The 68,864-nt window shown below is 39.3% G+C and overlaps 2 protein-coding genes across 3 annotated transcripts; both read left to right on the top strand.

Moving 5' to 3' along the window:
• The first annotated feature begins 19,221 nt into the window (after positions 1-19,221).
• Positions 19,222-57,363, top strand: rab41 (RAB41, member RAS oncogene family). 2 transcript variants are annotated; one of them, XM_059977049.1, is made up of 8 exons: positions 19,222-19,405; positions 31,152-31,210; positions 34,256-34,309; positions 46,724-46,829; positions 50,427-50,538; positions 51,505-51,598; positions 52,209-52,275; positions 54,482-57,363. In XM_059977049.1, exons 1-8 carry the CDS (start codon positions 19,333-19,335, stop codon positions 54,544-54,546), a joined length of 630 nt encoding a protein of 209 aa, XP_059833032.1. In that variant the 5' UTR covers positions 19,222-19,332; the 3' UTR covers positions 54,547-57,363. The 2 variants fall into 2 exon arrangements, with proteins under 2 accessions (XP_059833032.1, XP_059833031.1); XM_059977048.1 differs by lacking the exon at positions 46,724-46,829 and adding an exon at positions 45,257-45,362 and having other exon boundaries at positions 19,227-19,405.
• LOC132397728 (general transcription factor II-I repeat domain-containing protein 2-like) lies at positions 25,225-26,362 on the top strand. The gene is made up of 2 exons (XM_059976493.1): positions 25,225-25,351; positions 25,642-26,362. Exon 2 carries the CDS (start codon positions 25,760-25,762, stop codon positions 26,360-26,362), a length of 603 nt encoding a protein of 200 aa, XP_059832476.1. The 5' UTR covers positions 25,225-25,351; positions 25,642-25,759.
• Positions 57,364-68,864: the final 11,501 nt, after the last annotated feature.

The raw sequence follows: 68,864 nt of genomic DNA on the forward strand, positions 1-68,864 counted from the left end.
CCACATCTTTTTTAAAATTTCCATCCCATTTTTTTAAAAATTCCATTATTCTCCTGCCCCTATCTAATCTTTTAAATCACCTCCAGCCTATAGTGCTCAGAGATACTATATCTACTTTCCTCCAATTCAGCCACTTTCTCCTATTTAATTTTTTATCATGTCAGAGTGCTTTCAGTTGTCAAGGTCCAAAAGTTCAGAACTCCCTTCCTAAACCTCTTTGAGTTCTATCTTTCTTTCTTCCTTGAGGTGAGTCTTCAAAACAAACAACTTTTTGATCAAGTTTTTGTGACTTGGCATCAATTTTTGGGTAGATAATAATTTTATGAAAGTCCTGGAATATTATATTTGCAACAAGAGCTACATAGATGGAAATTATCTTCTAAGCCATTACCGCTACTACAAAAACATGAACATCTTTTCGTACAACAGATAGGGTTCAGAACTTGAGTACCACACAATGCGTAACATACTATCTTACCAATAATCAGTTAGAAGCAGGAAATAATTCTTTTGTGAACAACAAATTCTGCAAAGGAATAATTGGAGATAAATGACTGGCCTTTTACTTTAACATCATGATGCACCATCAATAACTCTCTGAGACGTGAGGCGAGATATCGGCTTTTATTGACTGAAAGAAAGAACAAGCAGCAATTGACCACCATGCTACATCCTGGAGACTGAGAGGCAGGGCTCAGGCCTCAATCGCCTTTATACCGGGGTCAGTGGGAGGAGCCACAGGAGCAGTCGGCGGGGGGGGGGGGGGGGGGGGCCTGTCCAGACAGGTATATGTAGTTCACCACACCTCATCTGCTTTCTCATCTCATTTAGAATGGTGTCCAAGGAAACTACATCATTTGCTGTTGGCATTCAGTCTGTCTTACTCCAAGTGCTGGGTAACCATTGCCTTTTGGAATGCAGTGCTAAATTTTTCACTGGAAGTTCAGTATATTAGGCCACTTAATTTTTCAGATTTGATATATATAATGATTATACAAAAATCCAAGAATACTCAGCAGGGCAGAGAATCTCCAATGAAACAGAAACAGAATCAATTTTGCAGATTGATAGCCGTGCATCAGAACTGAAAAAACAATCTGAAATTACTGAAGCTGAATTGTAGGGAAAAGTGGTTTGGGGGAGGGGTGGAATGGAGAGAACAAAACAAATTTTAATGGAGCCAGGGAAACTGAATGGCAGAACGTTCGCATAGTTTGTTTAGAGAAGATGTAGAGAGGATATGAATGAAAAGAGGGAAAAAAGGAAAACTAAGTGACAAACTGGAGAAGCAGAACACTGGAGATATTGGAAGTTTGGAGTGAAAATAAAGAATACAAGAAGTATCAGCAGGTCAAGCAATATCAATAGAGAGAGGAATGAACTTAATGTTGCTGTGTAATAATCTTTAATTAAAACTCAACAGTTCTCATACTAGGTAGAAAGACCAGTTATCTGAAATTGTTGAATTCAATATTAAGTCCTGAGGGCTGTAATTTAATCAGTCAGAAGTTAAAATGCTGATCCTCAAGCTTAATTTGAAATTCAATGTAACAGTGTAGCAGCCAGAAGAGAGTTACTAGAATGTGACTGGGGTGGAAAATTAAATCAACTACTCAGAGATACCCTATGAACTAAACAGACATTTTGAAAAACCATAACCTAATGTGTTTATGAAAATCTAAAGAATGCAGATGCAAGAAATATGAAACACAAGCATAAAGTGCTAGAAAAACATCAGGTCAAGAAGCAACAGTAGGAAGAGGAGCAATTTGAACCATGAAAGGAAGAAAAGCAAGTTAGTTTTCGGGTGAAGAGAAGGGCGGGGGTAAGGGATGTGTAGGACAAATAGAATGGTTGAGGTAGGATCAGCAAAATGGCTAAATAAGAACAGTTCCTAGGCCTATAAAATGGGTTGTTAATGATAACATGGTGGCACCTGCTTAGCAAGCTAGACTTACATCAGTAGAACCAGGAAAAAAAATGAGGCAACATGGTATTAAAAGCAGAAAATGAAAAATGCTAAGAAACTCAGCAAGCCAGGCAGCATCTGCAGAAAGAGAAATGGTTAATGATTCAGATGAGGGACCCTGCATCACACCTGAGAAAGAGAGAAATAAGTTAGTATTGGCAGCACCAAAGTATGGGTGGAATAAGGAAATTTCTCTAATTGAATGAAACATGTAGCAGGTGGACTCAAGGTGTGTAATAATGTTGCTAATATGATTCTGACTTGCTGTAATATGCCCAGTAGACCAGGAAAAAAGAAAAGGCTGGCAGACAGAAATAGCCAGAAAGAAAAGGCATATTATCTAAAGTTGGTGAATTCAATATGACCTATTAAGTTTTATTCTGTTTAGCATTTCAAACATAGAGAGGAACACATCAGTAGTACAAAATGCACAGGTCATCATTACAAAATCAAAGTTGTTGCTTGAACAGGGGAGGAGAATTTATACAGGGCTAAAAAGCACTGCAACAGCTTGTTTTCGTACCACCATCAATGATAGCTCATTGAATGTTTGTTATGGTCCTTTTACAGGTTGGATTTCCAGTGCTATTGTTTTTGCAGTTATTATTGTCAGTACCTGTGTACAGTGAGAACATAAATGTGCAGACAGAACCTCTTGCCAATATTATGACAATGTCCTTTTCCAAAAAAAGATACCAAAATAGCGCAGACTCAGAATCAGAATCAGGTTCACTGCCATGTGCTGTGAAATTTGTTAACTTAGCAGCAGCAGTTCAATGCAATCTATGATAATATAGAAAGAAAAATTAAACAAGTAAATCAATTACAGCAAGTATCTATATCTATATATATATATATATATATATATAAAACAGTTAAATTTAAAATAGTGCAAAATAGAAATAATATTTTTAAAAAGTGAGTTAGTGTTCATAGGATCAATGTCCATTTAGGAACTGGATGGCAGAAGCTATTCCTGAATTACTGAAGGTGTGCCTTCAGGCTTCTGGATCTCCTTCCCAATAGTAACAATGAGAAGAGGGCAAGTTTTGGTGATGAGGGTCCTTAATAATTGTCACCACCTTTCTCATTTAAGTTGTCTTGGATACTATGGAAGCTAGTACTCAAGATGGAGCTGACTAACTTTACAACTTCCTGTAGCTTCTTTCAGTCCTGTGCAGTAGTTCCCACTCATACCAGACAGCTAGTAGAGATTATCTTTCTATTCAGCTCATATTTGAACAAAACAGTGAAAAATGCAGATTAAGTAAGCACAGGACATATTGGGAAAATAAATCATGCATAAATCAGGTTCAACAATTAGATTTTTTGGATTGAAATATTCAATTTATGTTCTCAGATTGGTCAATCAAAACAGAGAAGTGGTTTGAATCTTTTACTCTCTATACCTGCTCATCTGCCATCATATAAAAGGCAAAGCAACAAAAAATTACAGGGTAGCAATTTGGCAAGATATTTTATGTTACTTCAATGATCATACCATCTAATTTTAGTGGCCTAATATCAAGGCTATACTCTACAGGTTACACTCTATCCACTTGTTAATACTCACAGTCAGGGCGGGACTTCAGGTAGGGCAAGGCTGGGCTGTAGCCCAGGGGCCAGAGCTGCAGAGGGGCCCAAAATAGGTAGCTATCATCATGGCAGACAAAACAAAATACAAGAGCGGAGCACAGAAAAGAAAAAAGAAACAAGAAAAAGAGGACTGTGAGAAAGAAGCATTAAAAAAGACATTGAAATTGACAGAATTTTTTAAACCTGTTCTCGATGATGCAGCAGTACCATCGCTCTTGTCACAGTCTGAAACCAGTGGACAAATGGAGACTTGTCCAACAGCTAGCGCTAGCACCAGCGTTAGCACAGGACCACCGTCCTTGCCGCAGTCAGCAGCTAACGTTGAAGAGGCAGAGAGCATGACTTTGGGATTCCCAACTACAGAGGCCTCCGAACAACCAAGTTGGGCCGCCATTAACGTTAATGTTACTGCAACTGAGGATCCTTACAGCACTGTTCACTGGGGAAAGGAAACGTTAAGTGATTCAGTCTGAGCCTACTGGGCTAAGAACAGGCCAGAGTCCTGCCAGAATAAAGATGTGGATATCAAAGCTTCGGAACAAGTATACAAGCAGCAAAGTCGTCTTTTCTCCAAATTTCACTTCAAACACAAGCTCGTAAATGGTGAGTACATATCAAGGCAAAGGCTCTTATATTCCCCTTCCACCAGCTGTGTGTTTTGTTTTGCATGCCACATCTTCAGTGATGGTAACGGTCAATCCATCTTCAAAACTGGCTTTAGCAACTGGAAGCATGCCACTGAGCATTTTAGGGATCTGATCCAGGACTTCGCTGCGAAGAAATCCAGAAGAACTAGGCTTTAATTTTGAAAAAGAAGCACCTGACTTTGTAAATATCTAGGCTTGTGTGTCAGTGCTGTTCCTGTTTTTTGTGGCAATAGGCTAATAGTGGACTGTTTACAAACCTAGTAAGTAATAAGTGGTCTTTACTCTGCAAGTCACACAGCACAGCAATAGGTTAGTATGTGCTCGATCTCATTTTTTAGAAAGATTGTTGGAGTATTGTCAAGTTTCCTAGTTTGCCATAGTGCCATCTCTCTTGGCCTTTTTGTCTCTCATTTCTATTTTACTTTTTCAGAACACACAGTTGAGAAAAATACCTAGATAAAAATGCTTTGGAATTGTTTGAAAAATAAGACCTATGGTATGTGCAGCAATAGCTAAATAAAGATTGAAGATTGGGTACATCATACTTCATCTCCCTCATAACTTTACTAAGCCAACTAAATCTAGGTCAATTTTTGGGTGCTTTAGATGCTGTCCTTCAAACTAAGAATCTGCATTACTTTCTGTCCTCCCTCTTAAGGCCTGTAAGTTTATAGCCCATGTATTGTACTAAACTGATGTCTTGGTCCACAGCCCCAGCCCCACTAAATCCGGCCCTGCTCACAGACATAGGCAAACCACAATGACTTTGAGAATTGATTGGTGGATCTTGGCATACAACAGTAATTGTGATGGCAGAGCCATTGGCATCATAATCGCATGTATAAAATAGTTTAACAGTGTTTCGTGAAAGCTGATTCGCAGATTCGGTAAGTGGGGCAGATGACACTAATTGTGAGTAAACACGTTTATTTACAAACAAACAGTGAAATGCTCAACCAAGTATCTATGTCAAACAAATACTTATCTAAGAGCTAAGTTACACAAATACAACAGAAAGCATTCAACAAACAGGTACTTATCTAAGTGTGCATGTCGGCCCTCCTACCTGCAGCAGACTTTCCAGATGGTTCTTCAGGGCTAGATGCAACCCAGTCTGAAGAGAGCTCTGAGCGAAATAAAGAGACAGCGTCACACAGGCACTATTCTTATACACTTGGGGTGTCTGAAACTGGAAACCAGTGATGTAGCATGTAAGCCAGCCAATGGGAGAGAGCTGCTACATCCTCCAAACAGCCCAATGAGTGACCATTATGATGGAAGTGCCTTTCAACCAGCAGGTAACTCTACACATAACCTTGAATGCTTTCTTAGGGCAACTTGATTAGTGCTTCATAGCTCCTTGGAAAACTTATGAGAGGTGGTATTCAAGAACAGATGAAAAGTCAGCCCCTAATAGATCACCCCTTATGGTCAATTTACCTAAGCCCTACGGTTAGTTAATGCTCACTTTCCTGGGCACCATGGTCGTGAAGAAATGAGGAACTGATACACCATATTTACGATCAATGGCTCTCTTGTTTGTGATTACAGTCTTAGCAGGAATTATTACTTTTGCTCATATACATAGAACATAGAACAGTACGCAACAGGAGCAGGTCTTTAGCACGTGACATTCTGCTGAACTCATCTGAGGATGTCTAATAAATTTAATCCCTTCTGCTTGCACATGGTACATATTCCTCCATTCTCTGTATATTCATGTGGCTATCCAAAATGCTTCTATTCTATCTTCCTCCACCATCACATTTGGCAGCCCATTCGAGGCACCCACCACTCTTCGTGTAGAAAAACGTGCCCTTTGATCTTTCCACCCTCTCATCTTAAATGCATATCCACTTGTATTAGACATTTTGACCCTGGAAAAAACCCAGCTGTCTATTCTATATCAACCTCTCATAATTGTTGTTCTTCATGGCTTACATTCTGTAAGCAGGTATTCCTTCCACTAATGCTGCACTGGTTATTAAGTTCACATCAGAATATTTCCCCATAATCATGGACAGTGCATTCCCAAAAGAATTTCAATGCCTTGTTTTATTTTTAAGTGTTTAGTATATTTAGTTAACAATACATTTCTTTACAAATTACCTGAATGATTAAACATCCTTACAAAGCAAATATTCCTATAATTCTTCATTGTTTAATACATTTGTAAATACATTTTCCCACAGTATTCTTGCACAATTTATAACAGTCTTGGTAGCAACAGATTAAAGAAATAGACTGATGCTTAACTGACTGCAGAGAAAACATTTCATGAACAACTTTTGCCCATGCTTCCTGTTAGTATTTTAGTTTTATTTGCTTCCATAATTATGAGGCCTCAATTTACCTTTAGTTGCTTTGCTAAATGAGTGCAGGAAGGTACAGGAACTTGCCTCCATTGTAACAGCAAGTATTCTCATAATTTTTCACCACAAATCTAAGAATTCCACCCCCCCCCCCACTATCTCCACTAATTGTCCTTTATCTCATGCACCAAAATTCATGTTACTGTCTCTTATGTTGGCTGTGCATTTTGAGAACTTGACAACATTCAAAGTAAGAAAGATGCAATATCGTCCTGTAGGATTACTCCTCCTTTCAATAAGATAATGTCTAACCCTGTGCCTCATCCTCTTGCTGCTTGATCGCATGTTCTCCCTCCATCCTTAGTGTACAAAACTGATATATTTTGATTACCTAGAAGATTAAAAAGCACAATATCTATTATTTTTCTCTGTCCATTCTCAGGTTCATGTGCTTCTAAATTATATTCCTAGTGAGCACCTTCATATGTTTTCTCATTGTTTACTATATAATGCAAAACCATCCACCAAAGACTGCAGACATAACAATGAAAGAAAATTATGAAGGACCTGTGGAATTATGAGAAAGAAGATTTGTACTTCAGACAAATCAATTAATACTTTATCTGCAAAAAGGTGCAAAATGAAAATTGAAAGAAAATGTATGTATATTCGCTGACCATATATAAACAGGTATATTCATCCATTCAGAATATATCTGGGTAAGTAATATAATCAAAATAGATACTAAATATGTGTATTTAAGATGATTCTGTTGTAAAAGATGCAATTATAAAAATAGCAATTGTTATATTTGATAAGAATATTGCAAACGCTAAAAATTTCCAGAGAAACACCAGGTTATTTGTCACTTTAAATCACCAGAGAGCTGAATTGTATCAATTTACATGGTCCTTTCAAGAACTCAACATAAACATAAGAGGATGAATTTTCTCCTGGGTAATGATTCTGTGGATATCACCATTTGGAGTCAATATATGGATTTCCATTGTATAGTGCATGATAACTGTTATGACATTGATTGAAGCCACCAGAGAGACACTGAAGCTGGTGAAATAGAAGTCTTTATTCAGCACAACAAGCAGGAATTTTCATGGAGATTGTCTCGTAGAGGCACTCAAGCCCAAATATACATCATATTTTATACCCTTACGATCAAAGTTAACAACAGGAGATTCAATATACAAACATTTGTAATCTCAATTGTTACAATGATGTCATTCACTTCAATATTTTAGGTCGACCATGCTTCCCTTGAATTACACACTTACAGTGGAAGACACCTCTGGATGTTCAAACACCTTTGTCCCAAAGTAATTCACACAAATAGTCCAAAGGCTTCTGAAAAAAGAGAGCCAGACACCCAAAATAAATGTTGCCAGGACTTTCTCTAAGTACACAAGTATCCTGAGTACACACATACAATTGACTGCTTATACCCATGACCATTTCTTATATGCTAAGCGGCAACATCAGTCTGGTCTGGCAGTTTGAACTCAAGTCACAATGGTGTAAATAACTTAGTCCATGTTACCTGATGTGATGCAGGCCAATTAACACAACCCCATTGTCTAATGTTTGGCTGATGCATATGCATACATCTCATTATCACCATTTTGAAAACCATATCTCTTAGTCTGTGAGCTTTTAACTTCAGTTCATTGTTTGCAATGAAGACTGAAGACTGGTTTTTGCTTAAATTAATATCTGCTATATTCACATATTTCCAGAATACTCCTTAGCTCTTTGGGGAGTTAAATGCTTGACAATTCATTGCTCTAGGAAAAACTAAATCACATTTTCCGTGAATAAATAGTGCTTCAGAGCATAGGTTAGAGAATCTGAAGCTCATCAGTTCTTTCATATCATGTCTAAAAGTTAAGTCAGTGCTGTTAATCAAATCATGGAGTCATAGATTTCTTCAGCATTGAAACAGGCCCTTCAGCCCAACATGTCCATTACTGACCTTTTGCCCAACAAGACTAACATTATTTGACCACATCAGGCAATATCCCTCTATACATTGCCTACTTAAGTGTGTGTAAGTGCTATTAGATGTAGTAATGTTTTATTCCACCAACTCCCATGGCAATGCATTCCAGATATCAATTGCAGTCTATGTAAAAAAAAGCTTACACCTCAGATCTGTTTTAAATCCTTAAACCTACGCCCCATTATTTTTAATATCCCTTCTACAGGAAACATATGTTAACTATCTACTCCACACAAGCCTTTCATAATCTTATATACTTCCTTCAAGTCACCCTCAACTTTCTTTGCTCTAGGGAAAACAAGCCCATCATATCCAATTTCTCTCCATAATAAAGTCCTTCAAGCCAAACAACATTCTGGTAAATCCCTCTATACTGTCCTCGGAGCAAAAACATCCTTCTAAGAGTGTGGTAACCAGTACCGCACACTTGAAATTAATCTCTTTCTTTCACTTTACACAAGTTTCAAAATCTCACAAGACAAACATAATAAAAAAAATTTCTACATAACTGGCTTAAGCCAAAATGGGATTTAATTTTTCTGAAGGTAGGCTCAGTAGATTTCATTTAAAGGCTGTAAATTGATTTATATTTACGCTATGTACAACATGAAAATTAATTGACAATGTTGAATAGTAAAGTTACTAAAAACCATAACCCAAAGCAACATGAATGAAAATATAGCCTGACACAAGTTTATACAAGACTTTGAAAAAGAAAATTTTCTTACTAAGTGACATCATCATTTGCAAGTTTTTTGCCACAGACCAGGCACAATGGAATGGGCGAAATTGGATTATCAGTCCCTATAAAACACGTTGATAAGTAGCTTTCATTGAAAAGATGGAATTCCCAGCCTACCATCCTCCCCTCCATGCAATACAGCGCTCAGCAATTATCAACTGCCTCCCTTATCTCGCATCAAAAACTAAGTATGGACTCAACCACATAAACACAGCCCTAATGCGCACTGCCATACTTGGTGACATACAAAAAAGCTGAATTAACTCAGCAGGTCAGGCAGCATCCGTTGAAAGAAGCAATCAACATTTTGGTTCAAGACCCTTCATCAGGACTAAAGAAGGAGGGGGCAGTGGCCCTATAAAGCTGGTGGGGGTAGGGTGGAAAACCAATCAGAGGAAAGATCAAGGGGTGGGGGAGGGGAAGCAGGGAGGGGATAGGCAGGAGAGGTGAAGAAGGAATCTAAGGGGAAAGCACTATGGGTAGTAGTAGAAGGCAGTCATGAGAGGTGATAGGCAGCTAGAAAAGGAGACAGAGTGAAGGTGGGTTGGGGGAAGGGAGATGGAGGGAATTACCGGAAGTTGGAGAATTTGATGTTCATACCAAGGGGCTAGAGACTACCCAGACGGTAGATGAGGTGTTGTTCCTCCAACCGAAGTTTGGCCTCATCATGGCAGTAGAGGAGGCCATGTATGGACATATCCAAATGGGAATGTGAAGGAGAGTTGAAGTGAGTGGCAACCAGGAGATCCTGTCTGTTGTGGCGGATGGAGCGGAGGTGATAGACGAAGTGGTCCCCCAATCTGCTTCGGGTTTCGCAGATGTAGAGGAGGCCACACCGGGAGCACCGGATGCAATAGATTACCGCAACAGACTCACAAGTGAAGTTTTGCCTCACCTGGAAGTACTGTTTGGGGCCCTGAATGGTGCTAAGAGAGGAAGTGTAGGGACAGGTGTAGCACTTACGCTTGCAGGTATAAGTGCCAGGTACAAGATCTGTGGGGAGGGACGTGTGGACCAGGCAGTCGCGGAGGGAACCAACCCTGTGAAAAGCAGAGAGGGGTAAAGAGGGAAAGATGTCCTTAGTGGTGAGGTCCTGTTAAAGGTGGCGGAAGTTGTGGAGGATAATATTCTGGATCCAGAGGCTGGTGGGGTGATAGGTGAGGACAAGGGGAACACGGTCCCTGTTGTGGTGACGGGAGGATGGGATGAGGGCCGAGGTGCGGGAAATGGAGGAGATGCAGGTGAGGGCATCATTGATGACGGCAGAAGGGAAACCACGATTCTTAAAGAAAGAGGACATTTGGGATGTCCTGGAATGGAAAGCCTCATCATCGGAGCAGATGCAGCGAAGACGGAGGAACTGGGAATAGGGAATAGAATTTTTGCAGTTGGAAAGGTGGACAGAGGTATAATCAAGGTAGTTATGGTAGTCAGTGGGTTTATAGAAGATGTCAGTGGACAGTCTGTCTCCAGAGATGGAGACCAAGAGATCGAGAAAGGGGAGAGAAGTGTCCCAGATGGACCAAGTGAATCTGAGGGCTGGGTAAAAGTTAGAGGCAAAGTCGATGAAATTGACGAGCTCAGCATGGGTGCAGGAAGCAGCACCAAAGTAGTCATCGATGTATTGAAGGAAAAGTTGGGGACCAGTACCAGTATAGATTTGGAGCATAGCCTGTTCCACATAACCCATGAAGAAGCAGACATAGCTAGGGCTCATGCGAGTGCCCGTAGCTACACCCTTGGTCTGAAGAAAGTGGGAAGAGCTGAAAGAGAAGTTATTAAGTGTAAGTATCAGTTCCACCAGCCGGAGGAGTGTGGTGGTGCTGGGGAACTGGTGAGGTCTATTGTCCAGAAAGTAGCAGAGGGCTTTGAGGCCTTCTTGATGGGGAATTGAAGTGTATAAGGATTGGACATCCATGGTGAAAATGAAGCGGTTGGGACCGGGGAACTGGAAGTTATTGAAGAGGTGGAGGGCATGGGATGTATCCCGGGTGTAGGTGGGGAGGGACTGAACTATGGGTGACAAAATGGAGTCGAGGTAGGCAGATACAAGTTCGGTGGGACAGGAGCAGGCCGAAACTATAGGCCTACCAGGACAGTCAGGCTTATGGATCTTGGGGAGGAGGTAAAAGCAAGCAGTTCAGGGTGTGGGAATTATGAGTTTTTTGGCTGAGGATGGAAGGTCTCCAGAGTTGATAAGGGCAATGATGGTACGGGAGACAATGGTTTGATGTTTTTTGGTGGGGTCCTGTTCCAGGGGTAAGTAAGAGGAGGTGTCAGAGAGCTGCCGTTTGGCCTCAGTGAGGTAGAGGTCCGTCCGCCAGACCACTATGGCACCACCTTTGTCTGCGGGTTTGATGGTGAGGTTGGGGTTAGTGCGGAGAAAGTGGAGGGCAGTGCGTTCAGAGGGAGTGAGGTTGGAACAGGAGAGAGGAGTGGTGAAGTTGAGACGGTTGATGGCTTGGCGACAGTTGGAGATGAAAAGATCGAATGCAGGCAGAAGGCCCAGTGGGGGTGTCCAGGAGGAAGAGCAGGGTTGAAGACGGGAGAAGGGGTCATCAATAGGGGGAGGGGAATCCTTGTTAAAGTAGTAAGCTCTGAGACTAAAGCGATGGAAGAAGAGTTTAGCGTCATGCTGGGCACGGAACTCACTGAGGTGTGGACGGAGGGGGACAAAAGTGAGGCCCTTGCTGAGCACAGAATGCTCTGCCTCAGAGAGGGGAAGGTCAGAGGGGATGGTGAAGACATGGCAAGGGTTGGGGCTGGGGTCAGAGGAGGGTAAAGAGTGGGAGGTCTCAGGAGGGAGAGGGGGGGTTAGGATGTTCAGGGAGAGCAGGCTGAGGGGAGGATAGGGGATCAGAGGAATGGAGGGGAGATGAAGGGTGTAGGGAAGATAGGGGGTAGTAGAGGAATAAGACGAGCGGTAGGACCCAGCGGCAGTAAGAGCGGTCCTGGTCTGGATAAGATCAGGATCTCGGTTCGAGCTGGATCTAGAGCTATGGCTTGGGTCATAGCTATGGTCGGAGTCTGTGGCCTGCAGGACGCAAGAACTGAGGTCCAAATCAGAAGCGGGTGAGTCCATGGCGCGCTGGGAGTTGATGCCCATGTCCGGGAGGCCATGGTTCCAGTCAGCGGTGGATGGGTCTTCGGCCTGCCGGAGGCCTGAGAAGTCGAAGTCCAAGAGGTCAGGGTCCGGGCTGGAGGCAGTTGTTATGGGCTACAGGCAGGCGAGCTTGTGATCCTTCATGGACGTGAAGAAGGAGAAGAAACGGCGGTTGGAGGAGTGAATCTGGCGGAAAATGAAGTGTAGGAGTGGTCCATGGCAGACAGTTGAGAGCGAGGCCCACAGTAGTGGCAGAGCGAGACAGGGTCCGTTGGTATCTCTGCATGGCAGTGAGCGTGGCTCGGAGAATCCGGCGCGAGCAGCAGAGGGAGCAACGGTCAATAAAACGGCGGTACCAGGGATCCCCGCTGGGCCCGAAGTGGGAGGCCTGGAACCAGAGCTGGAATCCCTGCAGTACGAGATGGTGGCGGAGACACGTTCCCAAAAACGAGATGTAGCTGTGGTACCGTGTCTGTGTCAGGACATGATCAAAGAGTCGAAGAGAGGCGGAGATCACAGAGAGTGAGCAGTGAGAAAGGGTCTCAGTGAACTCCCGTCGAAGAGAAGATGTAAACTTCTTCAGGGTAGGCATACCTCGAAGAGACTTTGCAGTGGAGTAACGAATAGTAAACACAAAGTACACTGCAGATGCTGTTGTCAAATCAAGATGTACAAAAAAGCTGGATGAACTCAGCATGTCAGGCAGCATCCGTTGAAAGAAGTGCTTATTTGGTGAGATTGCTAATGGTGCTGCTCAGTCACTGTAACCACTGCCAGTGCTAGCTAGCATCATGCATTGCACAAAATTCAATAAACAATGCTTATTTTTTTAAATCACGAATTCTCACAGAACCCCTAGTGACCACTCACAGAATCCTATTTGAGAAACCCTATCTTAGTCAATCTTCCTGACTATTGACAAATCATTAAGTTCCATATCATCTACATATTTACCGATCTTCTGTATTTGCATTCAAGTTGTTAATAGATAATACGAACTGCAATGGTCCCAGCATTGATTTTTGTTGTACACCACCAGTCACAGACATCCTTCCAACACTACCCTCAACCTCCTCTCTACAAACCAATTTAGGATCCAATTAGCCAGTTCATGTTGAATCTCATAGGCCTTAGCTTTCCAGACCCATCAATATGCAGGACCTTATCAAATGCCTTACTAAAGTTCACATTGTTACATACATGCAATCCTGGGGAAAGTACCGCTCACGTGCACGCAACCCTGTAAAAGTATCAGCAGCAATTGAACACACTGGAGTCTGGTTTTGCTGTTAACAACCACTATTTTATTAGTAACTACATCATATAATAACATAACCAGGTAATCCAAAAGTTAGGTGTTATGCATATATAGGTGTATAGATAAAGTTCACTGAACAAATTCAAGCTCAGGTGGTAAGAGTTAAAGTCTTATGATGGTATGTAAGGGAAGTTCAGTTCAATCCTCAGGTTATTTAATGCAAGATATCTGTAATCCAAAAGCGAATGTTGTGAGAAGGCAATTACGTTGATATTCCACAGATTCCACAACAGCAATACAAAATAACAGTAGCAATAGGTCTTATCTCTGAAGTTGTTCCACTCCACACATGAGAAGTATCACCGACAGTAATCTTCAACGAATATCCTTTCAATGCAACTTGAATTCAGCTACGGGACATCTCAAAGTGGTGGCCACAGGATACTCAAACAGAATCCATATATGGATTATCATCAACAGTAGCTTATCACAAAGGGGTCCCTCTTTCAGGGAAAACTACCATCCAGGCATAGGTAAACATACCGGTAGATTCCACAAGGCTAACCCAACCACACAAAGTGATAACCACTTATCCAGTTTCACAACATATGAAATAACTCTTACAGTGATTTGCCACAGGTATGCCTTCTTCAGTGAATTACCACACCCAGGCAAGGGTAAACACACACGTGGTATTCACAAAGATTTCCCCTCACCAGAGAACCCACTCCTGTGGATTAACTATGTGACAATCACACTTTCGTATTCAAATGGAATCAAACTCACCCTTATGGGCTACTCGGACAGTCCAAACAGTGATCTTTTTGTCACCAGGTTTCTTCTGTTTCAAACCTTCCTCTCCTCTCCTCTCTCTGCAAACTTCTTCCAGTTGCAGCACTTGTGAGAGTCACTTATCAATACTCTGGATCGATCTCAACTCACCCCCTTTGGGCTACTGTAAGTTTAAACCAGCGACCCCACTCACTAGTGTCTTTCATTGATCAAAACCATCTCGAGTCTTTCTGTGTGTCCGTGAGAGGATCATCTGACCTTGCTTATTCAAAACAAGCTGCGAGAAACCACAAAAATTCATTGTCCATTAAATAACTCCACCTCTCTTCCACCATGGCAACCCAGAAGCCGTAGTGTCCTTGTAAAAGTCCAAACACACGCTGCTCACTGCAGCAACCCAGCAATTTTGTAATCAGTAGAAATCTAACAGTGTCCAGAAGTCAGTCTCATTCCCTTGGCATTTTAAAGCGACAGTCCACAGAAAAAATGAACCCTAGGGGAATATAACAACATGGACAACCATCCTGCCTTCATCAATTTGCTTAGTTATCAAATCAACTTAAAATTTCTTAACTTACATTACTGCAGATCTTTTTTCAATGGTAATACATTTCTACACAGAAAACCTGCATGGTTAAGTAAATTTACATCAGCGCATATTGTTTTTTTCTTTGTTTAATATTTTTGTGATTACATTTTCCCACAAAATTCTTATACTATTTATAATAATTCTGACAGTAATCAATGAGGGAAAGTAGAGAATAAACACTTCAGGGGCTTCTACTTTACATTCTGTATACTCAGTGGCCACTTTGTTGGGTATAGCTGCTCTTAGTGCAAATACCTAATCTGCCAATCATGTGACAGCAACTCAATGCATAAAAAGCATGCAGACATGGTCAAAAGGTTCGGTTGTTGTCCAGACCAACATCAGAATTGGGAAGAAATGTGATCTAAGTGACTTTGACTATGGAATGATTGTTGGATCTAGACAGGGTAGTTTGAGTATCTCAGAAACTGCTGGTTTCCTGACATTTTCATGTACAACAATCTGTAGGGTTTACAGAGAGTGGCCAAACTAGTTCAAGCAGACAGGAAGGCAACAACAACTCAAATAAGCACACATTACAACAGTGATGTGCAGAAGAGCATCTCTGAATGAACATGTCAAATCTTGAAGTGGACGGCCTACAGCAGCAGAAGACCACAAACATACACTCATTAGCCACTTTAGGTACAGGAGGTAGCTAATAAAGTGGCCAGTGAGTTTGAACTCTCCTGTCAGATGATAAAAACAATTCTTAATCATTATTTTTATTTGGGGTTTATTTGTTTAACGTTAGCTGTCTCCAATAGGTACCCACATTCAAGTTAAATTGTTTGCTTATTTCAAGCCCATTTATTTACTGTATCTTTATTGCTTCTTAATATTTAGTTATCTGTTTCATTTCCCCTGGTGCATTAGCTCAGTATCAATAAGTCTGGTTATTTTTTTCTCTTTTTACAATGTAACCAATAAGCCTGGAATCATCCTAGTTAGCTTTTCTAACAACTTTCCAATGAATCTATGACATTGTTTCTTTCAGAAAGAGGATTGCAATAAAGCAGATTTAGCTTCACTTCAAACCTGAAAAAGGTTAGTATGCATTATGGTGCAGTGTCTTCTAGGTGAAACCCAGGATGCCATATAAATACCAACTTTTCCATTATAAAGTGCTTTCAAAGAGTAATTAAGTATGAATAATGTTTCTGATATCAGCTCTGGAAAAGCTATACTGTTGTTGGCTTGGTTGGTCATACAATAATAAATCAGTTTAAGAAAGCCCTTTCAAATCTTGATTGTTCTTTAGAGAAGATACTTTATTGAATTCTAGTGATGTATGTGTTGGTGGTCCTGACTTATAATCTCTGTTGTTTCTGACAGACTGCAGTTATATTCCCCTAATAACTGTAGCTCAGGACTCTGTGTGATGTACCTTATCTTTATGTAGAGTTGCCACAATCTGCCTACTTGCAAAGTATGCAGAGAAATCCAACTTGGCTCTCTGCTAATTATTTTGTTTACTAAAATGCTTTTCTGTAATATCTGGCTGTCCTGCAGAACCTTGAAAAAGTAAATGACAGAAAGACATACAATTTGATTTTGTTGCTCTAGTTTTATTTTTGTTTACAATATGTTTATATAACACTTAATGGGAGCCATATATAAATCTTTCTATCCATAAATCTGAAGAACATTTTGTTGTGCTTTTCTTCTTTTAGTGACATTTGTTTCATTGGCATACTCCTGGAATTTTAAGAGTTGTATCCTTCTGGGATAGAATTAGATTTTGTTTTGTCCGTAGTACTGAAGATTATTGTACAATGAGTAATACACATGCTTTCTGTTCCAGCAGGCTTTGGCTTAGATTTGCAGCATTATATCCACAGGTAAAGTTCCTGACACTTACTAAATGATGCACTGAGACTGGGAGTGATAAGTTTTGAGAGGCGAACTTAGAAGTACAGCTTACCAGATGGATGTTCTGCATGGACCAGAACTGCATGCAAAAACCAAATAGGGTATCTGAAACATCTCCCCTTGACACTGTTGTTCTTCCCACAACTACCTCTATCAGGTCACCCCTTGCCTCCTATGCTGCAGTGAATAAAGCTGCTGCCCATCTATTTGTACTGATTAGCTCTGTCTACTGTATACCGTATCTCACTTTTTACCATGCTGTTAGTCCAGCTAAACATGAAGTTCAAAAATGTTCAGATCAAAGGCTAGATAGCCTGACATGAATCACTGTCTACAAAGTTCATATTAGGAGAGTGATCAATACAGCACAAATAACACTCAAGAAGTTCAATACAATCCAAGACATAGCAGCTTTTTGGATTTGTACCATAAATATTTATTCCTTCCTCTAGTGACACAGAACAGCTGTAGTGCGTATCATCTTCAAAATGCACTGAAGGTTTTTGCACAGGTTAATTTGAAAATTACTCCATACCCCATGACCTTTGCGACCATGAACAAAAAGGTCAGCAAGTGCATTGGAACAACATTGGCTTCAGGTTTCTCAATTATTCTTGAGAACATGCTAGTGAGCACAGAATTGCTGCAGACCTTCTAGTAATGGAATTCCCACAATTTTGTTGGATAGGAATTTCCTGGATTTAGACTGAGTGACAATGAAGTGGCACTACATTACCAAGTCAGGCTCCCCAGCAGGCTCTCCTGTGCTGTGCTGACTGGGAAATACATTATCCAGCAGTGGTCTGGAGGTGTAAAGAGATTGTATGCCCAAAGTGAGAATTAGCTAGTCAAACAGGAAACTGGGAAATGTTAAGGCATCAGAAGTAATGTAGTTGAAGGTGAGAAGAGACTGAATGAAACAGAAAGAGAAGAGCCACCATGGGAAGGAAACCATGGGTCTAATAGGACAAACTTGCTTTTGGATCTTAGGAATAAGAATGGTTGTAGGACTATAAGAAATTATAGAGAAGATCTCCAAAAGAAATGAAGTTAGTGATTGTTTGGGAAACAATTATCTGACATTTTCTGGTGGAGTGCTGATGCAGGTAGAGTTATGATCACATGTCATAGATCTTTTACTTACAGCATGAAACATGAAGAGCTCAATGAAACTAAGTGTAGTGTATTCGAGAACATTGTAGTCTGATTATTGAACTTTACAAAATGTTACTATCCTTCTTCTTAGTTTCTTCAGGTAGACTTACTTTCACCCTTAATTTGTGGGTTCTAAGGTGGTGAAAGAAACAAATATAGGAAAAGCCAGGGATTAATATCATTGCTCACATCATGAAGCGAATGTAATATCTGTGGACAGCCAAATTTAAGGAGAATATTCCTTCTCAGTTAATGCAGTCAAAGGCATTTCTCAGGTCAATAATGGTCACATGTAATAGCTGGTGCAGCTCTCTGCATTTTTAAACAGCTATTGCAGGGAGGATCATGTCTACTGTGCCCCAGGATGATCCAAATCTACACTGTTCATTCAGAGAGCTGTTCTTTGGCCACTGGAAGAAGGAAGTTGAGAAAGGCCCTGGTGATGACTTTTCTTGTGGGTACAATTAAACCTCTCTAGCTCCCAGTGTCATACTTGTCTCTTATGCAATCCAGACGGCAGTTAAGACACACGTCAATGCTTCAAACAGTGGCTGTTTTAAATAAAGATTATTGCCCGCAACTAACACTACATTTATTACAGATGGAGGCAAGACCATTAATGGATTTGAAACCAAGTTAAAAGTCATTGTTGAACTAGAAAGTAATGTAAGTCAGTGAACAAGCAGAAAACATACAAACAAGTCTTTCCACTGTTTTGAATTAGCTCCAGTTTCTACAGAGTAACTTGGTTCTACGCTTGCCATTATTATGTTGACATTACTGTAATCCACTGAAAGGGATGTAAGTTCTCTCTCTCTCTCTCTCATATATATATCAAAGCTTCAGAGCTGGCCTCTGATGAAACTTGAAACAATTGACTCCTTTTCTCTCTTAGTACATATGGGGTGTTGAGTATTTCCAGCAATACCCTTTATAATATAAATGCAATTCTATTCTTATCAAGGTTCTGTTCAGGATATGCGAACTGCGCTTTCTCCTTTTCCACATGTACAGCAATTTTTTGTGAGAAAGTAATCGAAGACGCTTCAAAAGATTATAATCGGACATGTTCCTTTACAGCAGCACATTCAAATCGCTCCCACCTCCGAAGCAAGCAATGGACAGCAAATCGTCATAGAAACGTGGCGGCCGTCAAACGCTCATCAGCAACGTACAGGGTGGGGTCGTCAAGCGCCGGCGGAAGTGACGCACTTGTTGCTGCGGTGACGAGCTTGTCTTGGTGGTCGTTCGATCTCGTTCATTTCGTTTCGCTTTTTAGCACAATCATGTCCGGCGGTGGCGGAGAGTTTGGAAACCCCTTACGCAAGTTTAAGCTCGTCTTCCTTGGTGAACAGAGCGGTGAGTGATCAGCCTAGGCCCGAAGATGAGCCTCGGATTATCGTGAGCAAAACAGGCGAGGGCAGAGCGCAGGGTGGTAGCATCCGGGCCTTTGGGCGACTTTCAGGCAGGCATTGGGTCCGCGGTGTTTTCCGTGCGCTGCAGGGTCGTATTCTCAATGCCGAGCAGATTCACGCGGAGGCCTGCCAATTCACGCCATCTAGATTTGGGTCTAGGATCAATGACCTCACTGAAGGAGACTCCCTCCTCCTACCTGGAAACTTTAGTGATCAAGGCATTAATAATAATGCATTGAGAGCTTACCCTTTTCTTCCTGTTTAATGCTTAGTTCATTAGCTAATAATTGGTCTGTCTCACTCCCTTTCCAATCGGTAGGCCTTTGCATCTTCTCTTCCTCAGACGTTTCTTCCGTTCTTCGGAAGTCGTGTTATTTTGTATTTTATTTTTTATTTCCACGTTCTCATACATAGACAAATCAAGTTAGCCTCATCTTTACGCATCGCTCCAAAGTATTAATTAATATTTTGATCAGCAAGTTGTTTGGAGAGTAGCAACAACAAAATGTGGCTGAATAATATGTATTTGTCAAACTCCAGTCTAGTTTCGAGCAGGCTGTTGTTATTATTGTGCTTTCACCTGCAACAATTTTGCATTCAAGTTTATGAATGGATGGAGATTTTCAGCCCTTAGCTGGGGCAGCATCTCAGATCTGTAATATTGAGACACCAGTCTCTATAAATATTTCATGTTTCAAAGTCTTTTAAAATATATGCTTGCCTTATCTGTGATGTTTGCTGCAGTCAGCTAATACCTAAAATTAGATGTAATAGATTCAAATGTTGTTAGTGCCAATATTTTTTCTTAAATTTCAAAGCATTTCATCTTGGACAATCCACATTGCTTTGCCACTTTTCCTTTCCCAGGATAGGGTCATTTAACTGCCTGTACGTTCCTGTGAATGGCTTTAGCAATTTGGATGATAAACCTAAAGTGGATCTCTTGTTCTACCAGTCGTTAGTGAAGAAATGCTCCACAATTAATAATGTGCAAAAAAAAGCAGTTGTTTGCACTACGTTCAAAGTTACACTCTTGATTTTCTCTCAGTGGTTTGTGGATTATTGTGGAATCTGATGTTTGTTGACTTAATGCTCATTGAACCCAAGATTTCCTTGGTGAAGGTGGTAGGTGGTGATAATAAAGAACCTTCCAAACCATTGGTTCTGTCTTCCTATTTTCTGTGTAGTAGGTAGCATATCCATATCACCTCCGATTATCCAGTTGCTAAAAAAATTAATGAATAAACAGTCAATATTTCGGGCCAAGACCCTTCATCGGGATTGGAAAGGAGGGATAAAGATGCAGGAATAAGGTGGGAGGAGGGGAAAGGCAAACTAGAAGGCAATAGGTAAAGCCAGGTGGGAGTAAGAAGTAAGAATGAAGTAAGAAGCTGTGAGTTGATAGGTGGAAAAGGCAAAGGGCTGGAGAAGAAGGAATCTGATAGGTGAAAAGAGTTGACCATGAGAGAAAAGGAAGGAGGAATACCAGAGGGAAGTGATAGGCAGGTGAGGAGAAGAGGTTAGAGGCCAGAGGTGGGGATTAGAAGAATGAAGGGAGAGGGGAAAAAAATAATCAATATTCATGCCATCTGGTTAGAAGCTACTGAGACGGAATGAGCTGTTGCTTCATTGTGGCAAAAGAGGGGGCCCTGAACTGACATGCCAGGTAGGGAATGGTAATAGAGTTAATATAGCTGGCCACCAGGAAATGCCTATTTTTGCAGGTGAAGTTGAAATGCGCAACAAAGCTGTCCCCTATTTTATGCAGTCTCACCAATGTAGAGGATGCATCAGGAGCACCAGATACAATAGATTATCCCAACAGATTCACAAATGAAGTGTTCCCTCACCTGGAAGTACTATTTGGGACTTTAAATGGAGGTGAAGGAGGAGGTTAATGGGCTGCTGTAGCATTTCTGTTACTTGCAGTGTGCTGGTAGGATGCAACAAAGGAATCATGGAGCGATCCTTGCAGAAAGCAGAGAGTGGAATAGAGGTAAAGATGTGTTTGGTGGTAGGATCTCATTGAAGTTGGAGGAATTTGCAGGGAATGATGTATTGGATTTGGGGGCTCATGGGGTTGTAGGTGAGGACTGGGAACTCTATCCCTGTTAAGGTGGCAAGAAGATAGGGTGAGTGCAGGGAGGGAGAAGATGGGCTGAAAGTTTTGTTAAGTATTTATGTTCGTTTTAAGTTTAATAGGAATCTACTTGCTTTCTGTAATTCCTTGTATTTGTGGTTCCTGCAAAGGAACCTCTACATTGTACCAGGAGCATTTATATTATCCCTTTTCAGAGATAATTTCTTTGTTGCATTTTATAAAGGATCATGGGTGTACTGTGCCAGCAGGAAATCTCACAGGCAAAATTATTCAATATGATGGTTCAAGTAAGGATATCCAATGTGGAGTATTTCTTCATAGTGAGAAATTGAATAACGTGCTATTCATATTTCTGCACACAAATCAAAGTAAATAGATTCAGCAAATTTGAAAGCAAGTAGTGTAATGACCCTTCCCCCCCCCCCCCCCCAAGAAGATCTGAATATAAGATTTAGAATATCTCGCTCCAATTATATAAAACCCCGATGATGTTGCATCTGGAATATTGTGTACAGGTTAAGTTTCTCCACCTAAGTTTGTACAGGCAGTGAGGTACAACAAAGATTTGCCAGGTTGCCTGGCATGCTGCATGCCCTGCATTCTCAGTCAAATGGAAAGAATTTCTCCAGGCCTAACAGGGTAGATGCAGAGATATTTAGTTGGCTGTGATATCATGAATCAAAGAACACAAAATGATAATAAAGGGTCAACTATTTAGAACAGATGTGAAGAAATTTGTGAACACATTGTGAATTCAGTCTTCAGAATTCACTGTCCAAGAGTGCATTGAAGGCTTTTATATACAATATCAAAGTTCAATAAATTTTTGCTGTGGAGGATATGGGGTTACCGCAAGATATAAGACATTGAAGCAGAATTAGGCCATTCAGCCCATTAGGGCTGCTCTGCCATTTCATTATAGCTGATTTATTATCCCTCTCAACCCAATTCTCAAGCTTTGTCTCTAACCTATGATGCCTTCACTAATCAAGAACCTATCATCCTCCACTTTAAATATACTCAATGACTTGGTCTTCACAGCTGTCTCCAGTAATAAATTCCACAAATTTATTACCCTCTGATTAAAGAGATTCCTCGTCATCTCTGTTCCCAGTGGCCGTTGCTCTTGGCAAAGGTTGTGCCCTCTGGTATTAGACTCACCACTGCAGGAACCATTGTCTCCACACCTACTCTATCTGGGCCTTTCAGTATTCAATTGGTTTTAATGAGATTTCTCTTCCCCCCCCCCCTCCCCCATCCTTCTAAATTCCAGTGAGTACAGACCCAGTGCTATCAAACTCTCCTCGTATGATAACCTTTTCATTCCTAGAATCATCCTTGTGAATCTCCCATGAACACGCTCCAATGCCAGCACCTCTTTTCTTGGATGAGGAGCCCAAAACTGTTCACAGCACTCAAGGTGAGGCCTCACCAGTGCATTATAAAGCCTCAGCATCCATCCCTGCTCTTGTTTTCTAGACCCCTTGAAATGAATGCTAACATTGTATTTGCTTTCCTCACTACCGACTCTACCTGCAAGTTAACTTCTAGTGTATTCTGCACAAGGACTCCCAAGTTCCTTTACATCTCAGATTTTTGGATTTGAAAGTAATCTGCACAGGTATTTCCACTACCAAAGTGCATGACTATGCATTTTCCAACATTGTATTTCATTTGCCACTTTCTTGCCCATTCTAATCTGTCTAAGTTCTCCTGCAGCCTACCGGTTTCCTCACCACTACTTGCCCCTCCTTCAATTGCAGACTTGGCAACAAAGCCATCTATTCCTTCATGTAAACACTGATATGCAACATAAAAAGAAGCGGACCCAACACTGACCCCTGCAGTACACCATTAGTCACTGGGAGCCAACCAGAAAAGGATCCTTTTATTCCCGCTCACTACCTCCTACCAGTCAGCCAATGTTCTAACCATGCTAGTAACTTTCCTGTAATACCGTGGGCTCTTAACTTGGTAAGTAGTCTCGTGTGACACCTTGTCAAAGGCCTTCTGAAAGTCCAATACACAACATCAGCTGCTTCCCCTATCTATCCTACTTGTAATCTCCTCAAAGAATTCCAACAGGTTCGTCAGACAAGATTTTCCCATGCTGACTTTGTCCTATCTTGTCCTGTGTCACCAAGTACTCCATAACCTCATCCTTAACACTTGACTCCAACAACTTCCCAAACATTGAAATTAGGCTAACTGGTCTATAATTTCCTTTCTGCTGACTTTGCAATTTTCCAGTCATCATACCAGCTTCCAATAATTTTTAAAAGATCATTATTAATGCCTCCATAATTTCTACCGATACCTTTTTCAGAACCTGAGGGTGCAATTTATCTGGTCTGGGTGATGTCTGTATCCTTGGGTCTTTCAGCTTCTCCCTTGTGATAGTAACTGCAGTCACTTCTCTTCCCTCATGCCTTTCAGCATCTGGTACCCTGCTAGTGTCTTCCACAGTGAAGACTATTGCAAAATACTCATTTAGTTCATCTGCCATCTTGTTGTTCCCCATTATTATTTCTCTGGCTTCATTTTCTTGTGGTCCTATATCCACTTTCATCTCTTTTATGTTTTACATACTTGAAAAAGCTTTCGATATTGATTTTGTATACACTTTGATATTGCTTACTGACTTGCTTTCATATTTCATCTTTTCTGTCCAAATAATTCTTTTAGTTGCTTTCTGTAGGGTTTTAAAAGCTACCCAGTCCACTGTCTTCCCACTCATTTTTGCTTTGTTGTATGCCCTCTCTTTTGCTTTTACATTAGCTTTGTCTTCCCTAGTCAGCCACATTTGTACTATTTTGCTACTTGAGTATTTATTCATTTTTGGAAAACATTTGTTCTGCATCTTTCTCAATCTTCCCAGAAGCTCATACCATCACTGCTCTGCTGTCATCCCTGCCAGCATCTCCTTCCAGTTTACTTTGGCCTACTCCTTTCTCATACCACTGTAACTTCCTTTACTCCACTGAAATACTGCCACATTAGACTTTCATTTCTAACCTTTTATGCATATGCAGCTGTGGTAAAATAGCAAATAATCTTATTGAATGTCAGAGCATACATGAAGGACTGAAAAGCTTGCTCTGGCTTTCCTTGGTTGGTTCAGTTTGCACAATACCAAAGTTTGAAGGCAACTTAATAGAATGATTAAGAGTAAAAAGGGACTGGAAAAGATCAATTCAGGCATAAGTCTATTTTGTGCACAGTGATATCAAATAAAATTAAAAAGATAAAATTGCAGTTTTGCAAGGACTAGTAAAAGAAATCAATTAGACAATGATGCATACATTGATATATTTAGGTTTTTTATGTATAATTCTAACTTAATAAAAATATTGAAAACATTGACGGTTTTAATTCATTTCTAAATTTGAGCTACATCATCTTGCTTTATTATTGGAAATACAAGCGATATATATACACCTGTTTTCAGGGAAGTATTTATGATTTTTAAAAAAACAAAATTTGAAATATCTTTTTGATGTAAACCATTAAAATTTAAATTTTGTTGAACTTGGACAGAGATTTACGATGACGTGACAAAGTCTTATTTCATCAACTGAGATTACTGAAGTCTTTTACCACATCTGCTTAACAGAAGGTTAAATATTTAATTTTCCAAAACTTTATGAGGAACAACTTAAAACCAACTATCTCATGCAGTCTGTCATCATTATATTCTCTAGAGCGGGGGTCGGCAACCTGCGGCTCCCGAGCCATTTGTGGCTCTTTCACCTCTGTGCTGCGGCTCCCTGTGGCTTTGGGAAATAATTGGTCAGTATTTAATTAAAATGTATTTTATGTTAGTTTGTTAGCTTTTGAAATGTAATTATGGTGATCTTGTACATTTCCTGCCACATCCGAAACGGCTCACAATTAGCCGGCATTCCGGCTAAGGGAGATAGCCTACGGGGGTTTGTGAGTACGCGTCTTTTGCAGCATCTGCGTCCATGGGGGCTGGGTTGAGGGAGGCTTAAAAGCAAGGCTGTTTAGTTCGAATAAAGCTATCTTTGACTGCAGTTTACTGACACCGCTACAACGTGTTTTTATCGCTGGCTGTCCAGACGGAAGGTGCTGAAACGCTTTGTCGCGTGTCTGGAAGAAGTGAAAACTTTCCTGGGCAGCAAAGGGCTCACCTTTCCTGAGCTGGAACAGCCAGAGTGGCTGGAAAAGCTACACTTCATGGTAGACATGACAGCGCACCTGAACACGCTGAACACAGCTCTTCAGGGGAAAGGACGTACAGCCCTGCACATGTTGGAGGATGTTTTGGCATTCGAGCGCAAGTTGACAGTGCTTGCCAGAGATTTACAGAAAGGCACTTTGTCTCACTTCCCCAATTTGAGAGAGTTCAAACAAGGTCACGACATGATAATTTCGGAGTATTTACATTCTGCAATCATCGCAATGCAAACATCGTTTGGGAAACGCTTCTGTGAGTTCAGAGAGGAAAAAAACACATTATCCTTCCCGGTCACTCCCTTAAGCATCGATCCTTCCCTACTGAATACGACTGCATTGGCAGGTGTGAGTCAACCTGATCTTGAGATGGAACTGGCCGACATAGCCGACAAAGACATATGGGTGTCCAAGTTTAGACGCTTGACAGCAGACCTTGAAGATGTTGCCCGTCAGAAGGCCGTTCTTGCTCAGAAACACAAATGGAGTGATATTGAAAACCTCACAGATGACAGCTTGCGATCCTGTGTAAAGATGAAGGTGACATCATACAGCCCTGATGTGCAGACGCTGTGCGCTGAGGTCCAGGAGCAGAAATCCCATTAACCAAGTATGATAAATATTTTAATTGCCTATTATTTTACTTATATTCATATTTTTTCATAGTTCAGTGAAATAGTCCTTTCATTTTTCAGGATGACAGCTGGCTGACGTTATTTTTGGTTTGCTGCTGGCGGAAAATTTAAGTTCGGCGTTTTTCATAAATACAAGAAGGACTCAAATAGACATTGAATATTTTACTTAAAAGTAACTTTCAACCCAACGTCTTTTTTTCGGAGTTCAAAATGTTTTTGTTGCATGCAGAAATGTAATTTCGTTTTCTCTGCAGGAGTTCATCAATTTCATAAATGCAACACATTATAGTTTGTTTATACATAGCATAAAGGCAAAAAAAAACGTTGTATGCAGTGTTATTTCATTTTAAATGTCAAACGGGTTTTGCGGCTCCCAGTGTTTTCTTTTCTGTGGGAAACGGGTCCAAGTGGCTCTTTCAGTGGTAAAGGTTGCTGACCCCTGCTCTAGAGTATTGCTGGTAGTGATGCAGTAGTAAATGTAGTGTAGTAGCAATTGGACTATTCATTTAGCAATAATCAGTGCGTGTGGCAGAAGCATAATGTACACTTTGTATGGGTTATCATCATTATTCTGTCTACATAAATGCTACCTTGGTAAAGCAACATTATCAAAGACCCTATCCACCTTGGACATTTGTCTTCTTCCCACCCTATCCGGCTGAAGATTTAAAAGTCTGAAAGCAATGAACCACTATGCTCAAGGACAGCTTCTATCCCATTATTAAAAGACAATTGAATAGTCCCATAGTAAAATAAAAATGAACTCTTGACCTCAATCTATCTCATTATTACCTTGCACCTTATTGTCTGCCTGCACTGCAGTTTCTCTGTTGAACTTGTGCTACCCCAGTGCACTGTTGTATTGAATAGATCTGTATGAACAGTATGCAAGGCAGGTTTTTCACTATCTCTATGTGTGACAACTAATTTACCTCCCACCTCCACTCATCTAAGTGCATTCCAGTTAATTTTGGATTAACAATTTTACAGTTGCATGATCTTTTTTAATTTTTGAGAATAAATCTTGCTAGGGTTATTCTCAGTAGAAAACAATATTTTCATATTTTAGTTCTTAAAATGACTGTTTATATTAAGTTGTGATCTACAGGTCAGTGAGTTCATAATAGGTCAATGTTCAGAAGTCAGTTCTGTTTATGTTAACCAACAAGCCAGAAATATAATTCCTGTTCATTATTAGTTTTCTGTCCTAGTATATTTTCCAGACTTAAATAAAACTATCAACTATATTAAAATATCTAATTAGTATATGTTATATATTGGATATAATTTGCTTAAAATTACTAGATTGTGCAAACTAGTAATAAAGTTAAAATCCCAAGACTAGACTAAATCAAAAAATTTTTTTCTGTGGCTATGGTTTGAAATTCTTTTTCCTCTCATTGGGGCAGCCACCTATAAGGGCCAAATTGTATCGGTCCTGATGTTCACAAAATGTACTGGTCCACAATTCAAGAATGTATTGACGAGGTATCCTGTACCACCTTCAGTGTTAATTTCACCCCTGTTCCAGGGTTTTGATTAAATGCCAAGTACTATGGTGATAGTCAATTATTTTATTTGCTCACATGTGGCACAGTGGATTCTAGTTAATTGGGATACATCAGGACAAGTACATTTTGGCCCTAGTAAACGGCTGCCACAGTTAGCTGATGACAGTACTATAAAACTGTATCATACATCGCTGGAAGGATTCATCCAGAGTACACAATGAACAAAATCAGCACAGACACCTAGTGCAGATAAGACTGCCTTCATACAATATTATTGACAATTGCATCCTTCAAATCTTCATTTTCATTGTAACACTCAAGATAATAACTGATATCTTAAATCTTTGTAGTTCCTAATTTGTTGAAGTAGTGAAATCATTTCATTTTCACTCTCGGCCATTTCTGGCATCTCCCAAGTCCGAGTGCTTGAAACCGCATAGAACAAAACAGTTCTGAGTTGTCCTGCTGTTTATATCTTGTGTGACAAAAATCATTGCTTTTTAAACACAAAACATGTGCAGCTAACACCATTTTAAAAACTGCTTGCTCTAGGCATAATGTAGTGTCAAACAGTCACACAAGTGTACACGACTGTCGCTAGTTAAACCCTGTTTGGCAACAGTCTCCTGCCCCAATTAAGCAGCATAGAGTCCCAAATAAATAAAGGGAATCCCGGCAATTTTAAGAGTTGTCGCAATAAATGGCTACCTCATTTAAACTGTATATGGCAATTTCCTTTTTGTCTTTGTTCATGGTATCTTACCAGTATTTACTTTGCCTTTAATCTTTAGCTGAATATTTCTTTCCTGCATTCTGCTAGAACTTCCTGTGTTTCCCTTTTCCATGTCATCATTTGTCACACCTGCTCTCCATTTAATTTTTCAAATTTTGTTTTCAATCTTTAAATCGGCTTTTTACCATTCTTTTAGGAACTTTGTTATATTTATTTCCTTTAAGTTATTATCCTAACTCTAATTATAGGCACTATTTCTCAGTTCTTATTATTGAACACATTGCCAGGTGTATTGATTAGAGTTATAAGTTGAATTTTTGGATCCATTCATGATTTCAAGCAAGTCTGGAAAATGTGATGTTACACTACAGTTAAGCTAAGAGTTTATGATGTAGTCTCAAACTTGTTCAGTCATATGCAAAATCAAAAATTATGCTATGCTGAATTCGAAGTTTGGTTTTTGCCTAGATAGTTAGAAAGTTGTGAGTACTGTTCGCATTGTAGGAACTCCATCCTGACCATTTCCAAAGGAATTAATTTGCAGTTCCACATCAACTTTTTTGTCTTATTAAATATTTCCGTACAACTTTTTTTTAGCATTGACCATTGAAAGGGACTACAGATAGAAAAACTATATAATTTAAAATAACTAAAATACTTCAGGCGTTCAGATAAATCAGCTTGAGTTTTTTAAAGGCCTGCTGCATTCTTCACTGATTATCTGGCTCCTAAACTATTTAAAAGAATTTTTGCCTTTGTCTGTTGTCTTTTTCCAGCAAAGTACTCTGGTAAAGCCATTTCCAATTTTTGATTCTGGAAAAGATATATGAAGCAAATCTTCACAAATCATAAAGAATAGTGGATATAAGTTATGTTAGTATTTTAAAGTGTATTTCTGTGGATGCTATTTATTATAATGAGAAACAGATTTGAAAGTCAACAACATAATCCAATAAGTTAATGATGTAGAGCAATTTTGTATATATGCATGTGTAAGGAGACAGACAGAGTCTATGGATCTGAGGCAAAGTAACAGCGAAGTCTCTGACTGAAAGCCTGTGACTTGTGGAGTCCTGCAGTGATTGGTGCTGGGTCTTGTTGTTTGTCACCTGTATCAGTGATCTGGATGATAATGTTAACTTGATTAGCAAATTTGTGGATGACACCAAGATTGGATGTGTAGTGGACAGTGAGGAAGACTCGCAGAGCTTGCAGTGGGATTTGGGCCAGCTAGGAAAATGGCAGATGGGATTTAAAGCAGAGAAGTGTGAGGTGTTGCACTCCAGTTGGACCAACCAGGACAGGTCTTAAACAGTAAACGGTAGGTCTCAGACGAGTGCAGTCCAACAAGGGGATCTGGGAATATAGGTCCATAATTCAATAAAAGTGGTGGCACAGGTCAGTAGGGTGGTAAAGAAAGCTTTTAACACATTGGCTTTCATAAATCAAAGTACTGAGTACAAGAGGTGGGATGTTATGTTGAAGTTGTATAAGATGATAGGTGAGGCCTAATTTTGAGTATTGTGTGCAGTTTTGGTCACTTACCTACAGGAAAGATGTAAATAAGAGTACAAAGACAATTTACAAGAATGTAGCCAGGACTGGAGGATCTAAGTTATAAGGAAAGATTGAATAGGTTCGGACTTTATTCCTTTGAACATAAAAGATTAAAGAGAGATTTTTATAAAGGTATACAAAATTGAGGGATATAGGGTAAATGTAAGCAGGCATTTTTCCACTGAGGTTGGGTTGGACTACAACTAGAGGTCATGAGGTAATGGTGAAAAGTGAAATGTTTAAGGGGAGCGTGAGGGTAAACTTCATTCAGGGGTTGTGAGAGTGGAAGGAGCTGCCAGCGCAAGTGGTGTATGCAAGCTCAATTTCAACATTTCAGAAATATACATATGTTCATGGGTGGGAAGAGTGTGGAGGGTTATGGTCCAGGTGCAGGTCGATGGTAACTGGCAGGTTAAAAGGTTCACTAGGGACAGATGTGCCGAAGGGCCTATTTCCGTGCTGTACTTTTCTATGACTGTATGTACAAGCTGTCCCAGATTGCAAATGCTTGACTTATGGGCACATCCTACATACAGATGAGCTCCCATAATATTATTAAGTTTAAAAGTGCATGACTTCATCGATTTCAATCGATTATGATTGTGCAAGGCACCCCACTTCACAAATAACAGATAATCAGTTCCAGAGTGGCCGTTGCAAGCTGCGTCGTGCCGCCATCTTGGATCTTGGATTTCATTTCTACAAACAGAGGAATTATTTTTCTCTCCACTTTTAGTAACACTTAACAGTTTTGTGCTTTGATGCCATTTTTACATCACTGAGGGGAGATATGGTTACCATATTGTGTTTTTTTGGGGGGGTTCAGTTTTGGGCATCTGTGGGGAAAAAAGAAGCATCTGTATTTGCTCTCTCAGTTGTACATGATATTTCACTCTTGTGATTTATTTCCTTTAAACTATAAAAGTACATTTCTAATTCATGTAATGTTTGTGTTTCAGTTGGAAAGACATCGCTGATAACTAGGTTTATGTATGACAGCTTCGACAATACTTATCAGGTTAGTGGCACAATTGACTAGTAGCTATAACTTGGTCAGGGTTCAATTTTTAACAGTGCCTCACTGCTTATGATCATTCCTTGCTGTTACTTGTAATATCTGGGGAAAGGCAACTTGTAATGCAATTCTTATAGTGCTTATTTTCAGGATCGCTTGCTTCCATTTGTTAAATTGAATGTGTTAATTTCAATCAAGAGCCACAGAATCTTAACTGTTAATGAAACATGGAGAACTATCTTTGTAAAGATAGCTTCAGAGACCCTGATCCTAATCTTGGGTGCTGTCTGTGTGGGGATTGATGGTGCCAATCAACAGCACATCTTAGTGTGTGGTAGGAACTGGAGGACCCACAGGAAAGACTAATCACAGAGAAAATTAACAAATTCAGCAGAGACATCACCTGTGATCAGAACTGAACTCGGGCCACTAGATATGAGGCAGTAGTGCTAGCAAGGAAAGTTCTTACAAAATTGTGTATTTTGTGGTATCTCTTGAAGTAGTAATATGTGCCTAATCACTCCATGAAGCATTATCAGGTGAGTTTCCCACTCAATCATAAAAGTGAATATTGGAATTGTGACTAAAGGTTCTCTCAAGGAGTGGCTTTATAGGAAGGAGATGTAGAGCATTATGGAGAATATTTCCAAGTTTGAGCTGTGATATTTGAAAGCATGGACACCAGAGGGGATATCTTATGCCAAACTATACATAAGGCCAGAGTTGAAACAACACTGATGGTTATAGGTAAGAAGGAGCCATAGAAGCATTATGGTATAAAATCAGGCCATTTCCCAAGTGAGTTCTTTTCAGCTTTTAGTGGAGCAATCTTTTGAGTCCATCTATGCCTATTTCCCTTAGATCTACAAATACTACATTATGCCTATTCAGTTCCCCGTGAGAGCCTTGATTGTTTCTGTTTCTAGTACGTCTGCAGGTAGTAACGCAGATCTTCATTGTTGTCCTTTTAAATTTGTGTACATCATTCCATCTATACCTTTCACCTAATATTTAAATTCCTTTTAGTTAAGTCATTGACCACTGGAAAGTTTTCTTTTTTTATATAAATGCTTGGATATAAGCTTGCACATCATGTTTCAATTTCTCCTTAATTTTTGTTTTTTGTTGCTCCTCAAGTAGAACAGCGCAGTTTTTCCTATCGAACTTTGTAGCTGCAATTCCTGATTCTCAGAATCATTCTTGTAAATCCTCTCAAGACTTTTAAATATTCTTTTCAAATTTAAATTATCCAGGTTAGCTGTAATACAGTGGTTATGCCTACAAGCATTTCAATCAGCTATGGAATGCATTTCCTGTTATAGTGTATGGACTGCAAGTTGTTTCTTGTTTTACTAACCAATCTCTACACTTGTCTTGCCACTAGTAAAGATCAACTGAAAAATACACTTGGCATGATTTATTCTAGCATTTCCTTTAGAACTTTTTTTTTAGTTTATCTTTTCACTTCGGCCATTGGATCAACAACAGTTATTTCAGACTTCTGTATCAAATTTTGTCTCCCTATTTTGCTAGACTTTGTTCTCTCCATGTTGCTTTCATCCTCGCTAGAAACAGCACATTCAAATTTGATTTGTAGTGCTGGCTATTTAATTAGATACAGTGGATTACATTTAATTGGGACATATTGGGAGCAGTGCATTTTGGTCCAATTAAGCGGCTCCACCAATTAGTCAGTTTCATGGAAAGAGGTACAAAATGGATAAACTACTATTTAACTGAGTAACAAATTATGTATTTAGGTAAAATACAGAACAAATTCTAATACCAATACAACTGGTGGTTGTCAGTCATATCTGACAATGACAGGAAATTTATGCAGGAGAGTTGTTAAAGTGGGAAAGGCTGTTGCATTGGGCACTTGCTCTCTCTTGACCTGCAATCATCACAACTGAGGTCTTCCTTGGTTGCAGTGGATGACCATGATTCCTTCTGTGCCTCATGATGCTCTTTGCTCTCCGAGGAGTGTTTTAGAACTGCCTTCATGGTCATTGGATCTCCCTATAGTTCTCACTGTTGCAGGTGAGGGCTAAGTGGATAGCATTCAAGATGATGACAATTCCTCCAAATTATTCATGGTTTCTAACTTGTTGAAGTGGTGAGATCGTTGTATTTTCACTCCCAGCATTTCTGGCAACTGCAAGCCTGAATGCTTGAAACCACAGTGAGAAAAAACACTTATGAATTGTCTTACTGCTGATTTCTCACCAATTATCAGTGACAAAAATCTTTGCTTGTTGAACACACACTCGTGCAACTGATGCTATTTAAAGTGTTTGCCTCAAAGCACAGTATTCGTCTAACAGCTATTAAAGTGTGCACAACTAATACTAGCTAGAACTGCTTGGCAACAGTCTTCTGCCTCCATTAAGCAGCACAGTGTCTCAAATAAACAAAAGGAATGCCAGCTATTTTCTTGATTTGTTTTTGTTCTTTAAGAGTTGTCCCGAGTAAGTGGCTATCCCAATTAACCGGAATCCACTGTATGTGAAAATAAGTGGCAATTTTAGGTGGTGCCCCTGAATAATAGTGCTGTTTACTAGGTGGTGACTTAACTAGATGGAGAGTACAAACACATTGTGGCAAATGCATGTCTTTGATTGAATGGGTATTGGTTGAGGGGATAATTGGTTAAATCTAGTAAACCAACAAGTTTCCCTTTGGTTTATTGTTGGATGAAGAGCTCCATAATGGACAAATAATTGCCTGATTTCTCTCAAATTTAGGGTTGGGATCTTTCATTAATCAGTTTAAAGTTAAAATTAGCTGCTTTATGGAACTAATATGCTTGCTTTGTGCTGTCCTGTACATCTGAAGAATATTTTAGACAGCATTATTACCTCAATCTTCAGTTCATGAATTTAATTACAGGTATTTCAAGTGGGCATTCACAAATGAAATAGGGTAGGTTGGGGTAAGTCTGCCCCAATAAAAGCTGAGTTTGTTTGCCTAATCTTGTTTGTTTAAGACCTCTTGTCCTGTGATCGATGTCATATTTTCTGCATTCTCTAATTTGATGTTTCTTCCTAGGCAACAATTGGAATTGATTTTCTGTCAAAAACAATGTATTTGGAAGATCGGACGGTAAGCTTTTATCTTACTTACATTGAATAATAATTTCATGTATATACATTTAAATTCCTGTTAGAGTTGGGGTGAAAGGTATTGGTTTCTCACTGGAGGTTGGTTATTGATATTCTCCATGGTCAATCAGGAGAGTTTTTTAAAATAAATGAACTTAACATGAAAGGATCTTTCATGTTTTTGATCACAGAAACTAGTTTGCATAATTTTATATATTTTAGTATATATTTTATTAATCTGTAACCTATCATGATCTCTACAATCAAAAATGTAATGTTAAAATCCTTACAGAATGTGAGCTAATATTCAATAAGTAAGGTTTCTTTGCTCAATTACAAATTGATAACCAATGAGTACTGCATGAATTGGTTAATTATGCAATATGAAATCCAATCCCTTGGCTGAGCAGAAGTAGACCCTATCCTCGTTATATGCAGGGGATACATTCCTCGCAGTCGACGCATAGTGTGAATAATTATTTAAATGGAGAAAATATGGATGCATTCCAGAGGGCTTTCTAAATATGTTTTGTCTGTAATTTATTCACATTTTCATACCAATTCGACACAAAAGTAGCACCACAAGGCAAGATTCGTATTATATTTCATCAATTTAAGGTAATATTCAGTGTACGTTGAAAGTTAACATACTAAGGTGTACAGAACTCACCAACAGTGGTAGGTGAGTTTGCTCCGGGAGATGAGTGGGTGTTATGGTGTTGGGATCATATCAAGGGGTGAAGGAAGACTCACAGAACTCTTAGAACTCTCAGCAGCAGGAGATGACACCAGTTTGAATAAAGTTGTGAGGGTTGTTTGCTTGGCAGCATTTTGTTTTTCAGCATAAATTTGCTTGTAGGGAAAAAGGGTTGACGGCAGGGAATGATGGAAATGCTGACTCCATTCTGAACTTGGGTCCATATCTGTGGCCATTTATGGCAAGTGTTCCAACTTCCACTGTTCCCTCACTGTTGGTAAACTCCTGGGATTTTCAAAATCGCCTGTTGCTTGCAGCATCTGAGAGATAGTTCGCCATAAAAAAATACGCTTTGTGGATCACACCTTGGTCGAGTGGCTGAATCAGCAATATTGTGTTAAGTGGCAGGAAACGCACTGTTATGTTAGGAGGACTGCTGTCCAAATGTTTAGGATGGGCTGGTGCATTGTCAAGCAACAGAAGAATTTTAAAGGCAGGATTCTGTTCCCGGTGGTAGTATCCCAGAGCAGTGTTACCTTCAGCTGATGCCTCACTGTTTATAATTTCCAGCTTTTTTTCATGTGTTAAAACTGTTCTCTGCCACTCAGCTGATGGCCCAGGACATGATATCGGATGCTTAGGAGGCATAGTTAAATATTTCAAGCACAAAATCACTGCACCGTAGGTAAAACCAACAAAAGTTTAAGAGCGCAAGATTGCACATCCACACCTTTCCAAAACCAATGGGAGACTGGCAGGAGTGAGATTGTGAGGCGCGCATACCTGACTTGTATTGGCAGGAAAGCAGTGCTCCTCACATAACTGTGAGTTTTGGAGATGTTGGATATAAGGAGATGTTGGTCGAAATAGGTTCTTTGCATAACTGTGAATCCACATAGTCTGAAGACACACATAACGAGGATAGGATGTACCCTACTTTCAAGTTAACTGTTTAAGTCCATTTAACAATATAGTACATAGAATGCTGTAATTATTAGTCTGTTAATTTTCCAGATTTCCCTTGCATCTTCCTCCTCATTAGTTAGCTCATGTTGGTGTGTGGCTTCAATCTAGTATCTTGTGCAGTTCTTCATATTTCATGCCTGAATATAAATGGTGAATTGCTATTCATTCAAGATAAAAATTGGAGGAGACTGATTCCGCTTCCATCTAATATTAAAATTTAATTTCCAGTGCACGTAAGCTTCTAATAATTGGGAGCATAGACTAGTGCTGACTTCATATGTTTACCTTTCTCCCCACCACCAGTCATTTAATTCACATTGATCATTAAGCTGATGCCACGTAACATGGTGCATATCCAATTTAACCCAGTTGTAGAAACCACCATATGATTTTTCTCTGATTTTTTAAAAACAAAAATGATCAGCAGAACTTGTTTTAAAATACAGGAGATTAAGTTCAAAATGTCTTGTCCCTTTAACTTCCTCTGTCTGCAACTGACAGCCATTGTAGAGAAAGTTTATAAAGCTATTAGCAGTTTTATTTCTTAAAATAAAATTAGTATGTACAAATTAGTAAATATAAATAACCACTTGGAGGTTATTATTATCACAATGGACGTCCAGTCCCTATATACTTCTATCCCCCACCAGGAAGGTCTCCAAGTTCTCTGTTTCTTCCTGGATTCCAGATCCAGCCAGTCACCTTCTACCACCACTCTTCTCCACCTCGTGGAATTAGTCCTCACCCTTAACAATTTCTCCTTTGGCTCCTCCCACTTCCTGCAAACTAAAGGTGTAGCCATGGGCACCCGCATGGGTCCTAGCTATGCCTGCCTTTTTGTCAGCCATGTGGAGCAATCTGTGTTCCAAGCCTACACCGGTATCCGTCCTCCTCTTTTCTTGTGTTATATCGACGACTGCATCGGCGCTGCTTCCTGCACACATGCTGAGCTCATCGACCTCATTAACTTCGCCTCCAACTTTCACCCTGCCCTCAAATTCACCTGGTCTATTTCTGACTCCTCCCTCCCTTTTCTGGATCTTTCTGTTTCTATCTCTGGAGACAGCCTATACACCAACGTCTACTAAAAACCTACTAACTCCCACAGCTACCTAGATTATTCCTCCTCCCACCCTGTCTCCTGCAAAAATGCTATCCCTTTCTCTCAATTCCTCCGCCTCCGCCACATCTGCTCTCAGGATTCAGCCTTTCATTCTAGGACAAAGGAGATGTCTTCCTTTTTTAAAGAAAGGGGCTTCCCTTTGTCCACTATCAACTCTGCCCTCCATCGCGTCTCCCGTTTTTCCCGCACCTCTGCCCTCACCCCATCTCCCTGCCAGCCCACCAGGGATAGAGTCCCCCTGGTCCTCACCTATCACCCTACCAGCCTACAGATCCAACGTATAATCCTCCGTAACTTCCGCCACCTCCTACATGATCCCACCACCAGCCACATCTTCCCCTCCCCCTCATTCTCGGCTTTCCGCAGGGATCGCTCCCTACGTGACTCCCTTGTCCATTCATTCCCCCCCCCCCCCCCCATCCCTCCCCACCAACCTCCCTCCGGACACTTATCCCTGCAAAAGGAAGAAGTGCTACACCTGCCCCCACTCTTCTTCCCTCACCACCATCCCAGGCCCCAGACAGTCCTTTCAGGTGAGGCACCACTTCACCTGCGAGTCAGCTGGGGTGATATACTGTATCCGGTGCTCCCGATGTGGCCATTTATACATTGGGGAGACCTGTCGCAGACTGGGAGACTGTTTCGCCGAACACCGGTGCTCAGTCCTCCAGTAGTGGTCGGATCTCCGTGTGGCCACCCACTTCAATTCCACAGACCACTTCCACTCCGACATGTCTGTCCATGGCCTCCCCTACCGTCAAGATGAGGCCACACCCAGGTCAATGGAGCAATACCTTATCTCCTGCCTAGGTAGCCACCTACCTGCCGGCATGAACATCCAACTCACAGACCTCCGTTGATACCCCTGCCCCCTCGCCTTACACCCATCCCTATCTATTATTTTAGTCTGGTTCTCTTTCTCTTTTTTCCCCCTCACTATAATCTCTCCCCAAAGCCCTACCTTTCTTTCTCTTTTATTTCCCATAATTCTCCACCTTCCCCTCTAGCCCATTTCCCTCCAGCCTATCACTTCCCAGTTCTCTACTTTATCCCTCCCCCCACTTCTTATCCTCCCTCGACCATCCCATGTTACTTCACTCCTGATGAAGGGTTTTGGCCCGAAACATCGTCACTACCTCCTCCCATAGATGCTGTCTGGCCTGCTGAGTTCTGCCAGCATTTTGTGTTTTTATTTATTTCCAGTATCTGCAGATTCACTCGTGTAACCACTTGCAAGAGTTGTTTCCATGCAAAAACTGTTTGGTCACAACTTTCTTGTCAGACATTTACCAGTCTGGTATGTAACCACAGTGGATTAGTAATCATCTTATCAAATAGGTAGAGTCTAAGAGAACCACTTTGGCAGTTAAAATAGTCTGATTCACTGATGTTGTTTTAAGTTGACCATATTATGTTAAATGATAAAGTGTAAGAGCTATTTATGTACAGCATAATGGTATCCCAATCACTGATCATATTGAAGGGTCAATCTTATTGTCCTATCATATCCAAAAAATAGTAATTCATTACTTTTTAAACTGGCAAAAGTTAATCATGTCCACAGAATGTCCAGTTAAGCTTGCATTTCAAAATGAAGAATTCCTAGGAGAAAACTGCTATTAACCGAGCTACTTACGATATCAACAGGCGAGTCATAACTTCCTTTAATCTGGCACTGGGTAACACAAGGCAAAATAGCACTTTTAACCTTTTGCTTCATGACTAATATTTTCTACTTCTCTTTGTGAATGTTAGTTCCCAGCAGAAATTCTAAGTAAGCACTGGATTTTTCAATTTATAATACATTTGTTTAAACTTGTCTGCTTTTGTTCCCAACCAGCTTTATCAATGCTTCTGTATTTCTTTAAATAACTTAAATTTTAATTACATAAACTGCCATAGCATTGCATCTAATGCCTTCTATTAATGTAATATCCATTTCTGTGTTGATTTCCTTAAAAAAATGAATTGTTCAATTAATCAAGCACAGACTTTGTTCTACAGACCCTTAGTGACAATCCTTTTTTACCCATGTAGCAATGCTTTTTTTTTGGAACTTCCAATCTTTATCTCTAATAGTTCACCCAAAATCAAAATACTCAATCGTTTATCTTTTGTTCCTTATCATTTTCTTGATTAAGTTTAATATTTGCCAGACTTTTGGCCCTCTGGCATTATTATCACTCTGGAAAACTTTCATTTGCACTTTTGGAAGTTTGTCCCCGATTTGTTTAGAATTCTAGGATAATTGCTCCTTGGGGCTTGATAACTTTCCCAATTTATATGAACAGATATCCTTAGATCCCTGGATTGCCTGCGATGAAATTAAAATTTTGTCAACTTTGTCAGACATTAACTCTCCGTTCTAAACAGTACCTCAGTATGCCAATAAGGACTGGAATATTTAATGAATACTTTATATCAGTCTTTACCTAGGGACAGGATATGAAAATTGAAGTACCAGAAATAATTAATGAAGTGAATATCAATAAAGGTGTTTGTAAGACTGGCTTTGCTTAAGTAAATTACATAGTCATAGTGGGATGCATGCAAAGATGCTGAGAGAGGTAAGAAAAACCTACAAATAATCTTTTAATGTTCCCATTACAAAAAGGGTGCAAGAACATACCAGGCGACTTACAGTGATATGCAAAAGTTTGGGCACCCCGGTCAAATTTTCTGTTACTGTGAATAGCTAAGCGAGTAAAAGATTACCTGATTTTCAAAAGGCATAAAGTTAAAGATGACACATTTCTTTAATATTTTAAGCAAGGTTACTTTTTTTATTTCCATCTTCTACACTTTCAAAATAACAAAAAAGGAACAGGGCCTGAAGGAAAAGTTTGGGCACCCTGCATGGTCAGTACTTAGTAACACCCCTTTGGCAAGTATCAGAGCTTGTAAACGCTCTCTGTAGCCAGCTAAGAGTCTTTCAATTCTTGTTTAGGGGATTTTCACCCATTCTTCCTTGTAAAAGGCCTCTAGTTCTGTGAGATTCTTAGGCAGTCTTGCATGCAATGCTCTTTTGAGGTCTATCCACAGATTTTCGATGATGTTTAGGTCAGAGGACTATGAGAGCCATGGCAACACCTTCAGCTTGCGCCTCTTGAGGTAGTCCATTGTGGATTTTGAGGTGTGTTTAGGATTATTATCCTGTTGTAGAAGCCATCCTCTCTTCATCTTCAGCTTTTTTACAGACAGTGTGATGTTTGCTTCCAGAATTTGCTAATATTTAATTGAATTCATTCTTCCCTCTACCAGTGAAATGTCCCCTGTGCCACTGGCTGCAACACAAGTCCAAAGCATGATCGATCCACCCCTGTGCTTAACAGTTGGAGAGGTGTTCTTTTCATGAAATTCTGCACCTTTTTCTCCAAACATACCTTTGCTCATTGCGGCCAAAAAGCTCTATTTTAACTTCATCAGTTCACAGGCCTTGCTTCCAAAATGTGTCAGGCTTGTTTAGAGGGAGGATGGGAAGGAGAAGGCTGGTTGGTGCCAGGTTAAAAACCAATAAGAAGATAGCCACCCTCCCCCCACCTTCTTATCGGGCCCCTGCTCCCTCCTCCTGTCCTGTTGAAGGGTCTCGGCCCGAAACATTGACTGTTCGTTTCCACGGATGCTGCCCAACCTGCTGAGTTCCTCCAGCATGTTGTACGTGTTGTTTTGACCACAGCATCTGCAGTGTACTTTGGGTTTAGATGTTCCTTTGCAAACTCCTGACTCTGAATTTCGCGGTGAGGACACAGTAAAGGTTTTCTTCTGATGACTCTTCCATGAAGGTCATATTTGTGCAGATGTCGCTGCACGGTAGAACAGTGGTGCACCACCACTCCAGAGTCTGCTAAATCTTCCTGAAGGTCTTTTGCAGTTAAACAGGGGTTTTGATTTGCCTTTCTAGCAATTCTACAAGCAGTTCTCTCAAAGTTTTCTTGGTCTTCCAGACCTCAATTTGACCTCCACTGTTCCTGTTAATTGCCATTTCTTAATTAGGGTATTTATTTTAATGCTTTGGGATTTGCATCACCTGGGCTTTCCTCACGATGACTGTGAACTAGCCATAGCCCTGAAAAGCTAATTAAGGTCTGAGACCTTGGTAAAAGTTATCTGAGAACTCATATCTCTTGGAGTGCCCAAACTTTTGCATTGTGCTCCCTTTTTTTCCACTCTAAAATTGTACAAAACAAAAATAATACACTAATCTTGCTTAACATGTTGAAAAGAATGTTTTGTCTTTAACATTATGACTTGTGGAGATCAGTTCATCTTTTACTCACTTTGCTATTCACAGGAACAAATTTTGACCAGGGGTGCCCAAACTTTTGCAAGCCACTGTATTTATTATATATTCTATTAAGAAGGCTAACAGAGAAAGTGGTTGAAATGTGAGCATTATTTTTAATACTTTTCATCCATTTGTTAGCATCTATAGGGATCTTCAGAGATAAAAATCCCACCAAAAGATTAGTTAGTAAAAATAAATCAATGGATTAAAATTATCAGTGTAAGCATAGTCTTAAGGCAAAGTCTCATGCTGATTGGATATTATTCATGTTGGTGGATGATAGGTAGCGATGGTTCACCAAAGGCCAGAGCTAAAAGTAATGCTTTTGAGATATTTGTGGTTTGAAAGTTAGTTTGTAAGGTAGGATTTCAATATTTGTAGACATCTCTAGGTTGAAGGTATTTTCAACCACGAGAACAGTAAAAGGTTGTAACAGCGCATTGGCAGGCAGATTGGCAGGTGAAGTATAACATTTAATAGGTGATATAATGAAATGATTGAGGCAAGGCATGTTTTTAAAGGATGTGTAGGAACTCCGGAATCTCGATTTGTATCTTTGAATGTGATGGACATGTTGAGAGAACATAAGGGTCTGGCCTTCATACGTAGAGGCAAAGCCTGGGAAGGAAAGAAGGTTATGTTCAACCTGCATAATACTGTATTTAAAACACAAATAGAATATTATGTGATTCTAGTCACAACATAAAGTGTGTAACGATAGAGAGCACAGTAGAGATTTGCTACAATAGTTTACTTGACTGGAGAAAATGGATTACTGTTCTTGGAAAGAAATCTGATGGGAGGTGTGCAAATTCAAGACATCTAATTAAGTATAAAGAGGCAAGCTTGTTGCCAGTAACAGATGGCACATGGATTGAAATTTTTGGACGAAAGATCCAGGGGAGATTTGAGGGAATAGAATTAAGAACTGATGGATAAAAATATGCAATATTCCACCTTTAAAGGTAATAGAGGGAATCATTCTTCAGGGTGCTCCAAAAAAGAACTGGTTATTAAGAGGCAATAATTTACAGGGCTGTGGAAAAAGAGTGGATTATTGGAATTGAATAAGTTCTGCGAGGATTTTAAAGGGTAAATAACCTGTACAATAATCATCTTATTTTACTCCATGTTTCTAGCTTACCGTTTGTGGGCTGCCCTCTAATTCCAAGTGACTATGACAGGGCTACATTTGTATCCCTTCTGTACTTGCCTTGTGTAGGTGATGGGTTCTTCTGAACTACTAGTCTGTGATACTTTTCTGTATAGCCACTCAGTCATAAATTACATCTGCTAACTTTACGTGCTTTACTCCACTATATTTTTACATGTCAAGTCTGAATCTTATTCATACTCCTTCAGTGCAGCATTGATCTCCTTTTTACATGATCCTCTGTGCTCTATTTGAATGTCAGTGGTTATAAACTCGCAAAGTACATTTGATGTTTTATTGGTGCATTATTAGTCTGAAAAAATTCTTCCTACAAATATAACAAAATTCATTAAGATGGATAGGTTTAAAATATTTGAAAATGTTTTGAAAGAGAGCTTTTTCGTAGTGCTGAAAATTAGACATCCTATCTCATAAATTAGTTTCCCCTAAATTTGTCTTTCATTAATCTTGAGTGGCCAGCATTGAGAAGCATTGAACAATGGGATCCCTGGTTCCTCGTCTGTATTGCATTGACCTCTGGAGATAAATTTTGCATACTTTGTGCACGATATTAGTTGTCTTGGCTTTGTTACAGCACATTTTTTTGGTTGAAGCCAAATACTTTTGACATGTATTGCCCTTTCCTACTGGCCATATCTCTACTTTGACAGCTCATTAGGCTGATACTAATTGGACAGCTGATTTAAAATAAAATGTGCTATCGATGGTAAATCATATTCTGCAAAGATTTGTTTCCCTGTTCTTAAAGGCTGGAATATATGATGTCTAATTGTATTCAAGATCCTAATCCAAGAGAACCTTTAGTGAAAAAGCAAGAATAGACAATGCACCCAATGACTTTTGGAAGAAAAAATTATGCTGGTTAATAGAATCCCCCAACATGGAAACAGCCCTTTAGCCTACTGTGCCCAAATTAGCCATAACTTTCCTGTCTATAATAATCCTGTTCCCTTGCACTTTGCATTTCAAATTATCATCAGGCAGTACATATTAAATCTCAGGGCCACATCCCCTCTAAATCTACTTTGTCAACTCATGTCACCTGCTCAGAGATACCTGTGTTAAATACACTCAATGATTCAAGAACCGCTTCCCCTCTGCTATCTGAATTCTGAATAGACATTGAACCCATGAATACTATCTCACTACTTTTTTATTTCTATTTTTTTGCACTATTTAATATATTAGTGAGTGAGGCCTCCTTTGGTCAGATTTGACCGTGCCTATTGCACCTGGCTGTCTAGATACATTGCCAATGTAGCAAGCTCCCCCTCTCCACACAGCTGATGAGCCCAAACACCAGCAGTGTTACAAGAATTGCCAGTCAGCATTGAACTCAATGTTCAATGGATTTTTCCCTCGGAGTTTACTCCCAAAGCCTTTCCCATGAGGCAGTAGTAGTTTGAGGTCAGCTTTCCTTCTCCTAGAAGGGCCTGTTAATGTGGTGTAGATTTCTATGTTCTATAAAAAATATTATTCTGATTTTTACTGTCTACCTGATCTCTGCCCCTCAACTTTGTGTTCCTAGATTAGGGCTTTCTACAACCACTTTACTCCAAGGAAAGCAAAACTAGCCCATCCACTCTTTTCCCATTGCTGAAAGCCTGCATTCTAAGCAATATCCTGCTGATTCCCCCCCCCCCCCCCGCATTCTCACCAGTTCCATCATGTGTTTCATGATGGAGGAGAAACTTTGTAGATAAACTCAATTGGCCTTTCACATAGCTAGTCAGAGAACCATTTCCAGTTGTGGATCATACACATTCTGTAAAAGAGCTTGCCTATGGACAAATAGAAGTCTAGCAGTGGTATTGTTCAAAATTACTTCAGGCCCTTGATGTTTGGAATGGCACATGATACTGTTTGATTTCATCCATTATATTTCCAATCTCAGGGATGCCTACAGCAGTGCATCCTTATTATGTTGCCAACTCAGAAAGGAAGGTATTAGCAATGATACCAATTTTTTGGTGTTAACAAAATATGTCCAAGGAAATGCTGGAGGTGAGTGTTGCTTGTTGGCTTGAACATGATACAAAAATATCACTTTTTTGGCTTACGGTCTGTTTGTGGGCTGATGAGAAATGTAGAACTCTTCCATGCAACTTACAGCTTTTATTTGGAGAGAAGGTAAAATCAGCTAAAGTTCTTGCTCCTGGTTATTTAGAGATTTCTGCTGGAAAGTATCCACTTGAGGGCTGAGTGTTTGGTCTCAACTGCAATACCTCTGGTCGAATAGCATGTTGGTATTTACTGTCTAGTATCATGTCGAGAATATCAGTTGGGTGAGCTATCAAAGAGAGGCTAATGTTCATGGAGCAGTACTTCATTAAGAATTGCCATTGTAAGATTTCAGTAAATTGCAAATCAACCATTTGACATATAGGATGGCTGACCTGAAAGTTTTCTTCATTTAAGGGACTGACTCATGAATGTGGCAGTTTGGGTTTCAGTTGGGCTTCAACACATTAGTGGATTCAGTAAATACAGGTCACCTATTTAATATATTTTCAAAAATTTTCATTCAAGTTTGAAACTGGGATTAATGCAGTGTTTAAGAGGTTTCTGGTCAATTGGAAAGGCATCACCTTTTCATCTTTATAGGTTCCCTGCATTCTTTATTTTGTTTTACTTTATCGTTTAGTATATTTTTCCTGTGTTGTTTTCCCATTTGGTTTTTTCCCCTCTGCTCCTCCACCCCAGATCAGACTCCAGCTGTGGGACACTGCTGGCCAGGAACGATTCCGCAGCCTCATTCCCAGCTACATCCGTGACTCGGCTGCTGCTGTTGTAGTGTTTGATATTACAAGTAGGTATTCAGTATATGTGCGTTTTGATTCCAGTGCAATTTAAGCAATTTATGGGCTTTCTGGCAGTTAACGCACTTTTTCTCTCCAAATACCTGCTCTGTTTAATGGGTTTTGAAACATCAATGTTAGTACAATACCTTTCTCTCGAGCTAGATATTCATGTGAGGTACTGAACAATTTATCTTTATAACCTAAGGTGAAGGGTAAACCATTCTGAGATTTTTGTCTTGAATCAATTAACATTATTAAGCAGCCCCTGAAAGCTTTCTACTCCTGTACAGCATGGATTTTCTCAACTCTGGCTCCTTTATATTCAAATTAGTTAAAGGTTTCTTCTACTTTCTCACTTCTCTGTAACTTTGAACATACTTAACTAAACAAACTCTTGTATAAATGGTACTTTTAAATCAGCTGCCCACTGAGGAGATTTGTTTATTCTGACCTGAGGGTTATGTATTTCTGGATTTAGCTGCACAATGTTAAAGCAGTCCAGGGTGCACATCTTTAAAGAAAACAATCTTACTAGGTGCTAAAGACAAAGAGAAAGCTCTACCACCTGAATCCAATGTCCTTGAATTATATTGATACAGCATCTTTGCTGCAGAAATGCTATTTCTCATCTTTGTCTTGCTCTAATAATTGCATTCATATTGTCTTAACCCAGCAATCTTTCTGAGGCCTGTGATAGAAAGGATAGAAGCTGTGATATCTCATTTGTGTTGTCAAATGAAACATAATGTGATGTCACTTACATCACAAGTTGAATTATATGAAATAATAGTAGTTGCAGTGATCCAATAGAAAATTGATGGGAATGTGATTTTATCAGGTGAACTGTTGTTGAAAGCAGACATGCAAAGGAGATGTATCTGTCTTCAAATGTGCATTGAGTATTGAACTAGATTCTATGCTTGCACATTCAATGTACTTGTATAAATTGTAGCTGTAATTGAAGGAGATTCAAGTTCCAAAAATCAAATTCACTATTTTAAATTTTCACAATAAATCCTATGGAATTCAACACCTGATACATCAAATCCCTATGCTTTTGAACAGTTGTCAATTATTTTATTAAAAAAAACTCATGGGATGCAGCATATGCCAGTGTGCAGGCCTTAGATGAGATTGATGTAGAATGCTTGTGGTTGAGCTTTTCAGTCTTTCTAACTGCTTTAATTTGCAACTAAATCCAATTATCATGAAACACAATAGTGGAGACTCTTATTCATATATGAGAGTTATGACTCTTACCTACTCTGAGTGAGTGGCACTTTACTGTGCTGAGTGAGATTGGTCCTTGATCCTGTTCGTTTTCCCCTTGCCTTTTCTGTCTTTGCTATCCTGGACCTGGTCTCTGCAGGTTCGACTGCAGCTCTGGGATACAGCCGGCCAGGAGCGATTCCGCAGTCTGATTCCCAGCTACATCCGTGACTCCACTATTGCTGTTGTAGTCTATGATATTACAAGTGAGTGCAAATTCCTACTACTACTTTCCATTACTCCACTATGTTCCTATGCATGCTGTACTTCTGTTTACCACACAGCTGGTGAGCTTTTTAATACAATAGAGTATGGTTAATGTCCTTGTGCTTTTTATTAATAGCATGATAAAGATGCAGTAACAGCGCAGTATCCCTAATATTGTAGTGGTGCAGTTGCTGCAAATAATGGCAGAACATTTTCAAGTATAAATTTCTCTTCCTCCAAACCCTAAATATGTAAACAGGCACATGTACTTACTGAAATCATAGTGTTCAAATATTTTTGCAGGAAAAAATGCTGCTTTCTCTTCTAATCCCTACAAAATTCAAAGTAAATTTATTATCAAAATACATATGTCACTATGTACAACCTTGAGATTAATTTTCCTGTAGGCATACTCAATAAATCTATAGGATTATAACGTTAACAGGATCAATGTAACACCGCCTGAACTTGGTGTCCATCCATAGTGCAGAAGACAACAGACTGTGAAAATACAAAAAGGAAAAATAATAACAATAAATAAATAAGGAATAAAAATCAAGGCCATGTGATGAGTCCTTGAAAGTGAGTACGTTGATTGTGGGAACATTTCAATAATAGGGCAAGTGAAGTTGGTTCAAGAGCCTAATGCTTGAGGGGCTAACAACTGTCCCTGAACCTGGTGGTGTGAGTCCTGAGGCTCCTGTACCACCTGATAGCAGCAACAAAAAGAGAACAGGCCCTGAGTGGTGGAGGTCCCTAGTGATAGATACTGCTTTCCTGTGATACTGTTTCATGTTGATCTGCTCAGTAGTAGGGAGGGCTTTACCCCTGATGGACTAGGCCATATCCACAACTTTTTGTAGGATTTTGTGTTCAAGGGCATTGGTGTTTCCATAACAAGCTGTGATGCAGTCCATCAATATACTCTCCACTACACTATAGAAGTCTGTCAAAGTTTTAGTTGTCATGCCGAATCTCTGCAAATTCCTAAGGGAGTAGAGGTGCTACCATGTTTTCTTTGTAACTGCACTTACATGCTGGGCACAGGACAGAGGAATTTAAATAATTTTTACTTGCAGTAAAGTTTCAGTGTTTGAAAGTGTACATCATGAAAACATAACAGAGTGTGTTATAATGTTAATCTATCTCCTAATTACAGATGTGAAGAATTAACCACCTTCTGGTCAGTTATGTACCTAATCATGAATATCTTGCAGTTCATATTATCTCATATGTCATTTGCAACAAGAATTACCATAAAACAGTACAGCACTGGACAAGCTATTTATCTACAATGTTGTGCTGATCCTCATGCCAATTTAAATTAAATATCATCTTGGTCCTGTGTATCATCCATGCCCCTCCATTTCTTTCATATTCATGTGTCTATCTAACAGCCTCTTAAACTCAACCTAACTGCTTCCACCACTACGTTTGGTGACCTACTCCAAGCACCTACCTGCATGAATTATCCAACCTTAAAAAAGTGTTTGACATCTCTATGCTGAAGAAAAGATTCGGACTCTCTACCCTATCTATATCTCTCATAATTTTATAAACCTCCATCATGTTTCCTTGGCAACCTCCAGTGTTCTAGGGAGAACAAACCAAGTTTGTCCAACCTTTTCTTATAGCCCATACCCTCTTCTGCACCCTCTCCACAGTCTACACATTCTTCCTATAAAGGCACAATCAGAACTTACTCCCAGGTACAGTTTGACTAGAGTTTTATATAGTATGATTTTCTTACTCTTGTACTCAACACCCCTACCAATGAAGTCAAGCCTTCTGTATGCCTTCTTTACCACTTTATCGACTTGTAGAATCTTGTGAAATTATTTAGAACTGGCAAATAAATATTAGAGCAGTTTCACTGCAATTTTAATTTTTATTGTCAGCATCTCTGAAGAACACATCCTATTTTTATCATTTGGTATCACTCTTGGTGCCTTAATGGTAACAATATCCAATCTTTTTCATTCTTGGGATATAGAAGACCAAATATTCAGTTTAAAAATCCCACCATTGATCAAACTAATGCTTAGGGAGAGTCATATAGGAAACACTGGAGATGGTGGAAAATAAAAGTAAGTACAAAAGAGTGGAATGGATTTGTGGGTAAAGTGATGATAGAAAGAGTTGCAGCAGTTTTGAGCAATTCATGCAAGACATAACTCTGTTGTGCCCAGTGCTCCTGATGTAGCCTCCTCTACATTCCCTTCCTAAATTGGGGAACCACTTTGTCAAGCACTTCTGCTCCATCCTCCAAACATTTTAATTCCTGTTCTGTCCATGGCTGCCTCGTATCAAGGAGGCTACCCTCAGGGTGGAGGAACAATACCATAATGAGAAACCATAACGTATAGGAAACAGAATTGGCCCTTTGGCCAAATGAGTCTGCTCTGCCATTTCATCATGGCTGATCCATTTGCCTCTCAGCCCCGGTCTCTCGCCTTCTCCCTGTATCCCTGCATACCCTGACTAATCAAGAATCTGTCAACCTCTGCCTCAAATATACCCAATGGCTTGGCCTCAATACTCCCAAGTGAGGCCTTACCAGTACCTTATAAAGCATTACATCATTGCTTTTGTATTCTAGTCCTCTCATAATGAATGATAATGTTACATTTGCCTTCCTCACTACCGATTCAACCTGCAAATTAACCTTTAGGAAATCCTGTACAAGGAGCCCCAAGACCAACTTACTCCTCAGATTTTTGAATTTCCTCACCATTTAGAAAATAGTCTATGCTTTTACTTAATCTACCAAAATGCATGGCCACACATTTCCTGATAGTATGTTCCATTTGCTGCTACTTTGTCCATTTTCTTAATCTGTCAACTTGAATTCCATCTGGGTAACCTCCAACCTGGTGGCATGAATGTGAATTTCTCCTTCCAGTTTAAAAAAAAATTCCCACCACCACCACTCTTCTGTTCCCAAGTCTGAACCGTCTCACCTGCCTATCTCTTCCTCCCAGCTCTTCTCCTTCCCTTTCCTGCATGGTCCACTCTCCTCTCCTATCAGATTCTTTCTTCAGCCTTTAATCTTTCCAACACACCTGGCTTCAACTATCATCTTCTCAGCTATCCTCCTTCCCCTCTCCCCACCTTTTTATTCTGACGTATACCTTTTCCTTTTTTGTCCTGAGGAAGGTCTCAACCCAAAAAACATCGACTGTTTATTCATTTTCATAGATGCTGCCTGACCTGCTGAGTTGCTCCAGCATCTTGTGTGTGTTACTATGAATAGAGCAATGATGGGAGAAACCTTCAGCCATCATAGTAACGAGAATGCATTTCAAGTAGCAATTTAATTGAGAGTAGCTGGTTTATTTTTGCCAGATTTCCTTTAATTTCTGTTCAATAGGACAAGTAATTCTTCATAATCTTTCAATTTTATGCAAAGGCTTTTACCATTTTGGCAGAAAGTGATCACATTGCACAGCAGAATGGAATTGAGTTCCACATTAAGCTACCAATGTAATGTCTGCTGTTGGTTAGTAACAGCCAGTGCTAGCATTTAAATTTATCAAATTACATTGATATATTCTTAGATTCTGTCTTTCTTTTCACTTTTTCTCTACAATCTCTAGATTTGAACTCTTTCCAACAGACTTCAAAGTGGATTGATGATGTACGGACAGAAAGGGGAAGTGATGTCATCATTATGTTAGTTGGAAATAAAACTGATTTGGCAGATAAAAGGTAACAGCTGTTCGGTGTATTGGATGTACTTTTATGCTTCCACATGTATTATTTTTTAATTGAAGTTAAAGATGGAATAATTTGGTATGCGCTGAATCTTAAACAGTTAATTCTACTGTAAAACCAGGTTATCAAGTTATAGGTATTCCTCTCCTCAGATCTGCACCATATAATGTGACATCACCAGTTTTTAAGTAATCATTTGTCAAAATTCAGATCTTTGAGTAGGATCTTCAGAAGTAGACTATCCAAAACTGTGAACTTATGTTGACATTCAGCAGTTTTATTTGATTTGTGATATAGTGGTGGCTGCAGGTTTGATTTGTAGTGAGGAGGTAATTTGGGCGGCATGCCACATGGGGTGTGAGCACTACAGGTTTAATAAAACATAGTATTCTTGAGGATGAGGCTCTAAAAAATACTCAAAATCTTGTATAATAAGCAAAGTATTCAGACAGAGTGAAATGAAACAGAAATCATTCTACACCAAGTTAGTAACAAGTCTGCACTTGCCAATGAGATATAAAAATTAGAAAAGGAGCTTGCATGCTAAGCAATGAGATACATCCTTGCAAATTGTGATTGCCTACTCTGGAAAATTGAATTGCCAGTATATTTAGTAATTCTTTAATAAAAGCTTTTTGGTAGCATCCATTTAGCCAGTAGAAGAAGGATACCTACAAATAAACTTAAGACCAACTAAACCATGTAACATGCACAAAAGTTGGGCCATGATTAGAAGCACTAAACAAACTATATTGGTGACATCAAAACTCATTGTGTTTTGCCAACTATCTTTTAACCTTGAAGGGAGAGAGTAAGCAGTTATCAATCATGATGTCTTGGCACAAATAAAGTATAATAGAAAAGATTTTGTTCCTTTTGGTATTTATACAGTTAACTGTATGCTACAATTCCTTACAGTTAGATTGTTTGCTAATTTTTTTTGCATTTACATTGTTGTAGGCAGGTTTCCATGGAAGAAGGTGAGAGGAAAGCCAGGGAGCTAAACGTAATGTACATTGAAACCAGTGCTAAAGCAGGATATAATGTCAAGCAGGTATGTCTGTGAAATTGAAAGGGATTTAAAATTTGACTAGAATTTGATTTGTACCAAACAGTTGTTGCTCTAAATTTACAAACGGGTTATTGTGAAGTATGCAGAGTATCATTTGTGAAAAGAAAACCCTGTTAAATGTTTCCTCACCGTCCTTCAGCTTGCTTTAAACTCTAAACGCTCAACACTTTCCCTCAGTTCCGAAGGACTGTTCTACACTACAAACGATAATAGGTGTTTCCAGCTTATTCCATCTTCAGATTTGTTTTTCATTGGTTTCAGAATTCTTTCAAAAGCTGTATCTAAATGCAATTATTACTTCTCTGTAATATTAACACCCCCCCCACAAAAAATTATTCCTACATTGACTGTTGTTCAAGTCAGAGTTCCTAAATCTCCTCATTGTCCCCTTTAATTAATTTAATTAATGCAAGCCTGTGATAGAGAACCAAAAAAGAACTTTTTAAAGCAAACTTAGGACAGATTGTGACAAGTATAGACTATAGACACTATGTACTCCCCTAAAACTAATGTTATTTTGTTTTCATAGTTTGACTTTTGTTGACCATGATAACCTTTCCCTAGTCACTAATTTTTCATTCTTTTCTTGTAGCTTTTCCGGCGTGTAGCTGCTGCACTTCCTGGTATGGACAATGCACCTGAAAAGAGCAAAGAAGACAGTATCCTTTAAGAATATCTAGTTATAAGTTAGAACAAAGTCATACAAGACTGGTTGGTTGTTTCCATTCTGTCTGTTAGGATAGCACTTAATAATAATCATCTTAGCTAGATTGAGAATGTAAATGCTGGCTTGAAATGTCAACATCCCATAATATGGGATACATTCCTGTTTTTCCTTTTCCAAGTCATGGCAAGATATTGACCTGTTGCTCAGTTAATTGCTTCCAATTTGTACCAAGTTAGTTCTTTTACAAAATTGACTATTTTACTGCTTCCCATTTTGGAACCAACAGGGAGGAATAAAGTTATGAATGTACACTGATTTTCAAATTCATGAGATTCGAATACTATAACAAGTGGTTTCTTTCACTGTTTTTGAAAGATTAATCTTTGGTTCCTTGAGGCAGAGCCACATCCAGTTCTGATTCCTTCCAGTTGAGTAGAACAATCATATCCTGTTTTAATTTTGCAGAAATGAGAATCAAGCTATTTGCCCAAAGATGATTACAATAATGTTTAGAGACTAGTGGTGAGAGGGATGATGTTGGGCAGGGTGGGGGAGGAATTTTGATGAGAAAGTCACAGACATGGGCTGCTTTGGCCAAAAATAGCTGAGCAAAAAGAAAACAGACTAATTTGCTGAACAGGCTGATAATTATTCCACATGACATTCGTGTTTTATTTATTGGGGTTGGGTGAACTTGCTTTGACTTCTGGTGACTTTACAGTAAGACCCTCTTGAACTATGAGCAAGATAATTTTTTTTAATAACTTCCAAGTTTGAAAATAATTCAAGAATGAGAGAACTTTGTCCTGTCAGATAGCTTGGTAATTCTGCTTGGATTCACAGAATGCACATAAATATCTCAAGCAGCAGGTAAAGTTAAAAGACACACTGGAGGGGAAGCATGTTCCCGCTGATGGGTGAGTCCAGAACTAGAGGCCACCGTTTAAGAATAAGGGGTAGGCCATTTAGAACAGAGATGTGGAAAAACTTTTTTACCCAGAGAGTGGTGGATATGTGCAGTGCTCTGCCCCAGAAGGCAGTGGAGGCCAAGTCTCTGGATGCATTCAAGAGAGAGTTAGATAGAGCTCTTATAGATAGCGGGGTCAAGGGATATGGGGAGAGGGCAGGAACAGGGTACTGATTGTGTATGATCAGCCATGATCACAGTGAATGGCGGTGCTGGCTAGAGGGGCTGAATGGCCTACTCCTGCACCTACTGTCTATTGTCTATTAAAAGAACCACAACTTCAAACAAGATGTCAACATGTTGGGGGTTTGGAAAACCACTGCTGGTAATCTTTTGGCAAGGTTTCAAAACAAAGTTAGACCTAGTAATTTGTATGCTTTCATATTAGCATTTTAACTTGACAACTGAAATCGTACTTTTTCAGACGATGCTAAGATTTGGGTGGTCATTGATGGTGGTGGGTCAGCAGTATTGAATGATTGTGATAGTCAAGGTGAACAAGTGGTTAATCTTGTCATTTTTGTAGGGAGAAACAGCAATGAGAGGCACAGGCTACTCATACAAAAGCGATCTTTAATAACACATTAAAAGGGGGGGATCTGACTGAGTGGTTGATAGCTCATGGACATCAGCACTGTTTTAATTTATCTTTTACTTGGGACCAGAGAAATCCTCAACTCTATGCACTAATCTCCTTCCAAACTGATTGCAAACCTACTTTGGCCCAGCCATTAATGTTGTTTCTCTTCCCGGTAAATTTGAATTCCCGCGTGATACTAATGACAGATATAACAGATCCTAAAAATTAAACACAAATTTGCTTTCTCCAAGTGCTGAAGACTTTCCACTTACTATGGCTGTACACTGGACTCCCCCTCTTTTGGAGCCATTTGGCCTTGTGGATCGTATGAACCTTCTCTCCTTGTAGAACATGCTAGTCTAAATAAACAATTTGATAGAGTTCTACAAGTTGCTACTGAGTTGCCCAAGCAGGTTGAATATCATTGAGCCTTACATGTGGTTAAAATACTGTTTTAGAGCAGTTGGCTAAAGAATTTAGCAGAATTTATCAAAATCAATACAAAGAAATGCTGGGGCTACGTTTGAAGAAAAAAAAAGTTATGCAATTATTAGTATATATACTTTGGTTAGGGGTTGCCATGATTATTCTATATCCTTGGTATAGATGCAGGATATTAAGATAAACATTTCCTTAACTCTAGCTACACAGTGATTGACATCAAACTGGAGAAACCACCTGAACCGCCAATCAACGAGGGTGGTTGCTCCTGCTAATGCTGGCACAATCAAACTGTTCCTTATTAGCCAGCATCACCAATTGCATTACAGTCATTGACTAGCCACCTTGCTCCCTCTTAATGGTGTGCTGGCTCGGTAATGTGTGAACGTGCTGCTACCGAGGTGTCAAACACACCAGGAGCTTCATTCAGAAAATTCAATTTCATTTCCTTCAGCTGCATGGTTTATTTAAGATCTGAGATCGAGTTTGATTTTGTTATGTTATGTATTGCACTCTTAACACTGAGCGATGCAGTCCTCTACATTGTACAGAAATGTGTGCACGATGTAAAATGTTTGTGTGAATATGCAAAGATGTTGCTGTATCAGATTTTCAAAAAAGGAAAAATTGTCTGTGATGAAGTCCTGATATGAGTATGAGCTGAGGTGCTGATGTTGGTTTGACCACAGAGAATGCTTTTATGATGGTAGTAGAGTATCAGAGCAACATGTGTTCCACAAGACTCTTGGTATCTAATTGATCTAGAATGCTGCCTTGGGTGATTTGTAATATATTGGAGCAGCCTTCCAACAATCCATTGGCATAGCAGTCTTAATTTTTCTATCATTGAGCAAAGATGCAATGCAGGATTAATTATTTGACATCTTCTGAATATATCTCATGCTTTATCATATGTGCACAAGCATATGGAGCTCAAGTGCAGACGAGGAATGCAGTGGTCTTTGAAGTAATTAAAGATTTTCCTCTGATTAGCCACTCAGTCTTCCTTCCAAAGAAGGCAGTGATTATGGCTTTAGGTACTCTTCAAATAACTAAGAAAAATTATGCTTTATAAATTAATTTTGTGACATGTGATGAAATGGTTAAACAATAGAGAATTTTTTTTTATTACTATTTCCTTAAGTTACTTGGTCGATATCAAAATAGAGGATTCTTTTCAAATAGCCCCAATAGATTTAATTTACAAAATTAATCAGCGATTTTGTATTCTAAACGAATATTTGTTTCATAGGCAGTTTTCATAAAAAGTGTTAAATATGTAGTAATGTTTATGATTTTGCTGAGAAAGGATATTTGAGAATTTTATTTGTTGATGAAAATATCCAAGTGATCACGGTGTTTGATTATAATTTTCTGTATTGAGCCACAATGCTCTGAGACTAAATGGAGTCTTTCTGAATAGCCTTGCTGTAGTTGAAAGGATGTTTTAATGCAAGATCAGTGATAAAATAGAATAAATATTACTTGAAATAACAGCTTTGTACACCGCTTAGTTTGTGAATTAACAGTTTACTAGTAAACATTCTCCAGGTGAGTTACAATTTATAGTTATGTATAGATTCTGCACAGCTTCTGTACTAAAGGCGTAATGTGTACCTGTTTAGATTTAGGAGGGGCTAATATTGATATTTCATGAGATTTGTCCTTTAGTAAGTTCAGTTTTACAGCAAAGTATTTATGTGAATGCCTCAATTTTGGAATCCTTTTAGTGGATTATGTGAATTCTTAAATGTATTTGCTATGGACAATATTTTGATGTAATTACTGTTTTCAACTAATCATAGCTTTTGGCTTACTCCCCCTATAAGACTGTGTGTGATGCACACTTGAGCCGCCCATGTTCCTTCCAGTATAAATATTCTTTATGGGATGCTGTGCATAAGGTCACCTCAAATTGATATAATGTTAGTGCTAATTTAGCATTTTCTATCATAGTCCTACCAGAGGTGCAGATTAAACAGATTCTGACCAATGCTCTTTCTTCATTCTAGCTGCTATTTATTTAAGCCAAAGGGGAAAATATTAAAATGTAATGGTTGATTTTAACTCATTGGTCGACTTGAAATTAACCTAGTTCTGGTAAATATTTTTATACCTGTAACTAGAGAGTATGATATCATTGTCCCCTTAAATAATTAGAGATTTTTGGTTCCAGAAATCCTCCATTTCTATTTAGAAATTAACTGGCATAGAATAAAATGTTAATAAAAAGCTGGATAAATGAAATGAGCCATAAATAATTGATGTAGGATTCTGGATGTAGCATTCTATGCTCAAACATTGTTACAGGATATAGGATATTTGAAAATGATCACAGCATCACTAAAGTACAGTGATTCACTGTGTCTCGTTTGAAATTTGCATCTTTAATCACACTTAAATGAGCAATACGCCCTTATTTGGAAGGATAGGAACACAGTTAATGGGTTGATTTTGTCACTCAGTGAATACTCCATTTGAACTTTACCATGTCTAATCAGCTTCATTCGATGGTGAAGGTTTGTAAGGATGAAGTTGCAACTGTTATACAAAATGCAGTTTTCCTATATGTCATGACAACGATTGTTGGTATTCTAATGCAATCTGTGGAGGCCAGTGATGAAGGATATTCTGTTGAATAATTTGAAAACAGCCAAAAAGAATGGAAAATATCTGCAGGCAAAGTACCTGAGCATCCTCCACCAGTTATGTATTTTTTGAATATTTAGAACAATTGTCTTTTTGTTGTAAATACTTAACAATTATAATGTTCTCATGTCTGTGTATGCATTTGCCAGTTTAAAATCTTTGGAAAGGCAGTAAGACACTAACCCACTCTTCTTTAATGAAGTTTATGCCCTTATCACTTAGATTAGTTCAGCCTGTGTACCTGTGTCTGAAGTCTTGCAAAGATAAATGTCATGTCATTCAAATAGTTCATTGACACCAACTATGTAATAAAGAAGCTACTTATGTCTTCATATTTCCTGTAATAAGTGATCTCATTACAGCTAGTTATTAGATTATTTGTATTAAGGTTGTAAAGTAACATCCTTGTATCACACAATAAAATGAGCCATTTCACCCCTGGTCATTTTTTGTGTCAGGTTTTCCTTGAATGTTCATCTGTGTGCCTTAAAAATCAGGGATAATTGGTTGTTGTGTACCTAATTTTGGATTACAGCCAATAGAAAAAATAGTGAATGCTGAAATTCTGAAACTTGTGCAGAAAGTACTACATTCCCATCAGCTTTTGCAATTTAATGCTCTAATGAAGGTTTATCAGCAATTTGAGACTTTCCTTTCAATTGTAGCTGGTTGCATAATATTTTTTCCCAAAAAAATTGCAACTGCTTTGCTGAATAGCCTTAAAATATGTAGATAGAAACTAGGAGCTCACCATTACATGTTCAGCAAAACTTCTATTTAAGAAAAAAATACATCAATTAAGTGGACATAATTGAATGATTGTTAGTGACAACAGCAAGAAATTGCACGAATGCTTTTGTGGTGGAATCCGTAAGTATATGCATAAATGCATCACAGTAAATACATAAGCTACCTATAAATACTACATCAGATGAATGCCAAATTATTTTCTTGCCTTTAAATAAATAACGCTCCTGTTAGCTAAAGTAAACAAACACAATTTAGAAAGATGAAAATTGGGGTAATAATGTGGATCCTTAAGAACCCTGAAAATGAGTTCTACTGTGCATTCAACAAAGAAAAATATCAAAACAAAAGTGAGATAGCTGCTGGAAACTGACACTTATAAACCTTAAGGATTATTTAAGTTCTGTCCGCAGAATATGTACTGTCTAGAGAGGAGGCAATAAAATGGGTAATTCAGGGAGCAACTGTGCAATTTTCAGTCATAAGAGTTGCAAGCATAAAAGCTGGTCCTTCATCATGCCTATCAATATTAATCCCACTTGCCAGCATTAATTCTATTCACCACAACCTTCCCCCCCCCCCCCACCACCTCCATACCTTACCTGTCCTGATGATTCCTAAATGTTATTTTCCTGCCTCCACTAGTTCTTACGGCAGCTCATTCCACTTGAGTTTTAAAATAAACTTGTCAGCCCCTCTCTAAACCTAAGCTGGCAACTTCTAATCACCCCAACCAAGGAAAGTAGACTCTTAACTATCTATATCTCTCATAACATTACAAGACCATAAAACATGGGAGCAGAATTAGGCCATTCAGCCCATTGCTCCAACACTTCATTTTGGCTAATCTTGGATCCCACTCAACCCTTCTCACCTGCCTTCTCACCATATCCTTTGATGCCCTGACCAATTGGGAAACTCAACTTCTGCTTAATAAATATACCCACAAACTTGGCCTCCGCTGCAGTCTATGGCAGAGCATTCCACAGATTCACTACCCTCTGGCTTAAAAAAAATTCTCCTTGCCTCTTATAAAAGGTCCCCCCTCAATTTTGAGGCTGTGCCCCCTAGTTCTAGATACCCCCATCACAGGAAACATCCTCTCCACAACCACCCTATCTAGTCCTTTCAACATTTGATTGGTTTCAATGAGATCCCCATGCATTCTTCTAAATTCCAGTGAGCACGGGCTAAAGTTGCCAATTGTTTCTCATTGTTAACCCTTTCATTCCTGGAATAATCCTTGTTAGCCTGTTGACAATACTCCCAAGTGTGGCCTGGAGCGTGTCTTGTAACACCTCAGCATTATCTACTTAATTTTATATTCTATTCCCCTTAAAATAAATGCCAACATTGCTTTTGCCGCCTCTACCATATACTCAACATGTCAATTAACCTGGGAGTCTTGCACAAGGACTCCCAAGTCCCTCTGTACCTCTAATGTTTGAAATTTTACCCCCTTTACATAAGTCTGTGCAATTGCTCCTCTTACCAAAATGCATTATCATACATTTCCCTACACTGTATTCCATCTGCCACTTTTTTGCCCATTCTTCCGGTTTGTCTAAATCCTGCTGCAATCGGATTGCTTCCTCAGCAACTACCTACCCCTTTACCTATCTTCGTATCATCTGCAAACTGCCAGAAAGCCATCAATTCTATTTCTAAATAATTGACAATGTGAAAAGTAGTGGTCCCAATACCAACAACTGAGGAATACCGCAAGTCACTGGCAGCTGAACAGGAACAACCCCCTTTATTCCCACTCACTGCCGCTGCCGGTAAGCCAATCTATCTGTGCCAGTATTTTTCTTGTTATGCCATAGGATTTTATCTTGCTTAGCACCCTTGCATGGTACCTTATTAAATGCCTTCTGAAAATCCAAGTAAATGACATCCACTGCCTCTCCTTTGTGCACCCTGCTGCTTACTTCCTCAAAGAACTCAACAGATTTGTCAGGTAAGATTTCCCTTTACTGAAGCCATGCTGACTTTGATCTATTTTATCATTAGTCTCCAAGTACCCCGAAACCTCATCCTCAATAATAGATTCCATCATTTTCTCAACCAGTGAGATTAGGCTAACTGGCCTACAATTCCTTTTCGTCTCTTCCCTTAAAGAGTAGAATGACATTTGCAATCCTGCAGTCCAGAATTAAGTAAAGATCATGACTAATGCATCCATTATCTCTTCAACAATCTCTCTCAGGTCTCTGGGATGAAGTTCACCTCGTCTAGGTGACTTATCCACCTTAAGACCTTTAAGTTTGCCTAGCATGTTTTTCCTTTGTAATTGCAATGGTGCACTCACTCCTGCCCCCTAGCACTCACTGACCTCTGACACACTGCTAGTATCTGCTACAGTGAAGACTGATGCAAATTACTCATTAAGTTCATCTGCCATTTCTTTGTCTCCCATTGCTACATCACCAGCCATAATTTTCCAGTAATCCAATAGTTTGCCCTCATATTTCATCTTTTCCCTTATAGCTTTTTTAGTTGCCTTTTGTTGAATTTTAAAAGCTTCCCAATCATCCAATTTCCCATTCACTTTTGCCACCCTATATGCCCTTGTCTTTTATGCAGTCCTTAACTTTCCTTGTCAGCCACAGTTGCCTATCCCTGCCATTTGAGAATTTCTTCCTCTGGGATGGATGTAACTATCATGTGCCTTGAGAACTATTCCCAGAACCTTCAGCCATCACTGCTCTATCATCATTACTGCCAGTATCCTCCAATCCACCAGGGCAAACTCCTCTCCCATATCTCTGTAATTTCCTTTATGATTCTGATACAGGTGTTCTGTTTCTCTTAAACTGCAGTATGAATTCGATCATATGATTACTGACTCCTAACGGTTCCTTTATGTTCCTCCATTGTAGAAGGACTGCAGTGGTTCAGAAAGATGGCTTACCAATTGAGGATAGGCAACATTTAATGTTCATGCCAGTAACACTCAGATCACAAAAAGAATGTTACATTTAAGTACAGCACCTTCAGTCCTGCATTCTTCGCCCTTTTGAATTTTGCCTCTGTGGTACAAATTTAACTCTCTGCTTTGCCTGCCTTTGTACCCAATTATCGGCTTGTCCTTTTTTACATTCATGTTACATCCGTTATTTACTTGTAAAACTGCTGGCTCATTCTCAGTTCTATCAACTGGTTCTCATCCCCCTGCCATATTAGTTTAAACCACTCCCAACAGCTCTAGTAAACTTGCCTACAAGAATATTCATCCCTCCCAGATTCAAGTACAACCTGTCCCTTTTGTACTGGTCATACTTGCCGCAGAAGATGTCCCAATTATCCAGAAATCCCTGCCCTCTGCTCCAATTCAGCCACGCCTTTATCTTCCACTTCATTCTATTCCTATCCTCATTGTTGTGTGGCACAGGCAGTAATCCCAAGATTACTAACCTTGAGGTCCTGCTTCTCAGTTTCCTTCTGAACTCCCTGTTTTCTCTTTTCAGGACCTCCTCCCCTTTTCTACCTATGTCACTGGTACCAATACCCACAACCTCTGGCTGCTCACCCTCTCTTTTCAAGATATTGTGGGTGCATTCAGAAGCATCACAGACACTTGCACCTGAGAGGCAAACAACCATCCGTGTTTATTTTTCTGACATTATATAACTTCTATAATGTCAGCCTCCTTTTATCATACTTTAAAAAGGTTCAATTCAGTTGGCGAATCATTGTGACGAAAGCTAACAGTAGTAGCTGGGTCAGTGGAACCCATGCCTGACTCTGAAGTGAAAAAGGAAAAGGTGAAATCAGTTGATGATAGTAGTGTTGATAATAAGGGATACAGTTGGGAGTTTCTGTAATTGCATTTGAGACTCCAGAATGTTGTGTTATCTTCTAGACCCAGAGTCAAAGATGTCACTTAGACTCTGTAAGGAGAGGGTGAGGAGACACATTTCATGGTCAAAATAGGCACCAATGACATAGGCAGATACAGAGATGAGGTGCTGCAGTTATTTTAGGGAACTGCTGTAGGTAGAAAGTTTAAAAAAGCAGGACTTACAGGTTTTTAATTTCAGGTTTATTACTATGTATTTTTGATGTGAGAAATAGATAAATATTGTGGCTAAGGAGCTGCTGCATGAAAAAGTCTTCAGTTTGAAAGACCATTGGCCTCACTTCTCAGACCTGTATAAACAAAATTGTTTATATCTGAACTGAAAAGGAACCAATATCTTTGCTTGGGAGGATTTATTGTAATGGAATAGGCCCTGAGCTGTACCACAAGCAACCCCAATTTAACCCTAGTCTAATCAATTTACAATAACCAATTAACCTACTAACTGGTACATCTTCGGACAGTGGGAGGAAACTGGAGCATCTGGTGGAAAGCCACATATTCCATAGGGAGGACGTAGAAACTCCTTATAGATGGTGCCAGAATTGATTCCCCGAAACAGTAATAGAGTTGTAGTAACAGCCATGCTGGGGAATGGGGAACTGCAGCAGCAGGGCAGCACATGCTAGGGTTGAGAACAAGAGTGATAATGTGTTCATTTCAATACTATGAATATTATGGGTGAAGTGGATGAAAAGAGGTGGAGGGGTTGCATTACTGATAAGGGTGAATATCACAGCAGTACTAGAGGGCTCATTCATAGAGGTAATTTGGATAGCACTCAATAACAGGATAGGTACAATTATGCCGATGGAATTATACAATATACCCAACAGCTGGAAGAACATACATGCAAACAGATTATGGAATGGTGCAGCAACAACAGGGTTGTCATACTGGGGGGGCTTTAACCTCTCAACTATTGATGGAATACAAGAACCTTAGAGCAGATTTCTTCAGTACATCCAAGAGAGTTTCTTGAAACAGTACATAGGAAGAGGAGAGAACCTAGTTTTGGGAAATAAGCCAACCTGATAGAGGGTGAACATTTTGGGAACAGTGATCACAGCTCAAGATAGTTATGAATAAAATCAGATCTTATGGCAGGACACAGTTAAGATAGGATACGATAGAGCTAAGGGACACTGATTGAGAGCAGCTGCTGTCCGTCAAATCCACATCTGACATATGGGAGTTTAAAGACCATCTGAGGAGTACTTAAGATTGGCCTTTTCTAGAAAGGAGAAAGGATAAAGATGATAAGGAAACCTTAAGAGACCCAAGAGGTCCTAAATGTAGTCAGGATAAAAAGGAAGCATATATAATACATAATCAGACAGGGTCCATGTGGAATATAAAGATAGCAGGAAAATGCTCATACAGGAAATTAGGAAGGCCAAAAGGGGCCATGAAATGTCCTTGGCAAGCTGAGTAATAATTCCATCATATGTTATACTTAGTTATTATCTTTACCAGAATATATGGAGAGAGTAAGTCTACTCAAGGATAAAGGAAGGAATTTGTGCTTGCAGTCAGAACAACTGACTGAGGTACTAAAAAGAGCATGTTGTATCAATATTTACTGAGGACAATGAGTTAGAGAATAGTAAAAATAGAATGGGGATTTCTAATCTGCTAGTGAATTTTGAGATTCAGAAGGAAGATGCAGGCTTTTCTGAAAAACAATAAAATTGGTGTAACCAGGGCCTAAAGGCATATATCCCAGAAGATTGAAAGAAGAAAGTGAGGAGATTGCTTGGGCTTTGATAAGGATCTTTGCGTCCTCAGTAGTAACAAGTGAGGTTCCAGGGGGCAGGAATGCAGCAAATATTATGCCTTTGTTCAAGAAGGGAAATAGGGATAATCCCGATAATTATAAGCCAGCGAGTCTCACATCAACGGTAGGGAAGCTATTGAAGAGGACACTGAGGGATAAGATTTATGCTCTTTTGGAAAGGCATGGCCTGCTTGGGGACAGTCAGCTTGGCTCTTGTGGGGGACAAGTCATGTCTTACAAACTTGATTGACTTTTGATGAAGTGGCAAAGGTGCTTGGTGAGACTGTTGACCTTATCTACATCGACTTTCGTAAATCACTTGATAAGGTCCCTCAAGGTAGGTTGATTAAGAAGGTTGATCCAAAATGCATTGCAAGTTTTGATTCAGAACTGGCTTGCCCTTAGAAAGTAGAGGTGGAAAGCTACTATTCTTGCTAGTCTTATAGGTTTCTCTTCAGCATAACCATTGCCACCATAATTAAGGTATCTGCTTTATCAGTGGGCTGTAATTATGTAACAATTTAATTTTAGTATTACAATATGGGAAATGAAGAACTGAGTAGTAATGTTACCACCATACATAAGATAGATCATAATGTAAAAAAGGTGCTTAACATTTGAAAATGTAATTATTTTAAAATATTGATATTAATTAATTAAATAGTTCAAAATGTATATTTATGCAAATATGTTTGGAGAGAGGCCAAGTGGAATCAAGAGAACAGTCATGCTTAATTATCAGAAGGCAAATCTGAATTCAACACATATTGTTATGCCAATATGACATTGTGTCATAATTTATTCTGATCTGAAGCAATGAGGGAACTGAGGTCTTGATCACATGTACTATTGAATGAAAAGGTATTAGGGAAGATTACTAGCCAGATGTTTTGAAGCTGTGATATAAAAATAAGTTTATCATATATTTGAGGCTTTCTTAACTTGTTTTTACTTTAACTATTCATATAGGGAAAAATTACTTGAAACAGACAATTGAATAACACATTCTGATAAAATTAGTCTTGAAGAGCCTAATGCCTATGCCCCTGTGCTGTTCATCACTTCTTTGAACTCTGTGGAGTGCAACACAGAGCCTCTAGATGTGTATTTCATTTCCAAAGACAATAACCCGTGCTAAAGAACTTTCTTCACATCTCAGTCCTAAATATCAAGCCACTGATAGAAAATGGTCAAAATAAATGGATCATTATCAATTTGGCAAATTATAACTTGCAGCACGTCACAGAGATCAGCACTATGGTTTTAACTATTTTCAATCTACAGTATGTGGATGATTTAGATAAGGGAACAAAATTTATTGTAGCCAAATTCGCTGAAGTTGCAAAGAGTGGAACTGTGAGGTAGACGGAGTTTTCAAAGAGATATAAAAAGCAGATGCTGGAATTCATTTTATCATTTCATTATCCTTATCGATATGTTATCAAATTTATAAGCCTTTACTAACATTGTGGGATGTCTTGCATAAAATCCAGATAAACTAGATTTATTGCCTATTATTGATTCCACTAGATCTACTGACTATTACTAATTCGCTACAAAGAAATCTATTTTCTCTTCATAAAATTGTGTTGATACTATCACAACATATTAGGAGTTCTCCCATCCCAATGTTCTTAATGATTTATATAATGAGGATAATTGGCCAGAAGAGCCCTAGTTTTCATCTTTCTTTCTTTGTGGTGGTTCATTTCTTTTGGCCTGAAATATTAACTCTTTCTCTTTTAGTGAAAGATGCCCGACTTGCCAAGAGCTTTTGTTGTTACTGAGATGTGCATAGGTTATGTAAATAAACAAAAAAATTGTTTTGGAGTATAATGTGGGAAAATGTGAAATGATTCATGAGCCTCTGTCGATCAGGGTCGACTACAGATATTGCAACCTAGCTGTCCAGAAACACAAGCCTGGGCAGTACAACATGGAGAGCATCTGTGGAACCATAAGGAATGGTAGAGATTGGTACAGCTTGGCATCAGCAGTGTCACAGGGGTTACCAGTCAGCATTGAACTTGACATAGGACAGCCTGAAGTACTCCAGATCTTTTCCTTGGTGTTAACTCGCAAAACCTTCCCATGAGTGTGAAGGCCAGAGGCTGGATTTGGTTGTCAGAGGCTATTTGAGGCGCATGCCATTGAGAGCATTTATTAGTAGTGGGAGCTTGTCCCCATTACCACCCCCAGCTCTAACAGCCTTAAGGAACCAGAAATTATTCACTTGGAGAATTAGAAAAGAATACTGTTTAAATATAGAGAAACTGAGGATTGCTGATCAGATCAGACATGATCTTGATTAATAGTGAGCAGGCTGACGGAGCTATTGTACAGTAACCATTGAGAAATCAATCTAACGCACGTCTGTGGCACTGTAAAGCTTAAAACAGCACAGAGTTCTAGATGACATCTCATCAATCTGCTGTTCAATCTTAGGTATCATTCAATGAATTCCAGTATATCTTTTGATTTACTAATTACTTGACATACCAGTACACTTACTTTGTCTTAGACATCAAGATCTCTTACTAACCTATATTTACTAATCTTACGCTGTCTGAAAAATATGTATAGTCTATTTTTCAAGTCAAATAGTCAATCTTGCAGTTACCTTTTTTAAACTGTCCAGATCTTCTTACTCACTCACCTACTCTGATTTTACTCCTTTGCAGATTCTTTCTGTTCTCCATTCTGCTAACTTTCCACCTACCTTTGTGTCATCATCAAACGAGGATAAGTTACACTGTCTTTTCATGCATATCATTAATATAAATCTCATAAAGCTGTCAGCTCAGGACTAATCCCTTTGGCACCCCACGAGTATATCTGCCAGTCTGAAAACAAAAATCAATTCATTCATTTCTATCGTTTTCTGAACTTAAACAAATCCATTATCTATATATGTTATTGCTACCTCAACTCGCACTCATGAAAAGACTACTCGTCTTTATTTAATGTACCAACATTTGGTCAAATACCTTATCATTTTTAAAGTGTGAAAATACATATATTTACTGATTTGCTTGTTACAACTTCAAGAAACTTTTCTAACAACTATGCTGATTGTACTACACAACATTATGAATTTCTATTTGCCCTGTCACCACGTTCATAATGATAAATTAAATATTTGTCAACAAAAGCTAGTCTAGTCTGCAACATCCTAGACTTCTTTGTACATCGTATCTGAAATTGCAGGAATACATTAATTCCTTTATGTTGCTAAGACTGCTCAATAACTTTGCAATCCATCATATAAATATAATTGCAAAGAAGGCATGATCGCGCCTCTACTTCCTCAGGAGTCTATGGAGATTCGGCGTATCATCAAAACCCTTGGCAAACTTCTATAGATGTGTGGTGGAAAGTGTGCTGACTGGCTGCATTACGGCCTGGTATGTGGACACCAGTCCTACAAAACATAGAGAAGGTGGCCCAGTACATCACAGGTAAAGCCCTCCCAACCATTGAGCACATCTGTATGAAACATTGCCATAGAAAAGTAGCATCCATCATCAAAGATTCTCACCACCCAGGCCATGCGTTTTACTTGCTGCTGCTGTCAGGTAAAAGGTACAGGTGCCTCAGGACTCATACCAGCAGGTTAAAGAACAATTACTACTCCACCATTAGGCAATTGGACAAAAGGGAATAGCTACACTCATTCGATTTCTGGTCTTTCCACAACTGATAGTCTCACTTTAAGGATTCTTTATCGTGTTGTTTCGTACTCTGTATTTATTGCCACTTATTTATATTTCCAGTTGCACTGTTTGTTGTTCATTCATCCTGTTTACAGCTACTGTTCTATAGATTTGCTAAATATGTCTACTGGAAAAAGAATCTCAGGGTTGTATCTGGTGACATGTATGTACTCTGATAATAAATTTTACTTTGAACTTTACCTCTCAGAACCCATGAATGCAGATTATCAAATCCATGAGATTTACCTCATAATCTCCAATACTTTCTCCAATTAATTTCTCCAATACTTTCCTCAGAGTGATACTAAGAAGTACTGTGCTTGAACTTTTGGTTCCCTTCCATTTCTGCTCAACTTATTCTGTCTTTTGGAACAAAGTCAGATAGAAAGGACCAGTTATGAACCTCCAACTTAAATATAGCCAACACCTTGGCTTGCACAGCTGTCATTGGCAAAGAATTCCATAGATTCACCATCCTCTGGTTAAAGAAATTTTTCCTCATCTCTATTCTAAATGGACATCCCGCAATTTTGAAGTTGTGCCCTCTGCTCTCAGATTCCCCCACTATAGGAAACATCCTCTCCACATCTACTCTATACAGACTTTCCAATGTTCAATAGGTTTCAATAAGATTGGCCCTCATTCTTCCAAACTCCAACAAGTACAGGCCCAGAGCCATCAAACATTCCTATATATTAACCATTTCATTCCTGGGATCCTTCTTGTGAACCTTCTCTGAATACTTTCTTAGATAAAGGCCCAAAACTGCTCACGGTACTCTAAGTGTGGTCTGACCAATGCCTTATAAAACCTTTGCATCACATCCTTGCTTTTGTATTCTAGTCCTCTCAAAATGAATGCAAACATTGCATTTATCTTCCTTACCAACAACTCAGCCTGTAAGTTAAACTTTATGGAATCCAACACGAGGACACCCAGGTCCCTCAGCACCTCTGATTTTTGAATTTTCTCTTCATTTACAAAATAGTCTATGCCTTTATTCCTTCTGCCAAAGTGGATGTTCATGCACTTCCTTACAATGTAATCCATGTCACTTCTTTGCCCATTCCCGCAATCTGTCTGAGTTTCTGCAGAAACCTTCCTTGCTCAACACTACCTGTCCTTCCAACTATGTTTGCATTGTCCACAAAGCCTTCAATCCCTTCATCCAATTCATTGACATACACATGAAAAGAAGCGGTCTCAACACCAATTCCTGCGGCACACCACTAGACTCTGGCAGCAAACCAGAAAAGCCCCATTTATTCCCACTTTTTGCCTCCTCCCAGTCAGACAATCTTCTATCCATTCTAGTACCTTTCCAGTAATACCATGAACTCTTATTTAGTTAATCAGCCTCATGTGCAGCTCCTTGTCAAAAGCCTTCTGAAAATTAAAATAAACAACATCCACTGGCTTTCCTTTGTCTATCCTGCCTGTTATTTTCTCAAAGAATTTCAACAGGTTTGCCAGGCAAGATTTTCCCTTTAGAAAACCATGTTGACTTTGGCCTATTTTATCATGTCACCTCTCTCTAAGGGTTTGACTTCATATCTTACCATTAAAGCCACCTCACCCTCTCTGCATGCCTGCATGTGTTTTCAATACAATGTGTATCCTTTAATGTAAAGCTCCCAACTATGATCTTCTTTCAGCCTCAACTCAGAGATGCCCACAACATCATGACTGCCAATCTCTAAATTCCACAACAAGATCACCTACCTTATTCTGTATACTGTGTACATTCAAATATAACACTTTCAGTCCTGTATTCATCACCTTTTTTGATTTTGGTCCCCGTTACACTTTAACTCAAGCCACTGGCTGAAATTTTGCCCTATCATC

Source organism: Hypanus sabinus, chromosome 8, assembly GCF_030144855.1.
Source record: "Hypanus sabinus isolate sHypSab1 chromosome 8, sHypSab1.hap1, whole genome shotgun sequence".
Classification (NCBI taxonomy): Eukaryota; Metazoa; Chordata; class Chondrichthyes; order Myliobatiformes; family Dasyatidae; genus Hypanus; species Hypanus sabinus.

Excerpts from the sequence above, each read along its gene's own strand:
- rab41 (XM_059977049.1), top strand. The coding sequence starts at position 19,333 with ATGTCCGGCGGTGGCGGAGAGTTTGGAAACCCCTTACGCAAGTTTAAG. Across the intron at positions 34,310-46,723 it reads TGTATTTGGAAGATCGGACG|GTTCGACTGCAGCTCTGGGA; the intron begins GTAAGCTTTTAT and ends TGGTCTCTGCAG. Across the intron at positions 46,830-50,426 it reads TGTAGTCTATGATATTACAA|ATTTGAACTCTTTCCAACAG; the intron begins GTGAGTGCAAAT and ends TACAATCTCTAG.
- LOC132397728 (XM_059976493.1), top strand. The coding sequence starts at position 25,760 with ATGGTAGACATGACAGCGCACCTGAACACGCTGAACACAGCTCTTCAG.